Source organism: Mytilus edulis, chromosome 11, assembly GCF_963676685.1.
Source record: "Mytilus edulis chromosome 11, xbMytEdul2.2, whole genome shotgun sequence".
Classification (NCBI taxonomy): domain Eukaryota; kingdom Metazoa; phylum Mollusca; class Bivalvia; order Mytilida; family Mytilidae; genus Mytilus; species Mytilus edulis.
This window is the reverse complement of record NC_092354.1, coordinates 14354804-14426892: the sequence shown is the minus strand read 5'-3', so window position 1 is coordinate 14426892 and position 72089 is coordinate 14354804. Positions and strand designations below refer to the sequence as shown.

The following is a 72089-nucleotide window of genomic DNA, read 5'->3' as shown; positions in this document are numbered from 1 at the left end:
GGATTTGTTGTCTATGACATATTTTCAGTTTCCACCCTCATTTTAGAATGACTCGTGCATAGGGATTGGATATAATGTAGGACTAATAATGTGCGCTAGTACCAAACCTACACATGTTTTTAACTACGCAGACACAATTTTTGTTCTGTTTCTTTTACACAGGACAACATACTGCAAGCAATTGTTTGTTAAAACAAAAGGAACAAAATATATACCATCGAAATGATATATATGTCGCCTTACTACCTTCATTTCATTTCTTGTATCGTGTCTTAATTGTCGTTATTGATGCATGTTTATTTGACATCCACATGATGGTCATGTTCCTTTTATTTTTAGATGTAATCCGAGGTTGTTCATCAGGTGCAGAAATGGATGATCACACTTGTGATGACGACTATTGCAACCATGGAGTTTCCGCTTCAACTGGTTATTCATTTCTAATTGTTACAACTTTATACAACCTTGTGGTGTAGGATTAGAATCAAAACAGGCAAACTTGCAACAGTTTCAATTTAGTGAACTTGACTAGAACAGTTGATAATACAAACAATGATTTTCATATGTTTCTCACATTTTATATTTTTTCTGTTCCATAGTTGACTTATATCAAAATGAATGTTTGTCACTTTAAGTAGCAGCCTTTTATTTAAGAATATAATGTGATTCTAAAGACAACGTATTAGTCTATTTAATCAAGACTCAAAATTATAGAAATATAACATGCTTAAGAAGTTTTCAAAACATGAGGTGGTCAGATATCGGTATTTTGGTTTGCTTTACACTTAAACATCAGGCATTAAATAAAAACAAAAGAAAAAATACTTTTCAAATAGCATGAATTTGGTACCATACCGTTAATTTTTGTTGTTGTTCACTCAAAATGTTGTGTAAGTTTTGATAACAACATTTACGGAACAAGTTCGGCTATACATGATGTACAATTTGATAATCAATGCAGATATCTAATGGTGGATACATCTTGTAGCAAACATTTGATATACGACTGACAAGTGTTTTGAACAAATCTAGAGCACGAACCTTTAGAATAGACATTGTCCAATTTCAAATAAGAAACAATAATACTAGTAGAAGATTGCACTTCTGTAAATGAAGACATTTCTATTTCCCATAGAAAATCAGTTTCCGGACACTTGTACAATTGTGAATATTTTACTTTGAAGTTTAGTAAACCCATATATCCTGGAATGAAAAGTTTATATGCACTACTATGTATCATAGGTCTGTACATTGCTTGTGCGGCATATTGTTAACATTTATATATTCTGAACTTCCAAGAGTTTAATTTCTCCACTATCTAACAGCATTAATACTGGTAAAATGTCTGCTTTGTGTTTCTTTGATATGAAATAGTTATCAAAAGTACCAGGATTATAATTTTATACGCCAGACGCGCGTTTCGTCTACTTAAGACTCATCAGTGACGCTCAGATCAAAATAGTTAAAAAGCCAAATAAATACAAAGTTGAAGAGCATTGAGGATAAAAAATTCCTAAAAGTTGTGCCAAATATGGCTAAGGTAATCTACTCCTGGGGTAAGAAAATCCTTAGTTTTTCGAAAAATTCAAAGTTTTGTAAACAGAAAATTTATAAAAATGACCATATAATTGATATTCATGTCAACACCGAAGTGCTGACTACTGGGCTGGTGATACCCTCAAGGACGAAACGTCCACCAGCAGTGGCATCGACCCAGTGGTGTAAATAGTTATCAAAAGTACCAGGATTATAATTTTATACGCCAGACGCGCGTTTCGTCTACTTAAGACTCATCAGTGACGCTCAGATCAAAATAGTTAAAAAGCCAAATAAATACAAAGTTGTAGAGCATTGAGGATAATAAATTCCTAAAAGTTGTGCCAAATATGGCTAAGGTAATCTACTCCTGGGGTAAGAAAATCCTTAGTTTTTCGAAAAATTCAAAGTTTTGTAAACAGAAAATTTATAAAAATGACCATATAATTGATATTCATGTCAACACCGAAGTGCTGACTACTGGGCTGGTGATACCCTCGGGGACGAAACGTCCACCAGCAGTGGCATCGACCCAGTGGTGTAAATAGTTATCAAAAGTACCAGGATTATAATTTTATACGCCAGACGCGCGTTTCGTCTACATAAGACTCATCAGTGACGCTCAGATCAAAATAGTTAAAAAGCCAAATAAATACAAAGTTGAAGAGCATTGAGGATAAAAAATTCCTAAAAGTTGTGCCAAATATGGCTAAGGTAATCTACTCCTGGGGTAAGAAAATCCTTAGTTTTTCGAAAAATTCAAAGTTTTGTAAACAGAAAATTCATAAAAATGACCATATAATTGATATTCATGTCAACACCGAAGTGCTGACTACTGGGCTGGTGATACCCTCAAGGACGAAACGTCCACCAGCAGTGGCATCGACCCAGTGGTGTAAATAGTTATCAAAAGTACCAGGATTATAATTTTATACGCCAGACGCGCGTTTCGTCTACATAAGACTCATCAGTGACGCTAAGATCAAAATAGTTAAAAAGCCAAATAAATACAAAGTTGTAGAGCATTGAGGATAATAAATTCCTAAAAGTTGTGCCAAATATGGCTAAGGTAATCTACTCCTGGGGTTAGAAAATCCTTAGTTTTTCGAAAAATTCAAAGTTTTGTAAACAGAAAATTTATAAAAATGACCATATAATTGATATTCATGTCAACACCGAAGTGCTGACTACTGGGCTGGTGGTACCCTCGGGGACGAAACGTCCACCAGCAGTGGCATCGACCCAGTGGTGTAAATAGTTATCAAAAGTACCAGGATTATAATTTTATACGCCAGACGCGCGTTTCGTCTACATAAGACTCATCAGTGACGCTAAGATCAAAATAGTTAAAAAGCCAAATAAATACAAAGTTGTAGAGCATTGAGGATAATAAATTCCTAAAAGTTGTGCCAAATATGGCTAAGGTAATCTACTCCTGGGGTTAGAAAATCCTTAGTTTTTCGAAAAATTCAAAGTTTTGTAAACAGAAAATTTATAAAAATGACCATATAATTGATATTCATGTCAACACCGAAGTGCTGACTACTGGGCTGGTGGTACCCTCGGGGACGAAACGTCCACCAGCAGTGGCATCGACCCAGTGGTGTAAATAGTTATCAAAAGTACCAGGATTATAATTTTATACGCCAGACGCGCGTTTCGTCTACATAAGACTCATCAGTGACGCTCAGATCAAAATAGTTAAAAAGCCAAATAAATACAAAGTTGTAGAGCATTGAGGATAATAAATTCCTAAAAGTTGTGCCAAATATGGCTAAGGTAATCTACTCCTGGGGTTAGAAAATCCTTAGTTTTTCGAAAAATTCAAAGTTTTGTAAACAGAAAATTTATAAAAATGACCATATAATTGATATTCATGTCAACACCGAAGTGCTGACTACTGGGCTGGTGGTACCCTCGGGGACGAAACGTCCACCAGCAGTGGCATCGACCCAGTGGTGTAAATAGTTATCAAAAGTACCAGGATTATAATTTTATACGCCAGACGCGCGTTTCGTCTACATAAGACTCATCAGTGACGCTCAGATCAAAATAGTTAAAAAGCCAAATAAATACAAAGTTGTAGAGCATTGAGGATAATAAATTCCTAAAAGTTGTGCCAAATATGGCTAAGGTAATCTACTCCTGGGGTAAGAAAATCCTTAGTTTTTCGAAAAATTCAAAGTTTTGTAAACAGAAAATTTATAAAAATGACCATATAATTGATATTCATGTCAACACCGAAGTGCTGACTACTGGGCTGGTGATACCCTTGGGGACGAAATGTCCACCAGCAGTGGCATCGACCCAGTGGTGTAAATAGTTATCAAAAGTACCAGGATTATAATTAGACAACATTTCGCGGAATCAAAAGATTAAAAAAAAAGAGCTATGAATCTTAAATAACGACTGCAACAGAGAATAAGTATTTAAATCAGCTGTATTAACAAAGCGCAACTCATAAATATTTTTAGTGGAGAAATATGAAAATGACTCAGATCTTTGATCTGCCTTTTATCGGTATTTTCTCATATAAAGGTATTCACATCTAATTGTACATTTCATATTATTGTTTTGGAAGGTTTTGTATCGTTTGTATTATAAAATGTAGTTTTGAATAAGGTATTGTACAGATTAAAAACCCATTATGCCTACGCCTTAAAAGAGGAGGAATATACCAAAATGTAAATCCCACTTATAGGTCGAAAACAAACTGACAAAGAATACAAATTAAAGACAAAAAGACAAAAAACAAACAACAGTGTACATAGCACATCTTAGACAACTTAAAACTGTGCATTGCGCAACAAAAACCCCAAACCAAAGTTGGAAAAGGGGGGGGGGGGGTGTTAGATGTTCCGACAGGGTACACAGATCCTGTGGCACATGTCGTGTTGCTTAAGTATGATTTTAAATTGGGATTTAAGTGTAAATGTATTATTTGGTGTATAGTTATTTTTTGTAAAATAACAAATTACACATTATGCTTACAAGATTTTATGTCCTTCTCAAGTTGGCTGTAGATTATTTGTGAAAATAAACCGGTTGGTTAATTATTGAACTTAAAATTTAATAAAAAAAAATCAGTCTGTTTCACTGTATTGTATTTAGAATCTCATATATATTTGTGATTGACTAAATTTCACACTGTAAAATTTTCTCAGACAAAATTTCATGGAAATGGACACTTTTTTATTGCGAAATAATGTCCGAGGACTATATGTTATATGAGATTCTGTCTGACAGACAATATCTATGGGGAACACTATTAAATGTTACCTTCTAAGATAAACAGAATGCAACATCCAGAGCCTTTTAAGAGAAAGGCTGAGAGTATATGATCAATCATGGAGCCATTATTTTACCGATATTCAAACCTCGTAAATTTATTAGGATAAGATAAATCGGGGCATTAAACAAAAAACTAAGGAATTCGAATGAATTCAGAAAGGAGATCGCCAGTTGGCGTCTTTGACATGCAAGCTTCACCCACCGTGAAAATAAACTGAGCCCAAATGTCACGATCGGGAAAGGGAAACAATCAGACGACTATATAACATTAACGGTACCAATTTTTCTGCACCAGATGCGCATTTCGACAATACATGCCTCTTCAGTGATGCTCGGGGCCAAAATATGTAAAATCCAAAGCTTATATAAAAGATGAAGAGCTATAATCCAAAAGTTGTTATTTGTAGGTGTAAGACCTCGAAAAAATTTGTCGGTAGGCAGTTGAGCCAATAATTCTTGATAGTGACTTATCTTGTGCCCATTTCAATTGTTTCTCCTCATTACTCTATTGTATCAACTTTTGTGAAAATATCATACCCCCTGTTAATGTGAAGTGAAAACAAATTAGTGCACGCAAGAGCATCACATATCAAATTAAATTTGCCAAACTATTAGGCAAATGGTCAATGACTACTACGAATAAACCAGAATTACCATGATCGAAATTTTGTATTTGTGCCAGACGCACATTTCGTCTACAAAAGACTCATCTGTGAAGCTCGAATAAAACAAATTTAAAAGGACAAATCATTTACGAAGTGGAAGAAGCAACGAGAAGGTGACGAATAATAAATGAATCATCTTTTAGTCATAGTTTATAGACTATTTGGTGTGAATATTTCTTTGGTATCTTTTGCCTCTCTTCTACACTAAATAAGTGTATTTGTGTCAATATCAAAGAAATGATCTAGATATGAAGCATACCTTCTTCCGGTAGTTTTCTAAATCGCAAATTCATAAGAACTTAACACCATGTGCAAAAAACTAGATGACAAACCGATAAACATTTTGATAATGAATAAACTCATCATAGATACCAGGAATGAAATTGAATATTTACGCCAGACGCATGTTTCGTCTACAAAAGACCCATCAGTGACGCTCGAATCAAAAATGTTATAAAAGGCCAAATTAAGTACGAAGTTGAAGAGCATTGAGGACCAAAAATTCCTAAAAGTTTTGCAAAATACAGATAACAGAAACCAACCAAAATAATGGAAATGTAGGCTTTTGACTTGAAACAGGGCGATAAAGAATATGCGATGTTACAACTATTTTCAATCGCTCAAATAAAATGGATATGACCGGGCTTATTATAACAGCAAGAAACATAACAACATAATCTAAATGCTAAAAAGTACTGATATAAGAGTATTGGCTAGGTAACTACTAAAAATTAATTAAAAGTCAAATACAACTTATCAATAAATCTTGGTATCTACACTTAAGAATCGTACTCTAGACTTCCAATGATAGATTTCAAAATGGTGCAGTTGAAATCATTCTGTTTTTTTACGCCCGCCATCACGAGTTATTTGATCGTTATAAAATATCCGTTTCACAGATGATAACGGATATGTTCCTAGTGTCGAACCTACAATCCCGTCCCATTTTTATGAAGTGACCTACCGAATTAGACTTCTTATTGGGTTTTTACTAAAATGAGAACAGGAAGGGTGCCATATGTAAAGCAGGATCTGCCAACCCTCCGGGAGCACCTAGAATTAACCGAAGTTTTTTATGTTTCGTGTTATTTTGTGGTGACTAGGGTTGTGGTACAGTGTATGCTTCTGTGCACCTGTTTTTGACAGTTTGGTCTATTTGCTCTGTTTGTTCTGTTCACACATCGTTGTCAGTGTGTTAGAGTTATATGCATCTGTCATACCCGTGAGAAGTTCAGCTAGCTAGGCCAGGTTGAGTCCACCATTTTTACATAAAAAAATGTACGACCAAGTCGGCAACAAACTAACAATGTCATGGCAAAAAACAAAAACGACGAAAAGGCAAACAAGAAAATAAAAAAACACAATATAGAAAACTACTGATCAACATGAATATCATCAAAAACTAGGGTTGATTTCAGATGATCAAGGAGAGCATATCATGAAAGTATCAATTAATGGAATATTCAGAGTTCATATTATGCTGTTAAACTGAAAACCTTTATGAATAAGGGTATTCAAAAGATGACTGTGTTTGCACGTATTGTATCTTAAACCTAGAAACAAGGATGTGATATCCCGTTTGTTATAAAAACTTAACTAGAACACACCCGCGAAATCGCGGGCATTCAGAGCGGAGTTAAAAGTATGTAAAGTGTTGTTAGAAGTTTTATACCTCCTCCTTCATTTCCAAAATTCCAAATTTTTGGTTTTCTATCAATTTCAATATGAACATACATTTAGTATGTTATGAACATTTAAGTAAGGAGCCTGTAGTTCAGTGGTGGTCGTTTGTTTGTGTGTTACATATTTGTTTTTCGTTCCTTTTTTGTACATAAATAAGGCCGCTAGTTTTCTCGTTTGAATTTTTTTACATCGTCATTTCGGGGCCTGTTAAAGCTGAGTATGCGGTATGGGCTTTGCTCGTTGTTGAAGGCCGTACGGTGACCTATAGTCGTAAGTTTCTGTGTCATTTTGGTCTCTTGTGGAAAGTTGTCTCAACATGGCAATCATATCACATCTTTTTTTTTGTAATCAATGAATTTTGTAAAATATTTAATGAATGGAGAATTTCAGAAAAGGTATCAAAAGTTCACATGAATAATTTTAGCGCTTATCTGTATATTACTATATAAATAAAGTGTATTTACTTTCAATTCTTAGTTTAGTAATCGATCTATGGTGGTCAATTGACATAGTATACAGACCCTCTTCATTTAATAAACTCTGAACAGAATTAAAATACACTTTAAATTTCGTCCAATGACGGGACAATATCCGGATACCTTTTTTCTCGTTTTTCTCCCAAAATAACTCAATCTGAATAATCATATGACTGGATGACAAATGCGAATATGCACTGTACATATAGGACACAGAGTCGTGTTGATTAATTTATTGTGGAAAGAAGAGAAGCGACACCAAAAATGAGGTCTTCTCTTTTAATAGTATAGAAGCTAAAGCCAAAATTCCAAACCAAAACTTCGGATCTATTGAGCAATTAAGGAACATTTAAAAGTAATCAGTGGTAATGAAATTCCCGACTTAATTATGTATCAGGATTATATTGATTCCTTTCATTCGTAAAACATGACTTAGCAAACGATTTGGAAACTATACGCACCGCACCGTTAGAAGTGCAAAATAGTTCCAAAAAGAAAACTAACAAGTGCTGTTTTTGTCATATAATAGTGATTTAAGATAGTTTTGTCATTGTGAAAAGATTTCTTAATTGCGTGACAATCACTTATTTTGGATTACTATATTTCTTTTTGATAAGTTTGCATACTCAGGTGCAATGAACGATTTACACATTTCATTATATTTGGTTGCTTATTGTTGCAAATGTTTCTTGCTTCTCTTTAGACCTTAATAGTTTTGATTTATTCGAATATTTGCTCAGTCTTTTGTTTGCGTTTGTCTATAAGTCGTTTTTCCTTTTACCATATTCATGACGTTGGTATTTAGACTGTGAATTATAAATTTCTGTCTGTTCTGTATCTTCCGCCTCTCTCTTCACGGCTTACATCAACATTGCTAATACACTGTTTGTTTGAAATACAAAATATCACATTATATAATTAAATTATTCAACTATCCAATTGCAGTTGAAGTAAACGAAACAACAGATACAGTTATGTCTGCTTCTTATCTTGACACACATATAAAAATTGCCAATTAGGATCGGTTGAACACAAAACTTTACGACGAAAGAGTTGCTTTTAATTTTCTATTTGTGAACATTCCATTTCTACTTGGTAACATTACAGTATCATCTGCATATGGAGTATATATTATTTTATTGATACGATATTCCTGAGTTAGCATTCTAAACAGATAGAGGGTTGCTTACAAGGAGTATATTAAACCAAAAGTTTCAAGTTGAAATCATTCTTTGAAACTTTTACGCCATCATGAGTTGGTTGACAGTTATTTGAATTTAACGTGATGTTAGGAGGTCGCATGACTTCCAAGAAACCACAAACTATGATGTAGACCTAAATAAACAAGCAGCAGTCGTGTTGTTTATGTTTACATTGGCTGTTTTAAAATTTTACCTTGATAAAAAAATCTATATTTGGTACGTTTTTTAAAGAAACAAAATTAACTAAACAGTGGTAATGTAATTCAAATGTTTATCATATACATAGAGTACATAACTCATATTTGTATTGTATGATAATAGCATAACATTAACCTAAATTCCATGTTTTCCTAATTGGTGTTTTGCGAACTGAAATCATCATATGTTTTTGACTATTATCACATGACTGCATCATGTCGGCTCTTTGACTGATATTAAACCTTGGGCTGTAGTACATCTGATATGAAAAATGTCATGACATAATTTGATAAGTTCTGATAAAACAGACCAAGTTATACATGCGTGTAACTTGACACGTTCATTATGGCGCTATTGTTTAATCAATACATTTTAATTTTGACAAATTCGAGGTTTTAACGTTTTCAAGTCTTTGATAAAGTTATTCTAAACATTTGTACTTGATTTATCTTTTTAATTTCACTGTATATCAAAAGAGATGATGACGTTATTTGAATTATTCGAATGTTATTACATGGTATCTTATCTACTATATATGACTATTAAAACGTTTCAAAAATTCATATAATCCATAAATAATCAAGCTTCTTTGGCGAGAAATAAGATGGCAACTATGATTTAAAATATTCCAAAGCAGATAAAACAATATTAAGATATTTAAGATATTTAACTCATGAATGATATCGTATCTAAATACTAAATAAACAAAATAACAATAGCCGTCTAGGACTAGGGAATTACAACTATTCAGATTGCTCTCAGATTGTGTAAAATAAGTGACAAATCTAGTGTTGATAAAGGGAAACAAATTTTCGAAGTTTGTCGAGGCAAATTTGAGACTAAAATCAAATTATTTTGTTTGAAATCGATGTGTTATAACATAAATTTTGATAATCACCTTGGATACAACCTGTATATCGTATTGGTTTGGTTTACACGGATTTACAGGTCAATCAAGTCCTTCTGGCTTAACGTGTAATTGAGGAAGTATCTCGTAACTGTAGAAATGGAAATTCCCAGTTACTATTTAAAAGGGTTTAAATATATACTGATGAAATTAAGCAGGAATCCTCATGTATGATAACATTTTCTAAATATTTATCTAGGCAACCATTTACAAAATCACGACCAAATGGATTACCGATAAGAAAAACACTTTATGAGATGATCGATAAGTTTAAAGATACACCGTATATATATAATTTCAAAATAACTTTTCGGTTATTTCTAAACGCATATCTATTGTTGCAGATCTGAGCCGATAAATACCAGACTAAAATTTTTCATCTAGGAAAAAATTTAAGTATGAAGACGTATTTTAATCAGATTATGTTTGTTTTCAATTTCGGTGAGTATATTGATTACATGACTGTTCTTTTGAAATCAATTACAAAAAGTGAGTACGGTCTACTTTATATGTGTGCCGTTTGTCTTGAAGATGGACCTTTAAACAAGTAAAAGAAATATTATTTGCTACTAAGTAAAATTAATATATTAAAAAAAACCGTTTTATCTCTTCCCATTTCACCTTTTCGAGAATTGATATCCATATACGGTGATGATTTATATTATTGTGTGAGAGAGAGAGACCCTTAAAGTTGACAAATAGAATATAAAGTGTTTCGAAAGTAAATGTTGAAATGTGTTGTAAGTGTATACTCAAAGCTCTTACATTATAAGAAGAATATGCATGTTTTAATGTTTTATATGTATTATTATTGTTTCTATATTTTCCGAAATGATACTCTTTTCATCGTCATCTGTATTTTTTAGTTTAACTGTTAACGTTTGTATGCACCTAGTTTGATGAAAATGTCTAGCACAACTAAATCAAGTTTTTGATAATCTTTTTTATTATTTTTTTTATTTAACAGTTTGCTTCACGGCATTGTCTGCCAACAACATCAATACACCATCAAATGGTAATGTGGCGACCACTATTCGGCCGATAGGTAATGCACGTATAGTTATTTTTTTAGGGGAGGGAGGATTGACGAAAGGAAATTGTAGGAATATGACAGTAGTAACATTTGAATCAGATGTGTTTGAGCTTTTGATGTTATCATTGGATTATAGACTTTCCTTTTTAAATTTTCCTCGGATTTCAGTATTTTTATGATTTTACTTTTTATATAGATATCAACGAAGCTATGTAATTCTACAACAAAAATCATATTTAAAATTTTTACTACGTAACAGCAGATTTGCATGTCGACGTTGCTTCATATTTAGTTTAAGAGACATACCAAGTGATAACTTTTAGAAACAAACATTTAAAAATAATGACATTTGGTATGATTGCCAATGGGACAACTATCAATCAAGTTATAATGAAGTGGACTTAAGCAATAATGGGCATGTCATATTTTGGGCCCTTCATTTATGACTGTTTGTTGTGAGCCAAAGCTCCGCGTTGAAGACCTTACTTGGACATATAATGGTTTACTTTTACAAATTTGGATTAAGATGGAGAGTTGTCTCATTTGCATAGCACTTATACAACAACTTCTTATATCTATAGACATAGATCAACAATGAGTAAAACCCATGGATACCATATTATCATTTTATTACATGGCATTTTTCATATCGCATGTATTATCAGCCCTATGTTCAATATCAGCCCAAGAGCTGCATGGATCGAGGGCTGATATTTACCGAGGGCTGATAATACATGAGATATGAAAAATTACATGTTATGATCTTTTTGTCATATGCTTCAACAATGGAGAAAAATAAAAAAAATAATATATTGATCCTTTTATGTGGTTCCAAAATAGAAGTTTAAAGATTAAAAAGTTTACGGACGTTGGACCCCAGATTTAGTGCATTTGATATAAAATCTTTCTATCATATGCCTCAACAGATAAAAAAAGTATTTTGATATGGACGAATCGACTAAAAAAATTATTCAACAATATACATAATGAAAACTGTTTCGAAAAGTCAACTTATTTAAAGCGTAACTTTCTAAATTATGTTTGAAACTTTTAAAAAATGCAATTATTTAATATTTTTCTTATTTTTTTGTGAGTTAATTTACACAATATACTTTCCAGTTTTTAAATAAATTGTTTGTACACTACTTTGTAATGTTTTTTCACAGGAAACGTAGCATTGAGTTGTATTTGATAAAGTAGGATATAAAAGGCGACGTTATATTCTCATTTCAGGTAGCAGGAAATGTTTCAAATGTACCAGCTGGACAACAACTTATTGTACACAAAGAACTAGTTTATCTGTTGCGATGCAGTATTTCCCGCTTGTTTGGTGTCCTGGTTCTTGTATCACGAGGGCCATTGAGCACGACGGTGTTACAGGTACATTATGAAAATGATGTACCGAATACAAAAAAAGTGTTAATGATATAGTGTTATTATGTGGCTGTTTCTGTATTGGCCCTGTTATAGATTCGAGGTTAGCTGTATTGAACCCGAGCCTCAGTATAGCTGATCGAAAATCTATAACAGGACCACGAGCAAGACGATATATCTTTGTCCTTATAAAGATATTTTGATAAGTAATTTATTCAATAATAGATACGACAAAAGTTTTATTCTGAGTATTAAATGCAAATAAATCTTATTTATGTAAAATCAATGAGAATCGTGACGTTATAGTCATAAGGTAAGTCCTAATATATATTATCTAATGTCACGAACAAATGGTCTACTTGATAAAGTATGTCATGTATGTATGTATGAAATTCTTTTCATAAGGCCAGGTTTAATCCACCATTTTTTACATAGGAAAATGTTTGTGCCAAGTTAGGAATATGACAGTTTTTGTCCATTTGTTTGGTGTGTTTGAGCTTTTGGTTTTGCTTTTTGATTGGGGACTTTCTTTTTTTAATTTTCCTCGGAGTGTTTTTTTGTGATTTTGCATTTTATATACCCGAGACACTTATCGAATCCAAGATGCTTAATATTGTAAATAAAGCGTTGGTGATTGAATACTGTTTGTATTCTACAATTATCTTTTGAACGTCTGCTTTAATTAAACGTTACAACTGATACAAAGTTCTGATAAAATGTAACACATTTTTATTGCAAGCCGGTTTATTCGAACTTAAATTGATTAATTGTTTGTTGCTTAACGTCCAGTGGCAAATGTTCGAGACATATCATGTAATATATAAGATATCTTATTTAATTTAGCTTTCATAAGATAAACCGTATACGTGTGTACTTTATAAGATATCTTAAATTCTTTTTTGTTAATTCATATACGCTTTGTCATTTTTCAGACGTCATTAGAGGTTGCTCAACAGGAGGATCTGATGTAAAGCAGACGACATGCGATGATGACTATTGTAATCTAAATCATGGAAATCCCGTTAGGTCTAGTACTGTATATACAACTTTCATAATGACAATTTTGTGTAGCCTTTTATTTATTGATTAGAACCAAACCAGGTAGCACGACATCCGCTACACAAAAAATGTGAATAATTAATTTCTAGTCTGGTGAATATAATCATCATTTTCATGAACTTTTCACAATGCATATCAGGTCTTTGTACCACATGATAAAATCATTTAGTACATAACGGTGTTTTTATTTTTTAATGAAAGCAAGAAAAAAACCAAAGTGCATTCATTGATCCTTTCTCATTTTGACTGAGTTTAAAATATCTCTGATATAACTTCAACTGTAGGAAATATAATAAATGTAAAAAAAGATGTGGTATGATTGTCAATGAGACAACTAACCACAAGAGACCGAATGATATAGACATCAACAACTAGAGGTCACCGTTCGTCGTTTAACAATTAGTAACAGTGAATGCATGATAAATATTAAAAGATAGTTGTTATGCAGTTTCTACTTTTTCTCATTTTCTGGCGGTATCAGAAATAGAGCAATCCTTTTACAGATTAACAGCCGAATATTTTTGACAAGAGTCTCTTAGGGTTCGTGTTGCCCGCCCATATGCATGTGTATATCTGATAATTTATTGGCTCTCTCAAACTAGATAGACTAGATGATAACATGTATAAGTCATGATAAAAATATCTCCGTTAATTTCTTCTGATTACTGTTTTTTTTAAATTTTGTCCAACGCACAAAAAAATTGTATATAAATGGTCAATCAAGGGCCACTACGTCTACAGAGACTACTAACAATATCGACAAAATATAAGACGTATTTGTAGATCTTGTCTTGATGATCACTTTTGCTATGTTTAAGTTTTTATTGTTTGCTAAAATTTATGACATATCTATAGTGGTGTAGACAGGAACGACGGGTGTTTATGCATACAGCAAACAGGTTCTGCATCCTCCTATATAATCCCTGTACCATGTAAGGATATCTGAATCAAGTCTTCTTTAATTTCGCATGTCCTTTTTCTGTATCTCTAGAAGTTTGTTGGTGTTGTTTTATTATACAACATTTTAGTAGTTCGTATTTTCTTTATAATGAAAATATATTGGGTGAATGTTATAACCTTTAATAAAGTGCATCATAACTGTTTCTGTTAAACATTAAATAAAGATTGTATATTTATTTTGCTTTATATTAGAGTCTAACTCATGCAACACATATGAATGTCATTCTAACTATTAATCGTTCGAAACAGTTTTCTGGGTTTTCTTTCTTTAGGAACACACAAAACCGAATATGTTAAATCTGGTCATGTAATGGTGCAAAAATTCTGTAAAATATTGGTTTCATGCAAATCCCTCTGCCAAGATAGAGGAGCAGATATTTTGTATTGATTGAATATTAGCTTGCTTAACGTCAAGATGGTCAGGTGATTAATTTTGCATGTTCAGGATGATATTGATAAAGTTACAGTCTGTTAATGCGAAATGTGATTTTTTTAATATCTTTTGCCTTACAACTAAAGGTAGAGAAAATTATGATCATTGAATGAGAATAGTCCTCTAATAAGAACAAATCTTCAAAAGAGGCACAAATAATAAGGGGCGGGATGGCAGTTGGCACTAAACTATATTACTTCTATTCAATGATCATGACGAGATAGTCTGCTTCATATCGTCACTTACATCTTTAAACTGTTAATAAGGATCAGATAAAATTAAAACTTTACGACAATATTACGGCAGTGTCTACATACTTGTTTACCAATTGATATGATATTCCAGAGCTCTAATTTTCTATCAGGATTCTGTAGATAGAGGGTATTTGTTAACAAGGAAGCAACATTTTGTACTAAACCAAATGTTGATTAAAATTCATTCTTCAAATGCTTGACGGAGGCCACCACGGTTCGTTGACCATTTTGTAAATATTATGAGATACATGGATGTCGCATCATTTCCAGGGAATCACACAACTGTAATATAACTATGATGTTGATCAACTACAGGTTTTGTCGTCTTTAACGGCTTTTATATTTTACCTTAAGGTGTCAGCCATTAAATTATACACTACACACTTAACACTTTCTGGTAATTTGTATATATATGATTCGTATGTGTATGTATGAATATATAAAGTGCATAAACAATCAACCTAGCGATGTTAGAGTAGATCTGATTCGTAACTATATCACAACCGTAATGTTTTAATACAATTCTATTGATCATGTTAATAGAACCATCAATATATATTTCTACCAAAAACCTAATCAAACGTCCGCAGCATTCCCGTCTACTCGTTATGATTCGTGTTATTATGCATTTCGTATTCAGTTTTTCTTCTGTCGTAAATTAAGATTTGCGACTTGGTATATTCCATACATTTTTCTGCATATGATAATTTTTTAGTAGGTAAGTACATGCAAACGCAATATTCGCCAGTTACAACTTTTCAGATTGCTCTTGACTTTTTGCAAAATTATTAAAACTAAAATTTGACCACACTCCTTTTCCTGTATTTTCAGATTTTTATCTGTTTACGATATTGATTAAACTTAAAAAGACTGAAAGATACAATTGTAAATGAATCATTTAATGTTTTATTTACATTTATACAATTCAAATCCGATCAGAATAGGGACAAAGATCAATACTAATTCTGAAGAAGGAAACACTTAGGCGTCGTGTTTCACCGATCGACAGATCCTATCAAATGTTTGTTTGCTTCGTCAAAGAAATAAACCGAAACATATTTTACCGCATGTCTGTATAGGTTCGTCAGATCATAATGAACGATATTGTAAAAAGGTTGCCTCTATTTTGATTTAAGAGAACATTATTTTTGTGATTTCCCAAGGCACTCCATTGGGTAACTAAATTATAACTGCTAACTATATATGACTTTTCCAAGTCAAAATCTGAAATAAAAACTCTCTGGATTTGAACTTGACATAATAGCTCATAGTTCAATTGTTGGTAAAATAATAAGCGGGCATTTGTTGGACACTTCAGAAGTCCTAACGATAAGCAGATGTACTGGAGTTTGTTGAATGAGTAAGACAAGATACAATGTCGGAGCATCATCAAATATTCATAAGTTAAATATATATAATTCTTTTTGATATATGTGTATAGATCTAAATAACTTTTAATCTTCTTATATTTGCTTTTCATTTTCTTTCCTATATCCTCTATTTCATTTTATAACATAGTTATTCTCTTATTAAGTGAAGCGTTTCTCTAAACTTTAAACCTCTTAATAAATTTAGACTAACTGGAAATTACTCTTAAGCTAAACATGTTTTATATAATTTTTGTTTTAAAGCTATCAAGATAACTATTTATTAATAACAATCATGATATGACATCTTGGATTGTAAAAAACAGAGAATCTAAGGTCCAGATTTTCAATCAAGTTAGCAAAATTTGATACAGGAACGCAGATAACTAATATAAATTTGCATTTAAAAGAACAAATTTGGAAGATTATAACTTAAAAATATTAATATTTGTACAAGTGTTGATAAGTACTTCCTGAATTTTAATATTTTTAAACTGGCATTTTAAGGGGAGGTAACTCTGAAATAGTGTATTTTCTAAAGGAATCTACATGGAATTTTGCTACTTTGTATTTTAGCTGGAAAAAACGCACGGTGACCCTATCTTTTCTTTTGATATTCTCAAAGCATTTTAGTAAATCTATCTTCTTGTATTTCATTTTACAATTCTATCATTTAGTTTAGCTTCTAATTACATAATGGTGCTTTTTCCTGTATAATCCATACAAAATATGTCATTTTGTCACGACCTGTAGCTTTAGAAAATGTGCGGTGACCTATAATTTTTATGATATTTTTGAACATATTTCAAGAGATACTATTTTTTGGCAAAGTATGAACAAATTCTATCATTTTTAATTTGGACTCCTATACCACCTTAATAGCAAAGTACGAAGTGATATCTAATCTAAAATAATTTGTATTACAAATGCGTATTACATTGTTAAGGATCAGGGGATATTCGACTAAAACTTGTTGCCTTGGAGAGTAACGTTAAATATCACAATTACGCATAAACTCATCAAATATATCTTTCCGATAATGTTTGTTCTCTATTATGGTGAGTATAGTATATACATGACTATTATTTTGAAATGCGATTAAAAAAAGTAGATATGTTCTTCCATATATATTTAGGCCAATAACCTTGTAAATTTCCTTTCCTCAATTAAATAAGAGTGTCCACGGTTAAATGTCTGGCCTGCTGTACTGACTGTGACTGATATTAAGTTGAAAGTCTTAAAAATAAAGGTTTATTTTTTGGCGTATGTTGTTATTCTGTTGTTTAAATGAAGAAATGAACTGTTATATTATGTATTTATGTTCTCGGTGTTCTGTCATTTATGTGTATTGTTTTCTTTCACTTGAGCGGGAGGTTTGGATAGACATAAAACCAGGCTTAACCCAGAATTTTCGCTTAAAATGTCTTTTACCAATATATTTGTTTAAAAATTTGTACAGCTGAGAGATGCTGATCTGAGTTCCAGTTATGCTGCAATGATAAAATGCTTTAAAAGAGACTCCAATAGACAATGTTTTGACAGTTCTGATATAATTACCTGCATGGGCCGGTAGTTGATTTTAGAACCTTTGTTGTTTTCAAAAGTTCTACATAAAGTAAGCCTTTCATAAAAATTATTTTTGTGCACAAAATATGAATGTGTCATAGCAGTAGGATATCATGCTAGTTTAACTAAACTTAACTGCTTGGGCCGTTAAGTCATTATTACACAATGAATGCTTGATTTAATCTCTCATTCAGATATTTGCTTATATGTCTTGCTCATTTAGTTGTTTTTGTTTAGGTGAAAACAGCCTTTTATTGAAGTTTGATCTTGTAATATATATATAATCACTGAAAAGATTGTTGACAAGGACATTGTCTCATTGTTATTTTGCAGAACTTGCTTGGGCTGGTACTGTATTGCAACTTATTTATAGGTTTTTCAAATATTCTCAATCACATTCAGTATTTTCACTGTTAGTTACAAACATAGATTGAGCCTGAACTACACTGAATATAGCAAATATGAGAAATTGAACATCTTGTGAAGGCATAAATAACTGGTTAAACATCAAATATGACGAACAGTTTTGAATTTTGCCAAGTGCTTGGCCTTTGTGGGGTAGGAAAGATTTATTTTATTGCATCTTTCCTGGTGGCTTAGTTGACCCCTTCCTAGGCCAAGCTATTGTATTCTGTATTATTTTATTATCGTTTTATGTTTTGCATTCATTATTATCAGATACATATAATACATTATATGTCTCTGTTATTATCTTGTTGGAAAATGTATATGTATATATTATATATTATTTATTTTTGTATGAGAAACATTTTTACTCTGAATAAGTAAAAATATTGTAATTCAACTTCTTGTTTCTCTTATTATTTATGCATTGCCCAAATGGTCCTGTTAAATACATGAGATACTCGCCGATTCATTCAAGTGAAAGGTAAACCTCTCGGTGTTTGTTTGGGTTGAAGGAGGAAAGCATAAAGGCAAGTTATTTTAATAACTTATTTTATGCAAACGACGAAAAGCATTAATTCATTCTTTATGATTATTTTCATAATCCTTTGGGGAACCCCTGCATTACGTTCTTTTGACTGGATGCCCATTGGTTAGTTTCTTCACTATGTATCTTATTACACGTTCTTGCTTATCTACAGATCGATAGTTTTGTAAACAAGATTTTTATTTTGGGATTTTATAAACTTTCCCACCCTCCTTCCCCTTTCAACACCTTAAGCTTTTTATTAAGTTATTGGTTAGATGTTCATATATTGTTTTGGTCAATTACAAATGTATTTTGGTAATCGAATCAAAAAAAGTTAAAAAGGCCAAATAAAGTACGAAGTTGAAGAGCATTGAGGACCAAAATTCCTATAAGTTTTGCCAAATCCAGCTAAGGTGTGAGTTAATGTCCTGCATTTGTTTTTCACTGAAGAACCTCATGAGCGCTGTAGTTTTGTTTTACTTTTTATCTGCATTATCAATTTTACAAAATATTTCATTTCAGTCTTCTTCTTGATATTTACTGCCAACAACATCCATACTTTATCTAATGCTAACCTGGTGACCACTATTCCACCGACAACAAAGCCGAAAGGTAATATACTTGAAACAATATTTATCTCGTAAATTGACCAACGACCTTTTCATCCTTCTTCCCTTTGCATAATTTTCAAATGTTTACATATAATATATTATCGCTATTTTGTGTATTTTTCCTTTGATCTATGTTTGTGATAATTTTTTATATCATGCTACTCGCTTGAGATGGGAAATTATCGCTAGAAACTAAAAAGGCACGTGACGATGCTAACGAAATTGACATGAAATTGACAACGTCGTCATAGGTGAAATAGCGATAAACAGATTATCATTGGTCATCTCAACTTGATTGCATTTCTCGCTTTCGCCGTCCCGATAACAATAATCTATAATTATAGCAATTGTGCTATGTAGAGTGTTTTAATTCTTTCCATGTGACTTTACACTCAACTCGATATTAAATCATTTCATGAGAGAATTTATCAATGTGGAGCCTGTCGTTTGTTCATGTCTCTTTAATATTTTTGGAAAGTGTTTTGTTATAAGTTAGGCCACTAGTTTTTCCAATTTGATTGTTGCATTGTTTTTTATGCTGGGGCCTTTTACAGCCAATCATACGATGTTTTTTCTCATAGTTGAAGGCCGAACGATTGCCTATAATTGCATTTTTTTTTTAACTTTGTTGAATAATTGTTTCATTGGCAAACATATCACATCTTTTTATTTTGATATAAGGACTACTTTTATACATACATCTTGTTTAGTAGAAATACAGTTGTAATCATAATCGAGTTTTCTAATAACGTTCGATTTTTACGTCTTAATTTTGATTTCAATATCTGTATATTAAGTTATCATGATTCATATTACATATGTATTCATCGTATATTTTGAGCTATGGAATTCGTAGCCGAACCTATAACTCATATTTGAAAAAAAAATCTTGATTAGATAGAATTATGCACATTTAATCTGATTTAGGCGCTCCACATCCAGCTCAAAACAAACCAAATGGATGATGTAACAACACCTTAAATACACATTCAGAAAAATCCCCAGATCGTATCAAATAAAAAAAAACCCTGGAACTACATTACCCCTTCTAAAAACAACCTTCTATATTCGCCAATGCAGTTTACGAAACAAAGCATTTAGTGAATTTGAGAAACAAGCAAGTGTTCTCTTTTCAGAAGGTATGAGATGTTTCAAATGTACTAGTTCGACGAATAATCAGTGTACCACGACCGTTAGTATGCATGATGCCGGCTGTCTGGTGTTCTGATGATAGTTGATCATGACGGTGTGACAGGTACTTATTATTATACTAGATATTCCGAGTACAAAACTATCAATAACAAAGAGAAATATGAGAAAAATACAGACACTTATAGATTTCACCACTGCAACAAGTATGTAACAATAAGTCGCGCATAGTAACCAATTTGTGATTTGACGATAGACGAATTATAGACAGCAGAACGGGCAAATAAAACGTGTCCTTCGTGAATATTTGTTCAAGTAAATGAATGGCTAAAATGTTCTTAAATTGGAACCGTAGTTAAAAGAGGTCATCACAAAACCAGATCATGCAGGCAATCGTCCGAAATTGCGCATGTTGTTAATTGGTATCTACATATTAAAGGAAAATAAGCTGTGTGATATAGGGGAATAAAGCATGTATAGGGTGGTCTATCAAAATGCTATATTTTTATCAATGCAAATTTATCTAGATATGTAATTTATCAAGGACAGATATGATATGTTTATTTTACATGCTACATGCTGGTATACATAGTTGTAAATACAAGTAAATTGTAGGTGCAATAAAACCAATCGGGATATATCAGTCATATGTTAAAAAGATTTATCAAACACCTAATACATGTATATTATCTGATTATTACATGGCATTTTTCATATCGTATATAATCGCAGTATTATCAGCCTTAGGTTCAATATCAGCCCAAGAGCCGCATGGCTCGAGGGCTGATATTGACCGAGGGCTGATAATACATGCGATATGAAAAATGACATGTTATGATCTTTTTATCATATGCTTCAACAATGGAGAAAAATAATTCATATATTGATGATCCTTTTACGTGGTTCTCAAATAGGTGTTCAAAGAGTTAACGTTCACGGACGTTGGACACCTAATTTAATACATTGATATAAAATCTGTCTATCATATGACTCAACAGAGAAGAAATACATTTTTATATGGACGAATCGACAAAATAATAATTCAACAATATACATAATGGACACTGTTTGGAAAAGTCATCCTTTTTTAAAGTAACTTTCTAAATTATGTTTGAAACTGTTAAAAATGTATTTATTTAATATTTTAAGAGTTGTAAATAATGAATAAGAAACAACCCGAACTCCACTAAAAACTGGGAGTGAAATTAGGTGCTCTGCACCGTATACGTAGCATTGAGGTGTATTTTCCGGAATTTGCCGACTACCACCGTAGTGCCATGCGATAACGTTACGGAAAGGCATGTGATAACAGTCGAAGCATGTGATTAACTTTTCATATCAGCCCGCTAAGCAACAATTCGAAAAAAGATGGAATTTAAATTAATTAAATGCTATTATCATACAGTTAAAATCATATGTTATTTGGTCTAATTATATGATAAATCATTTTATGTCGCATCTACCGGACACACTTATATATCCCCACAGTAGATACCCTTTTGAAAAAAGAAAGTAGTTAAAACATGTATAAACACTATTTGTTCCAGTTAATGCACTCTTGTGTGTAAGATTTCGCACTTATCCTGTACTTCAAGTACAGGATAAGTGCGAAAAACGAAATCTTACACATATAACTTGTGTTATATCATTGTTACTAATTGTACGTTCTTCAACAAACGTGTACTGGTAAGAATTCGGTAAGATAATAAAACATGAACATGTCTACGGATATTCTTTACTTGAGTGCAGCTGTTGTTCCCCATGTTTCGGTACTTTTTGACAAAACATGTTTTATAATTTAGATTACCCTGTTTGAATAATTTTGTTTTCTTGCTTTCAGACGTCATAAGGGGCTGCTCAACTGGAGGAGCCGATGTGGAGAAGACCACATGTTATGATGATTATTGTAATCTAAATCATGGAACTTCCTTTAAAACTAGTTCTGTGTATACGACCCTCATGATGGCAATTTTGTGTAGTCTTTCGTTTATAGATTAGCCAGAATACCCGACATTTGTTTCAAATAACACTTTAAGACAGGAGAAAACATAATAATGGTCTTTAAAACTGGAGAAAACAAAATCATGTGCATGCACATTAAACAGTGTATTTATTGTCAGAATGTAATAAAATTTGACAAAATCAAGATTTTGACACTGTTATTTTTAATTTCTATACTTCTATTTATTAAATAGATCCGTCCAAAATAGTCCCAAGTTTTGATGTATTTATTGAGAGAACTTCGAGCATGCATCTTCAAACGGAAGGTAAAGTGAAAGGATTCTTTAAAGGAAGTTCAAACAGCGGCAGTAAGCTGTGGCTTTTGTTGCTCGAGTACACCTATCCAGATATCTTCTTAAAAGAAGCCAGGTGTCTTTGAGCTTGGAAGATATTATGAGTTATATGGATCACTAGGTCTACTGACCATCTATGGTCCTTAGGGGTCAGTAGTTAACCGTGTTTAGAATTTATCGCACGCTGGACTTATTTTGCTGCTTTTTGTTGAAAAAATAATCAAAGAAACACAACAAAATTAATAGATGAAATCACCATTAACAGTATTCATGACGTCATGAACCCGCTATGAAATTTACTAAACCCCTACGGATCCTTAGGTGGTCAACACGTGACAACTTTAAACCAACCAAAACGTGATAATTTACCCGCCGTGCGATAAATAAATATATATATAAACGCCAAACGATGTGGTAGAGGGTTTGCTACTCCCAAGAAAATTAGCAGTTGACAATTGGAAAATCGAAATCATCACGTTTAGAAATCACAGATTAGACAGGAATGACCCTCAAATAAAAAATAAACCATACAAGGTTCACTCACAAAAAGAGGAGGTTAGGCTAAAATCGTTTTCAATGTTGCAGATTTGTTGACAGTTGTTTTTGATATATATCTTGATATAGACAGATTATACAGTACCTATAGTGGGGGTGTTTGAAATAGGTTACTATTGAAATGATGTGCTTTTAACACAAATTATATTGATATAATCTAGTTGCGCGTAAGGTCTTGTTTTGTGAACAAACGTGTTACACATACAAACGTTACTGTAGAAATCAAAGTTAGTTATACACATCATGACTAGTTTCATATCCTTGACGCTGTTAAAAATAGTTAACATACAAAATTATAATTAACTTTTTATTTTCCGTGTAATAGATAGACAACTTTGAACTGTCTAAGCGCACTAATTGAAATGATTATTTTAATCACAATCAACGAAGTCAGTCCATTTAAGAATCGTCAGTTTGGCTGGAGATTTTGATTTACGCTCTTCTTTCATATGTTGGCATTGTAGAATTCGAAACCTTTGACTGAAAAAGTTTTCAAATAAGACCATACAATAATCAATTCTTTATTCCAAATTTCATTGATCTAGAATATCCATCTTTTCTATAAAAAAAAGTTCTGAGACACCAATTTCCTCTGTTATCTGCAGTGAATCATCTTGCATCTAGACACTATCTCCCACTTTGATATTTTGATTGTTTGTTCAGGTTGTCTTGTGAAATTCTCGCGGTCAAACGTTCGTTATTTCTTCTGATTTGAAATTGTCTGAAAAAGTTTATATTTCATATCTTTTTGATGGATCATATAAGTCCGGGTATCATTAACTCGTTCAGCTTTTCAGTAACGTCTGATATGGTAAAACAGGTGCGTAGCTACGTTTACGTCAAAACTCCCGGGTGTACACTTGAATTTTGGTAAAAGAATATATTAATATCAATGAATTAAACAGAACAGGAAAAAATAAGTCTTGTTAATCATTCTTCATTATTGCTTGTATAATTGCGAATAAAAATGATGAAATTTACTTTTCAAACAAAAGGTATCGTATCATGCGTATTATACATGCGTTCATTTTCTGTCAAAGTCTGAATTTACTGTGAATTGTACTTTCTTTCCCTTTGTTTAAAACTATTCATTATCTGTTGAGATTTGCATTTTTGTCGAGCCTGTCGAGCAAGCGAGACATACTTATCCTAGATTACGTCGGCGGCGTCAACATAATGTTCAGCATGTTGTTAAATTTTTTTTTATATCAATAACTTTGTTAAACATGCATTTACAAAAGTTGGACATACATTTAATTTTCCTGTATTTTCCGATAATTATAAAAGGAATTTCTTTTTGCAGTTACAGCCGATTACATTGCGTGTGCTAGTACAGATAATATTCTTTAATTTACTTGCTTGCAAGCTGAACCGTGAAGAAATTATTAGTTAAGGTAAACTACCCTCCTTTAAGAGTAGCCTAGTCCTACAAACAGATAGGTTTTATGAAATTAGCAGAAGCTTTTTTTTTTATGATTAATGAAACAAAAATTTTTAAAGAATCTTGTTTTAATTTTTCAATTTATGGACTTATCTTTTTGCAACTAACAGACGAGCTGGTATTATTTTTTTACATGACAAATTTGAAAACCTTCATAGATTATCATGAAACTTTGGCAGAAGAAGATAGAGAAATTTTCAATTATTTTAAATCCTGGAATGGACTGATTAATGATTTTTTTGCGGGAAGCAATCCCAGGCCAGAACCAGGGTTCCACAAAACCCATTACGAATTTCAAAATACACCTTAAAATCTATCAAAATTAATTATTTCATGCCCATTAACGAAATTTGCGCACAGAAAGGGGTCTTATTGATTGCTTTGCCCCATGACTCCTTTTAAACATATTCTAAAGTTACTGGTTTGGACATTTTCTCTAAAACCAAATCAACACCATGAACTATTCAGTTACTAGTATTATAAATTAAACATTAACGATAAACAATTAGGCTCTAAAGTATGTTGATTTTGATGAGTTTTTCATGACAGAACAGGTATCTCCTTCTTGATATCTCGTTCGCTTCAGGGGGCTTCGCCCTCGAACTCACTACTATATGACCTGGATACTTTGGGAGCCCTCAGACCAATTGTTGAACTTCGGGCGTACGCCACTGGCAGTGGCATATATCAAGAACTATATATTGAGAGAATGTACATACAAGTAGAAATTATCTTCGAAAATTTTATACTGAACTTCAAACGTCCTTCTTTTATTTGCACTATTTCAGTTTAAAATTTGTACACTACGAATATACACAGTTTAGGTTCAACATGTTATCAACTGTCTACTTGAAGATTTCAATGTGATTGTCTTATCAATTGTTAAAATTTAAGATATGCAAGTAAGTAGTGTTGAAACAAGATTTTACATCTTTGATTGTAAGTAGACATTTAAAAAAAGTCATTTAGAAGAAAGTTTTATTTTATGTGACTACACACGAGTGTAACGATTTAACTATGCAAAATAAGAAATGCAAATCAAAATGCGGATGTATATGTAAATAACAAGATGTGCTATAATTGCACAACTAGACGAATCTCACCAAAGATTAAATAGAAGTTAACAATACAGATCACCGAACGGCCATCAACAATGAGCAAAACCTATAGCGCATAGATGGCTATGCAAGGCCCTGAAATGACAAATGTCAAACAATTAAAACGAGAAAACTAAAGTCCTGATTCATGTTGATACCTTCGCATGATTCCCAGGTTATATTTCTTTAATGGTGTACTGGTGTACTGTTGTAAATTCATAGGAGTTGTCCGTTGTTTATCTGTGCTTTGCATGTTGTAATGTAATGTACTATTATATAGTTTATATATATATTTCTCTGTCCTGAGTATTCTTGCATTTATTTGTACTGTATTCCTGTCACGGTAATTTTAACAGTGCCATATAAATGAGAGGTTTGGCTAGCCATAAAACCAGGTTCAACTCACCATTTTATTCTCTCAAAATGTCCTGTACCAAGTCAGGAAAATTACAGTTGTTATCAAATAGTTCGTTTCTATGTATGTTGGTGTTTGTTTTTGTTGCAGTTCTGTGTTTCTGTTGTTTCGTTGTTTTCCTCATTAGTTGATGTGTTTTCCTCAGTTTTGGATTGTAACCTGGATTTGTTTTCACTTAATCGATTTATGACTTTTAAACAGTGGTTTACTAAAGTTGTTTTCGTTTATGTAAAAAAAAAAACAACGAATGAAATACAAATATGTTATACAGCAACTATCGACAACCACTGAAAAACATGCTTCTGATTTCCGACATGCAAAACAGAATGTGGTGGGGTTAAAAATATATGTGGGCGCCCTTATCATAGGAAAATTGGTTATATAATGGGTTATAAGTATTATAACGAATTGTTGAAAAGGGCCACCCAAATCAAAATAACAAGTCAAAAAAATGTAGACTGGGCGTGGCACTGTATTAACAGTTCCGTACAACTATGGTCGGGTTGTTGTCTCTTTGACACATTCCCTATTTCCATTTTCAATTTTATAACATAAACTCAGACTACTCACAGTAACTGACAGTTAGTTCTCAGCCAAATCCACTAATTGTAGGTTAAAAAAACAATTTATGAGAGTTATCAACTTACTAAGTTATTTTTTTAAATATATTAATTAACGCACTTTTAAGCGAGTCTATTATTACTGTTGAATAAGTTATAGAGATAACAATTATTTTGAAAATAAACATCAATCATCAGCGAGCTTTCTCCCAAGACAGCGGGGTAGGATACCTTTATACCCTAGTTTTGTTAGAAAAAAAAGTTATAATATTCACATACACAACAAATCAAGATATCTCAAGTTTCTAGCTGTATTATGAAGCAGTAAACTATTAATCGTTGTTATATTTTAGGAAAAATAACAGAGAAAGATGGCAGTCTATGGTATCATGTCATTTCTATGAAAAATTATCAGTAATGTTAATACATGGCTTACAAGTTAACTAAAGGTGTTCCCAATAGCATGTATAACAACTCTTCTAAGAATTTTAAATCATAACTGCAAAAGAATAAATCTTCTGTACTACATTTTTAAATAAAAAATAATCTTTTTTAAGGAGATAAAACGAAAAATGTTGAACTCAAATCGAGTTCATCATATTTATCCATCAATCGGCAAATCAGAACAATGCATTTGCATTTGCCTTTAACACACAAAAAACCCCAAAAAACAATAAAAAGATAGTTACACTCAAAAGATATATGCATCCCGTGCATATCCTCTTTAAAGATAACAATTAATAAAAAAAAAAAACACATTTACAAACTCCAAAGCGAAGTCAGTTGATAGTTAATGAAAAATGAGAAACTAAAACGCTTGACTATACCAGCAAACGGAACGTATGGAAAACCATATATTGCCTGTTCATCTTATATTTACGTTTTTGATTATTTTACAAAGATATGTATTTAGAACATACCACAAACATTCAACTAATTTTATATTTCTAACACATATATGCATGTAATATTTACAAAACGACCACATGTTTAAATAATATGTTAAAGATGCTATGACGGAAACAACTTCAAAGACTTTTGATGTGTTACATGTATATACCTAGGCTTATTAACCTTAGAAAAAATAAATAATAAGTAATGCGTCCGAATAGATATAGGAAGATGTGATGTGAGTGCCAATGAGACAACTCTCCGTCCAAATAACAATTTTAAAAAAGTAAAATATTACAGGTCAATGTACGGCCCTCAACACGGAGCCTTGGCTCACACCGAACAACAAGCTATAAAGGGCCCCAAAATTACTAGTGTAAAACCATTCAAACGGGAAAACGAACGGTCTAATATATATAAAATAAAATAACGAAAAACGAGAAACACGTATAAATTCAAAACAAACGACAACTACTGTACATCAGATTCCTGACTTAGGACAGGTGCAAACATTTGCAGCCATTTTGGATTTACCTCAAATTATTGAACACGCTAAAACCACAAATATATAAAAATATGATATTAATTTTGAACTTGAATTTTGCTTTCTTTAAGGTTATTTTTGTGGATCGTTTTTCTGCTTTGGGATGTTCATCTTTCAAATCGTTAACGTTGGTGTTGGTAAGTGTATACACAAACTTAAATACAGAATAACTGAACTATTATAGAATGTGACCTGACTGTGGCATAATTAAACAGGTGAGGGGCGCCCACTAACATGTTTAACTTTGCCACATTCTATAATAGTTAACATATATGTTGTACAATATAACCCGTTTTCCTATGTTAGGGACGCCCACTAACATGTTTTAATTAACTCCGCCACAATTAGGTCACATTCTATAATTGTTAGCTAATATAGCCTATTTTTCTATGTTAGGGGTGCCCACTAACATGTTTTAATTAACTCCGCCACATGCAGGTAACATTTTATAATTGTTAGATTATATATGTTGTACAATATATCCCATTTTCCTAGGTAAGGGGTGCCCACTAAAATGTTTAACTTCACCACATTCTATAAATACAGAAAAACAAGAACGACTCTTTTGACCTTTCATTATGCATTTAAATTGTTAATCAAAACCAAAGCTGAATAAGCAATGTTATATGTCTGCATTGCCCGTAAAAGCGACAACGCTACTTTTTATTTAGATACATAATTTCATAATTCAAATTTTACAATCAAACAAAGAAATCAATGACTAAATACAATCACTATTATTGTTTTGATTCTAACAAACTAATGTACGGCTTATCCGATATTAACATATTTACGATTACCTGACTTCCCCCTCCTATCGGTGAGTACCATGGCTAGAGAGGGAAGACGTTCTCCTGTGTAAAAACGTAACAATGTTCCATGTTTAGTTAAGGGAGAGTGCCATGTGCCCTTGCACCAAACGACATCCTATTGTGAAGGATCCTAATGTTCCCTGTTGCAACATGCATAACTTGCCCTTATCAAGATTGACATTATTTTCAGTGCAAATTAATTTTCACATCTTTTCTTCAATTTTAAGTTGTTTTTTGTTTGTTTTTTGTTATTATGTTTATTTTACTTTTAGTTAAAGGCTTGTTGGAAGGAAGTACTAAATGTTGAGTTCGTTAGGGCAGAGATGAATTTACACATCAACTAATTCCGTTACTTATAATTTCAATCAAATGCCATTACTTATCTATCTTAACATGATCAAGATATATTTAGAGCATATTATTCCCTTTGAATATCTCAAAGCTGGGTTAATAAGTTTTTAATTTCGTATGAATCATTTTGAAACTGTATTCTTTTAGGTTACAATTGCAAATGTCCATTTGGAGAAGGCGTACCAAAAATCCTTCAAATTTGTGGAGCATTCGGTGCAGTACTATTTGGAAGTGTTTTTATAGCTTATGCTTGTTGTGCAAATTCGGAATGTTTGGGAATTTTCTTTAAAGGTCTAGTTGGAATCAACATATTAGTTTACGTAATATGCTTATTTGCAGGTAATTTATTAAATCTAGGACTTTAAAGGCTAAATACTACTTAATCTGAAAACAGCTTTGTTTTATTTCAAAATTATATACTAGGACCTAAACCAAAAACAACACAATCCAACAACATCAGAATGATGATCATTAGTGAAATGAAGAAAAACACCAACAAATATAAAACATAAAAATTGAGTTTGCAGTAACGCGAAAGACGAATTACATGATCATGTGTTAAACAACCCGACCAAGCTACGTATTCTAAACAAAATCAACTTGTATTATTAAGATAAACCGATATGCTAAAGCTGTTCTGCGAGATCTATTGTTGTTGTTTTAATTGAAGCTGCTGCTACGACATTTAACAACTTCTCAAGATGGTCATTGGAAAATCAAGCCAACTGTGATTGCTTTAACTATACATCTGGAATGGTGATAACGAACTGTGTTTTCCTTATCCTTGCAGCAATTGTTATATGTTCAACAAAGAACTCGTCCTAAGTACTTTTTTCTAATAACAAGAAATAAACAAATTAAAGAAATATTTTCTGATTTGATTTTTTTTTACTTTGTGCTGCAAATAAACCATCACTTGGCGTTCGTTGTCGTCTGGCATCGTCCGTCGTCGTCGTCTGTCTGGTGTAAACTGTTTGAAACATCTTTTTGTACATCTTCGTTTGTTTTTATACTAATTAGGATTATAATACAATGATGACTGCTGTAACCTATTTATGAAATTATTCCTTTTATGTCTGATTGTTTTTAGTAACACATCATTGTCAATACAACGGAATTTTATGCGTCTGTCATACAAGTGAGATATTTATCTAGCTATAAGCCAGGTTTAATCCGACATTTTCTACACAATAAAATGTCTGTACCGAGACAGGAATATGACAGTTGTTATCCATCCCTTAAATGTGTTTGTGTTTGAGCTTTTGATTTTTTCATTTGATAACGGAATCTCCGTTTTGAATTTTCCTCGGTATTATTGTAATTTTACTTTTTTCAAAACAGTTATGTTTATCATTATCAAAATGAAGTTAATAAGACAAAATTTTATCATTTTTTTTATATAGATTGGACTTGATTGACAGTACTTTTTATCAAGCTATCAATCTGTTGACCACCCATTAGATTATTTATTATTTATTATTTGTCAAGATATCTTCATTACAAAGTTTTCGTTTTATCTTGATGCACAAATTTTTATTCAGTCAGTTATCTGGACTTTCATTTGAAGATAAATATAATATATTCTCTCTATTGAGGGATCAGAAAAAAGTAACTTACTTTTAAAGTAAGTTGTTGTGTTACTTAATTCTGTAGAAGAAGAAAAAGAGTATGGAGTCGACGAAACGTGTATCTGTCGTGCTAATTAAAAACCTGGTATCTGTTAAATAGTTATACAATATTTTACTTCAGTTCGCTATTTGAAATTTTAGTCTAAACTTCAATACGATATAATTATCTTTTAATTGAGGAAGTAGGTTAAGTACAAGGTTATATAGACAAGTGCGTATTAATATATCAAAAAAGATATTTTGATTGTACTATGATACACTGTCTACATCGTCCGATTTTAAACAGGTTGTGTTTTAATTTAACAGAAACTATCAAACATCGTTACTACAAGTTTATTTTGTGACAAACCGAACATTCTTATATCATAAGACAACCGATGACGAATCTCCCAAGAGAAGCACATGAACATGTTGCAAAGAAAATAAATATTGTATTAGAAGAAAGGGACGAAAGAACCAAAGGGACCGTCTCGAAATCACACTATAGTATGGAATAGATTTACACACACAAATATAAGTTTTGCAAATGCAAACAAAGCCCTAGTCTATATGAAAAAGTCTGAATGCAACCTTGCAAATATAAAGTTGCAGTCACACCGTCATCTTCGATAGCCAAGGGTAACGATCCACTTGCCTCCTCTCCACTCTTGACAGATTAAGCCAACATTTGTTATAACAAAATTGTGCCATCTATCGGTAGATTAAAGTCACGCCCATTCCGATTACCTTATTCTTGACCAATGATAGCACCTGAACTCTTCAATTTGGAGGTAAAACACGGTAACGTCTAGATTCTGCACACTTGGTAAAGCAGGGTACGAAAATATACGTTGACTTTCATGCATTTGTGTAAGAAACATACATAGGAACTTCTATTAGCAAATTAAATAATTCAAATTGTCACTAAATATAGTCGTATGTTTAGGGATGTAAAGACTTGTTGCACAATAAGCACGTGGTCATTGTTTATATACACTTTCTAAATTTTAAAGGTGATCATGTTATAGGCGCTTTTTGATCGGATGCATCGAGTTTCGATTGCAACCAATGAAAAACCTTACCTTGTGTCTCCGAAATTCTGTCTCAATCCGCCAAGGGTGGAGAGGAGGGAAGTGGAGCGTAACCATTGGATAGTACAGATGTCACATAACTATCACAAGCTTGTGTGTATCACTGTGTGGAATATTTTTGATAAGGGATGATTTTAACAAACGGACGGATGTTTACCATTTCGTGTTACTATAACTGCGTCACATATATGATTTATACTTTGAACATACATTACTAAAAATAACTCACGTCAATATTGATATCAACTTATAATAAAACACGTTTGATCCATCCATCCTTACAAACACTTGCAGATAAGAATAGTCTTCGTAAAAAGCAGCAGACACATGTTGTTCTTTCTCCTAAAATGAAAAATGAGAATTTTGTTGACCACCCCCGTTCCCTACTTATTTGAACATTTAATACTAGTAGTATATGTATATATGTATTAATACATAATCCATGCATGTGCAGCAGTAACTAGGCCTCATTACCGATGGATGAATGGAAATCAAACGAAGATGAAGAAGAACATCGCCCAATTAAGGATACTTATAGAGGTATGATGGATAGAGTGTCAGTAAATACTTGGTAGTTTGTAGAGTTTTATTGAATAAGAAAAACATATTAACAATTGCAGTATACTGAATAAATCTTTAAGAGTTTTAAAAGTTATTTTGTAAGAATGATTTGACCCGTTCATTGGAATCCGTTTTGGTTAATAGTTTCGCCCGAATTCAAGAATTATACATTTGTGGTTTAGAAATTTAAGTTTTGGCATTCATAATGAAGGTGAATCCAGAAGAGCTATAAAGCCACACCATAGTTAAAAGTACTAGCGCCAGGTGCCATATCAGACAGAAGATAACAAGGGGACATTCAAAACTTGTAAAAAAATCCTGACAAAACTATGGCAAAAAAAAACAAAAAAAAAACGAAAAAAGACCCCCCCCCCAAAAAAAAACCAACAAAAAAACAACAAAACAAACTGGAGTTTTACTAGTAATAACATGCCACATAGAAAAACTTAAGATTAACATGTTTAACAAACCCGAGGAACGCAATTAAAAAAAGGAAAGAAATAGATTGCTCTGGAAGTGGAAGCAATTCCTCCTTAACATGTGGCACTTCTTGTCCGGGCAAGTACAAATCTGTGATAAACATTCAGTGAGGCCAAAATCAAGGAAAAATTCAAAACTCAAAGTCCGTTATCAAATGGCAAAATCAAAAGCTGAAAAATATCAAACAAATGGAAATGTATGTCTTAAATTTCCGTTGAAAAATATTTAAAATAGCTTTATATTTCTTTTAAATAGTTATTCTTCGATGAGATGAACTTTGTGAAAACCTGTTCGAGTATTAAGACATTTTTGACTTTCAAATATTTAGGTTTGCGCGTTCCTGTTGAAAAAGAACAGTGACGCTCTTATGACCTACCAAATTTATAAAGAGTTTTGAATTCTGGAAAAAGACAATCTTGGGTTATAAGACCTTAAAAATAGTCATTTAGCAAATCAGCAAACACACTTTTGTAATTAACTGTTTATATAACCCAGACGGGGTATAATTCACATCAGAATAAATGATAAATATGTCTTCTGAACGACTAACATGCCTAATAAGACAATTGTTATATTTTAGAAGACGGTGAAAGAAAGAAAGAAGATGGTGTGTAATATATTATTTTCACAAAAAACAAATCAGTGAGATTGATTTCTAAAATTTCACACTAGTGAATGAGCTTATGTATGAAGCACTTACTTAGATAAACAGGTTAGGATGGTGGGACCTAACACCTTGAATAAAAATAATTCGGCTAGTTTAATTTTCCTAAAATTTGGACAAAATATTTACTATGAACCTTTGACAAAAATATCAAAGTTTCAAAAAAATTTGAACCAGACACATTGTCGGGAAAAATGGTTAGATATATAGCAGTTTGACACTATATTTGATCATTTAGAAGCTTTATATTTTTTAACAATAGAACGTGATTAAAACGTTCGGCTGATTTTACCGAGCAAATCAAACAAAAAGATACTTGCTTTGAAAAAATATTCACATTACAAAATAAATTTTATATTACACAATAGTACGTTTATATAAAAAGAAGATGTTGTATGATTGCCATTGAGACCATTCTCCACAAGAGACCTAATGACCAAGATATAAAAAAAAACTATAGGTAATCGTACGGCCTTTAACATTGAGCAAAGCCAATACCACAGCTATAAAAGGCCCAGAAATAATAATGTTCATATAAATGAACATTTCTATTTGTAAATTGTATTCTTGCATCAAACTGATTAGATTAAAAATCTAGACATGTTACGATCTGTTATTTTGCAACTAAGATAGACGAAGACTCTCATACTTCCATAATCATATTTGAAATGCCTACATATTATTGTGAATAATATTATTAACTCTTCATAGTTGTCCAAACACGAAGTAGTATTTGAAACATTATTATTTGTTTGTTTTTAAGGCTAATTGTAATTTATAGACCCTCACTGGGGATTGTGCAGTATTTAAATGAAAATAAGGAAAAGGAAAAGGTATATGGTATAAGTCATGTGGTGTTTTAATTTATCGTGTGTGCTAGCACATGAAATACTGTACTGTTAGAAAGATTACATCATTAAATAACTGTACTTTGTGTTTGATGTTTTTATATCTTTTCTAGTCATGCAATTTATTATATGAATTTCATATGATATGTTCTTGATACATACACAATATAAATAGTAGGCATTACTCACAGTACAACTCGCAAAAAAGTGAACTTATCTGAAAGAAACGATTAAGCAAGAGTGATATATAAAACAATTTAACTTGATGCTAAACGGAAGTGAGCTGGAATACTTTATATGCTTTTTCACTTACAAATTGCTAGTGATTTAACTTACTGTATGCTATTTTCCATGGATATATATTGCTTAATTTCAGCTGAGGAAAATGCAGCAATATTTGGATTTATGTTAAGTCTAGTGATGTTTTGTTTTCAAATTGCAAACTGTATTATTGGTAAGTGTATTCAATAGTTGTTTAACACGTTTTTTCGGGACTTTTATATGTTGACTGAATTGTTCATTCACCAACGAATTAATCCACCGAACTTTGATTAATAGTTAATGTATGAAATAGTTTAGGTTACACATACATTTTCGACATTTTGATTGCTATGTTTCTTTTACAGTTGATGGTCAATTAAAGTGTGTTAAGGAGGCTCGCGGGTATAAGATTTTCAGAAAAAAAATAAACATTAATTTTTCATTATAAATTTTATTTATTACCTTTATTAGTTGTTACTTTATCATATGGTACAAAAATCATTCCAAAAAATCAATTCGTATTGGCCCAAGGTGACTTTTAAAATGTAGATATCATTGAAAAAGCTCCAAATTATCTTCCTTTATGTGCAAAATGCAATTTTTTGGCATTAAAATTGAAATATCTTGTTTAACTCATCGGTGACCTATATTTTTTATTGTTGTTTTCGAATAAGCTGTTCATGAACTAAATAATTGTAAAATTTAGGCGATTTCTGTAAATTAGTTCTTTTTTTATTTCAATATTACCACTATTTCTCCTATTAGTTCAACAGAAAAAAGGACATTAACAAAAATGTAAGCTTCTTTCGAAGGCAGATTGTGAGCGTAAATGAACGGTGACCACATTTTTTTATTTCACTTTTCTATTAAGTAGAAGATAAAGTTTATTTATAGAAAATTATATAGAAGTCCTATATTAAATAAAAAATATGATTTAGACCCGCGAGCCCCTTTAAATATAATGTGCAAGGTAAATTCTAGCCAGTACGATGTTTATATTGGTTATTAAAAAGTCTGTTGAAATAGTCAGTTACACCAAAAATGTTAAGTATTCATGGAATTTAGAATTAAGAGAATCGGTCCCCAGAGGAAACCCGTTTCTGTAAATCATTAAGAAAGAAATGTTGCGTTCCCCCGAGTCGCCATATTGAAACTGTTAATTTTCCTTCTTTCGTAAGTCAATAAGGACATGAATTATTTCAAAATATATTTCGGCAGCTTTTCCAAGCACGTCAAATCTAAAAAATGACTATCGATAGTATAGAAACATTGAAGCCTTTCGTTAAACAGGGAAGGATTTATTCAATCTTCAATTGATGTATGCACTACAGTTCAGTACTGTATATATATATATAACTCGTCTAAACATCAACCCAACAATGTTAGATCTGTAAATTTGCTTTCGCAAATTTTTGGTTCTTCCCTCGCCGGGATTCGAACCCATGCTACTGTGATATCGTGACACCAAATCGCCTGCACTGCAGCCGTCCCGCTAGACCACACGACCACCTGGGCTCTCAATTTAAAAGAGCTTTCGCTGGCCGTGTGTTACCTTTCCTCGTCAGTTTTAATCTAGCGGCGTACTACAGTACATGATATATAAGGCATGAAGATGTTATTGTTACAGATCAGCTAAATTATCTATAGTAAAGGATCCTACAAATTAATGTAATATACAGTCACAGAAAATAATTATATTTATAAGTACGTCTGAGTCAGTGACAACTCTACAACAGATGTGTCCATCGGATCGCCATCAATGATGGTGATACATGGCTGTGTACATAATGTATATACAACTCGTCTAAACATCAACCCAACAATGTTAGATCTGTAAATTTGCTTTCGCAAATTTTTGGTTCTTCCCTCGCCGGGATTCGAACCCATGCTACTGTGATATCGTGACACCAAATCGCCTGCACTGCAGCCGTCCCGCTAGACCACACGACCACCTGGGCTCTCAATTTAAAAGAGCTTTCGCTGGCCGTGTGTTACCTTTCCTCGTCAGTTTTAATCTAGCGGCGTACTACAGTACATGATATATAAGGCATGAAGATGTTATTGTTACAGATCAGCTAAATTATCTATAGTAAAGGATCCTACAAATTAATGTAATATACAGTCACAGAAAATAATTATATTTATAAGTACGTCTGAGTCAGTGACAACTCTACAACAGATGTGTCCATCGGATCGCCATCAATGATGGTGATACATGGCTGTGTACATAATGTATATACAACTCGTCTAAACATCAACCCAACAATGTTAGATCTGTAAATTTGCTTTCGCAAATTTTTGGTTCTTCCCTCGCCGGGATTCGAACCCATGCTACTGTGATATCGTGACACCAAATCGCCTGCACTGCAGCCGTCCCGCTAGACCACACGACCACCTGGGCTCTCAATTTAAAAGAGCTTTCGCTGGCCGTGTGTTACCTTTCCTCGTCAGTTTTAATCTAGCGGCGTACTACAGTACATGATATATAAGGCATGAAGATGTTATTGTTACAGATCAGCTAAATTATCTATAGTAAAGGATCCTACAAATTAATGTAATATACAGTCACAGAAAATAATTATATTTATAAGTACGTCTGAGTCAGTGACAACTCTACAACAGATGTGTCCATCGGATCGCCATCAATGATGGTGATACATGGCTGTGTACATAATGTATATACAACTCGTCTAAACATCAACCCAACAATGTTAGATCTGTAAATTTGCTTTCGCAAATTTTTGGTTCTTCCCTCGCCGGGATTCGAACACATGCTACTGTGATATCGTGACACCAAATCGCCTGCACTGCAGCCGTCCCGCTAGACCACACGACCACCTGGGCTCTCAATTTAAAAGAGCTTTCGCTGGCCGTGTGTTACCTTTCCTCGTCAGTTTTAATCTAGCGGCGTACTACAGTACATGATATATATATATACATTCAATTTGCGTTTCTATTCTTGTTAGCTTGCTTGCTTTAATTTATGCATGTTTCACTTTGCCTAGCTATTTACATTATGCAAGTGTTCTTGTTGTGTAATATGCTTATAATTTGATATCTGATTTTTGTATTAAATATTAAGTCAGTTGAACTTGAGAGAGCTACAGAGCTCATATTTACGTTGTTGAAACATACATATCATGCCCTACCCTTAATTTCCTGACTTATGCAAATAGAGTTAATATAGTTTTACAAGCAAATATAGTTATACAAGCAAAGCTGAGTTGATATTTTCAACCTCAACATATGATCTGCAGGCTCGTAGCCAGGAATTTCCAAAAGGGGAGGGGTGGGGGGGGTATTTGGACTCATGAACTCGACCTTAACAGTCACAATTTGAACAGAACGTTGACTTTAACAGTGCTTATTTGGTTTCAAGGGGGGGGGGGGTCGTCCGAACCCCCCTGGCTACGGATATGATCTGTTATTACTATTGGTACAGGTTATTCAGATAGCTCACTAAAGCTCATGACCAGGACTATTAGTTTACCAACAAGTCAACTTAGAGCAAATAAGGGAATTATGTGCACTTTTGACAAAATTATCAAATTACTTTATAAACTCACGATAGCAACAACAATGCTATGGGAGATAATTCATATATCCAATGTCTTACCTTATTCCCAACAGGCCCCGAAATATATCCATCAAAGTACTGCACAGTGCCGCGTTAATTGGCTTTGTTAAAACGCCCAAAGGATCTAAGGTTAAAGACCCGTGGAGAACCCTTGTGTAAACCCTTTGTTGCAAGAATGAGTGACAGGTAATGGCGAGGACAGTTTTAGCAACACTGAAAATGTCATGTTTTCCGAAATTATATCGATTACACTATCACCATAGCGATTTCTTGGTAGATTTTGATACATTCTAGATGTTAACATAATTGTTTACCCCTATAAATCCCGTTCTATACATGATAATTAAATTTTTTCATCAAAATCCCAGTGGACTGCATTGAATAGGGTACTCTAAGGGAGGTAATTTGGTCACTTCCGGATTGTAAAAAATTCTTGTTTACATACAAAATTTACTCATTTGTCACTGTGTTGATGTCTAGATCATAGTTCTGAGCTATTCAAAATAAAAATAGTTATATTTACATTATCATTAATGAAAGACTGTGCACTTAAGTAGAAGGTTTACAGAGTTATAAACTGTAAATTTTGATTTCTACATGAAATTGAAAATGAAAGTTATTTTTTTAGTTAATGATTATTGTAGATTATCTTTTCTTTGGCTTTGTAATTAAAAAAAACATTGAATCAATGGAAATTATGCTTTCTCTGCTGCTAAGCATAAGTTGCCCCTACCAATATTTATACATAGATGTAAGAATAAATAACACTGACTTGACCATGACATAAAATTGAGAATGGAAATGGGGAATGTGTCAAAGAGACAACAACCCGACCAAATAAAAAACAACAGCAGAGGGTCACCAACAGGTCTTCAATGTAGCGAGAAATTCCCGCACCTGGAGGCGTCCTTCAGCTGGCCCCTAAACAAATATATACTAGTCCAGTGATAATGAACGCCATACTAATTTCCAAATTGTACACAAGAAACTAAAATTAAAATAATACAAGACTAACAAAGGCCAGAGGCTCCTGACTTGGGACAGGCGCAAAAATGCGGCGGGGTTAAACATGTTTGTGAGATCTCAACCCTCCCCCTATACCTCTAACCAATGTAGTAAAGAAAACGCATAACAATACGCACATTAAAATTCAGTTCAAGAGAAATCCGAGTCTGATGTCAGAAGATGTAACCAAAGAAAATAAACAAAATGACAATAATACATAAATAACAACAGACTACTAGCAGTTAACTGACATGCCAGCTCCAGACTTCAATTAAACTGACTGAAAGATTATGATTTCATCATATGAACATCAGGCACAATCCGTCCCGTTAGGGGTTTAGTATCATACCATCATAACATATATGAGAAGAACATAACAAGTGTCATGCCAACAACTGTTTTTAGAATAAATGTGTTTAGTTCCGATGCAAAGACCTTATCAGTGACTCAATATTAACGCCAAAATATGCAATCTTTAATGACTTGACAACAGTATCGTAATTATATCCCTTCTTAATAAGTCTATTCAAAGGTTTTGTAAGTTTCTGAGGTGAATACTGACACCTTTGTGCTTTATAAAGAATATTAACATAAAAAATTGGATGTGAAATACCTGAACGTATTAGAAGTCTGCATGTTGAGCTATATTTACGAATGATGTCTTTATACCGATGATAAAATTTAGTAAATGTTTTGACTAGTTTGTGATATCGAAAACCCTGGTGTAATAATTTTTCAGTAATACATAAATTTCTCTCGTTAAAATCTAAAACATTGTTACATACACGAGCGAATCGTACAAGTTGAGATATATAAACACCATAAGATGGTGACAAGGGAACGTCACCATCTAAAAACGGATAATTAACGATAGGAAATGAAAAATTATCCCTTTTATCATAATGTCATGTTCACGTGTTTAACTTAAGTTTTCCTAATATTAAGGTTGATTCTTAGTAACTGTCAGTGATACCTCAACTATATTTGGTCTGTTAAAGTGTTTATTATTATTCAGATGTGCATGGGTGTCTGAGATATCTCACCTGACCTTGACCAGGGTACAGTGGCAGTGGTTAGAATTAATATTTTTATGCTGAATGAATATTTCTATGGAGCCATGTACCGCATGTGTGTTAACTCTTGTTTTATACATTGATTTTGTTTATTTAATAGTCAAAATCCAATAATAGTAAAAGACTCCGAGGAGTATTTTCCACCAGCGAGTCCACATGACTCATCTGACAATGACACGGAATACAGACTTGATGCAGTTACTGCCGGTAAACTGAGGAGGCTTCAGTTAAAAGGTTAAATAATATTTAATTGAATAAGCTTCAAAATACGTCCACATTTTAAAATGACATAGTTAAAATATGGTAGTTTAAAACACCACACTTGGATACAATATGACATATTTCATTCTTATTTACTATCCTCATTCTACTTTGTTGTTACACAGTTGTAAAGGCTCAGTTCTTTGGTAATTTTTCACCCCTGTTTGAAAGAAATTTAAAATGTTGAAATGAAAATTTGACAAATCCTCTGGATTTTTCTCAGGTTTTCTAATATGTATTTTCTGACAAAATGAGAATGAGTAGACTTTTAATCATGGATTACCTATGTTTCTATTTTTGTATATTTTAGTTCTAAGAGAAGCAGAGACAAGTTCTGAAAGTGATAATTTGGTGTTCGATACTAGTCCCTACAAACAGGAAAAAAAAACCATTGGCCAGAAAAAGATATTTTACAAATACATGTAGTGAAAAAAGGTAAATACATTAATAAAGGCAATAAATAAAATTGAGAATGGAAATTGGGTGTGTCAAAGCGACAACAACCGGATCATAGAGCAAACAACAACCGAAGGCCACCAATGGGTCTTTAATTTTGCGAGAAACTCCCGCACCCCCGGAGGCGTCCTTCAGCTAGTCCCTAAACAAATATGCATACTAGTTCAGTGATAGTGGACGTCATACTAAACTCCGAATTATACACAAGAAACTTAAATAAAAAATCACCAGACTAACAAAGGCCAGAGGCTCCTGACTTGGGACAGGCGCAAGATTGCGGCGAGGTTAAACATGTTTTTTTGAGATCTCAACCCTCCCCCTATACCTCTAGCCAATGTAGAAAAACAAACGCACAACAATATGTACAATAAAACTCAGTTTAAGAGAAGTCCGAGTCCAATGTCAGAATATGAAACAAAAGAAAATAAACAAAAAGACAATAATACATTAATAACAACAGACTTCTAGCAGTTACTGACATGCCAGCTCAAGACCTCAATTAAACTGATTGAAAGATTATGTCTACATCATATGAATATCATGCGCACACATGTATTTAATTCATTTATTACTGTTTTTATATAATGGCAAACAATAGTCTGTCATTCTTTGTAATTGCAATATCTTCATCTGCATCGTCTGTCTTTCCGTCTGTCCAAAGAAATAATGGTTTCAGTGATCTTACTTGAGTACCTTTTCAACAATCCTTGTGAAATTTAAACATAATGTTTTTGAAGATAATAAAATGTCTGGTATTGACTTTGTCGATTTTGTATCCTGCTGTGCCTAGTATAGCCCTTTTTCTAATACTATATGCAATAGGTCAACTATATTTGGTGTACGGATATATTTATGATCTATATGTCAGTCGCGCAGGTTTTATTTGACCTTGACCTCATTTTCACGGTTCATTGCTCAGTGTTAAGTTTTTGTGTTTTGGTCTGTTTTTCTTAAACTTTAAGCAATAGGTCAACTATATTAGTTGTATGGAAGAATTGTTAGCTGAACATGCCTGTCTGGCATGGTTCATCTGATCTTGACCTTATTTTCATGGTTCAATGGTCAATGTTTAGTTTTCTTGGTTAATGTTAAGTTTATGTGACAGTTGTAATAAAGCTTTATATTTAGGACTATCAACATAATATCAATGATAAGTAAAGAAGGCGAGACATTTCAGCGTGTGCACTCTTGTTTTTTTTTATAGTTAATTCTTTTAATTGTAAATAATAAATTAATGGTATATTTTTATATGTCTGTCCGTCTGTCTGTCCTGCGCTGAAACCATTTGACTGATTTTAATCAAACTATTTTTTAAATGTTTTGTGTTTAAATTTTTGGTGGAATATTTGTGTATTACAGACATATCATTTATTTTTCAATCCCATTAGGTCAAAGCATCTACAAGTAAAGAATCAAGATTTGTGACAGAAATAACAGCATTAAGGGTGCGTATGAAATACCTTCGCATAGAAAATCAAAAACTGAAGTATAGGTTATTAAGAAAGGTTAAAAACGTAAACAAAAAATTGGACAGAATAGACAATTGTATTAAAACAAATAATTTTAACATGTTGTAATACTAATATTTAAAGTAAATCGTCATGTCTGATTACATGAGTAGAATTGGTCTATCAGAAAATCATCTGTCAACAAATTGTATACAATGCTTGAAAAATCCTCTACAAAATGGACTTGTATATGAACTTTTTGGTTATGCGAAAAGAACTACAAACACACCAACAGAAGCAGTTGCAAACTATTTATCACAGTTACTTGGCATTGATTGCAGTAGTATTCCTATTCCAGCTCTAAATACGAAAATAAATCGTTTATGTTATAATTATCGATCAAAAGGTGGAAAGGGACGAGTTCTTCTTCTCCAAAAAGAGTTTGTTGTACCAACTATTACATCCTCAACCATGTCTGCTGTAGAAGCAAGTGTTCTATCTTAATTTTCTGCCCAACTGCAGTGTGCGGAAAGTACCGTAGAGAAGCAGCAGTGTACCATAGCAAACTTGAGAAAAGAAAAAAAAGGACTTCAAAGAAAAGTACGATCATCTAAAATGAAAAAAACAAAAACTTTAGTGATGGTTAAAAAGACCCCTATTAAAACTTCAAATAAAACGTTTAATTTACTGGAGCAGAAGCGACAATTGCGTGTGTTGAATCGTAATTTGAAATTGGATAATAAACGGCTTGCAAATGAAAAAAATGAGAAAGAAAAGATAATTGAATATCTGCAGTTTGAATTAGACAAAAAAGATAGAGAAATGATGTCCAAAAAAGATGAGTATGAAACTAAATTGCAAAATTACGAGAAATTGAAATCTGAACAGAAGAATTTAGTTGAGGAAAACAACTATTTACGTAATATTCTTGAGGATAATGAACAATTAGAACTCTATGATAATTTAGAAAATCGTTACACAACTAGCGCTGTTGAATGTGTTATGAATTTATTAAATTTTAATATTGCTGCTTCTAAGATAGGTCGTGTTATAGAAACAGTGTGTTCTCTATGCAAACGAATACCAAATCAGGTACCATCTTGTTCAACAGTTAACAGAATCAATGATATGAGAATATCTGTTGCTTCAAAACAAATGCAAGATATTTCGAAAAAGACTAATTTGACATTATATTCGGATGAGACTTCTAAATATGGAAAATCTTTCGAAGTGTTCGCAGTTTCTGATGACCAGAAAAACAGTTACCTATTGGGACTGCGTGAGATGCAATGTAAGAGCTCTGAAACAGTCTTAGACACTTTGAAAGAAATACTTCATGATATAAATGAAATGTGTGACAAACATGAAAATGACCAAAGTGTTGGATACAAACTGCTAACTAATATTAAAAACACTATGTCTGATAGAGCGGCCACTGAGAAAAAATTTCAGTCTCTCCTGGAACAATACAGAACTGAAATATTAGGAGAGTTAAAAGAAGATTGGTATATTCTTTCAGATGAGGAGAAAAGTGTAATGTCACGTATGAACAATTTTTTTTGTTCTCTTCACTTACTTGTCAATTTTGCAGATGTATGTGCAGCAGCCTTACTGAAGTTTGAAAATTTGCATTTGAAAAATACCTCTGAAAATGTAATAGATGACCTTGATTCTTTCTCAAACAGAAGTGAAAGTGGAACTGTTCGTCTACTTCGAACTTCAAGCAAAGCCTTTGGTCGAGGTGTAGATGAAAAAAGTGGTGTGTATAGGTTATTTGACACTTATTTGAAGAACAAAAAAGTCACAACAGTGAAGTTTGTACGATACAGTCACAGTCGCTTCAACATATTTTTCTTGATAGGTCAAATTACATATTATCATAGACAGAACATCAGCCATTTTTTAGAGTCTGTACAAGGATGTACAAATAGACTTTTACAATCAGTTTTTACTGACATTTCAAATCCAGTACTTGTGGCTGGGAGCAGATCTCTTGGTATAATATCAAAATTGGTGACAGCTCCACTTTGGAGGGATATAGAAGAAAAAACTCACATACTTGATATGAATGATCAACTAACATCATTAAGAGATTTTCTTAAGGAAGCACAGGATGATGCTACAGAAGTATTGGAAGGTAACTTGTCACCATTTCCAGATAAAATAGACAACGAGGACATTGTTTTGCGACATCTGTTGAAGTCTGATGAAACTGATACTTTGACTATTCAAATATTACAGACTTTGTTCTCATCAATGTTGACTCTATTAGAAAGACAGGCAATGTGATCATCTCCCAGGAGGGAGATATTTTTCAAAAGATGAGACTATATATGGGGAAACAATGAGTGCTTTAAAGCATAACAAAGTGCCTGAGTTCTTCTTTGGACAACTTGATTTTTTACTTAAATATCGACCCAATGCATCAGCATTATGTAATGAAGCATATCTTATATACTCTCACAACAAAACTAAAGAATGGCTAGACAATTTGGATGACAAAACCAAAGAACAGTATCTCAATGACAGCAGGAGAGAGGGGGTTATTATGAGGAAAAAATTTCAAGAACGAATGAAAGCAATAGCGGATAAGAGAATTGAGGCAATCAAGTTGAGAGAAAATGATATTGCAAAAAAAAAAAAAACTAAAGTTAGTGAAAAAGAAAGAAGGATTTACTAACAACATACTGTTCTTTGGTTTGTGGCAATGCAAAGAAGATGTCACCTTTCATCTTGACCAGATTTCTTCAATAACAGAAAAAAAGATGGCATTAAAGGCCCAACTCAATTTTCGCAAAAATGTATTGTTGCAGAAAGCAAAGGACAAAAACTTATTCCTATTCTCAAGTAAGAAAAAGGCGAAAACTGTTTTGGAGTTGACAAACCAAGTCCTGGAACTAATAGAGCAGTCAAAACAAGGTGACACCGTAGAAGTTAGTCAAGAAGGCGACATGCCAGTGTTGATAGGAAAAAATATCAACCATCAATTTGAAGATGGAGTATATAAGGGAAAAGTTGTTTCGGTCGTCCCGGGGTTCCGGAAATGGTACAACGTCAAATATGAAGATGACTCTGCTACATATGTATACCAGCTATACGAAGACTATAGGAACGGAAGCCTTGAAATAGTAGTAGAAGGGTACACACCTCAGTTGAAAGTTCTGTTGACCGTTTATATTTTGTTCAACAAAGTCCAAGAAGGACTTACTTTTATTTTCTGTTTTGGTTTGTACTTACTTTTTATGTTTTACTTTGTACTTACTTGTTTTGTTGACATTAATAATAATTTTCCTTTAGCTCAGGGCTATTCAGAATAAGTTTAATGGAGTGTTGGAAGGCACTTTTTAGATTTATGCATGTGTGATGGGGAGATTCAATTTTTCTAGCAATAATACATGTAGATTTCATGTTCAAATTATACAGGTTTTGGGTCTTGAAAATTAAGTGCCTTTCAACATACCCTTTACATTTTTTTCTGGAATAGCCCTTATTTCTTTTCATAAATGGTGTTTCCCTCAAGCCTGCTTGGCATACTTTTATGTTTAGAAGTGACAATTTTAAGAGAATATTCAATATGCCTTTAATAAAAGCAAACTTTATATAATTTAAAAGTAGGAATTTCAATGAACTCAAAGATGCTTTTGATTTTAAAAGCATAATGGCTTTTTAGAAGCTGGGGAAAACACTATAATTAATTGTTAAAACTGACAGGTTGAAAATGCCAGATCGTTTATTACGGTGATCCGTATTAAAGATTGAGTTGGGTCAAATGTCTTTTTGGAAGATGGGGTTCAAATATTTCAACATGAACTGACCAATTTATATTTCTAATTAAAAATTCCATGTATGCAATGTGCAAATGAGTCATTTTAATCAGCTTCGTTTCAAGGCTTATTTCACCTGTTTTTATTGCTTATAATTTGATAAAAATTTATTATGTTGCAATTTTGATTTCAAGATGGCCACCAAAATGCAAACATACTCTGATTTATAAGAAATTTTGTTTCCAAGTAGATTAATGATGTACCTGACTCTATCAAAAGGTAAAAAAATAGTGTCAGATATCTTTTTAATTTCATTCCAATATGGGTGTGTGAGGATACTTCAATTTTCCGGAAACATTAACTCTAATTGACATTATAAATAATTGTACTGAATGATCCTTTTTGTTTTATTTTAATGAAAGTAGATTGTATTTATTGAAATTAATCAAACAATGGATTAAAAAAGAAGAAAAAACTACAAAAACATTTTTGTAATTTGTTTATTTTATTAATATGCACACCAAATGCCGAGTTTTCCCATGCGAGTGATTTAGGCACATGGGAGCCTCTAGTTTATTTTTGTAGAATAATTATGTTTTCCTTCACACCTTAAGCAACGTTTTAATCAAATTATTTTATGTTGCAGGTCTTCATAACATAGAAAGGGTAACCAGTCAACAGCATTTGATCCAATTTAAAATCAGGTTAGATTTTTTTCTTTTGTATATGAAAATTTGCAATCATGTGCAAAGAAAGTAACTTAATGGACACTTCTTATCTACAAAACTATTATTTTATGACACAAAGTTTATATCTTCACTATTTTTATAATAGTTTTTTCATGCAACAACTATTTTATCAAATTTACTATTTTTTCATGTTTTCGTAAGGGGAGATAATTCATTTTTGCTTTAATCTGAAACTTTAAAAGGATAAAAATAATTATTTCCTCTTATTTTTCAGACTACAAGATTGTTGGAAATCAGATCTGGGGACTGTTACTGGTCACTGGTGTGTACATTTTATATTCATAATTTTAAAAATCAAAGTGGAATAAGTGGAACCTGTTTTTAAGTACTAAAAAAAAACCATGTTTTCAACGTTCAAAAAACGATTATTTCAAATATATGTAACTTTTTTAATTAAAGAGATAATTTAAAAAGGAAAAGTGTTTTGGGTTTCTGAAATCATCAATTTGTTATTGGATATGTTTTTTGGACTGATTTATCATCGTTTTAAAATGGCTTGTTGTTGCTACTCACGAAGCAGCAGACAGATCATGATACACAATATCCTCTTTACTTTGAAGTGCGATAATGTTATTGTATATATACATGTATTGTTCATAATATTTTTGATTGTCATCATCATCTAACGAGGATACGTGAATATTAAGGATACCTTTGTATTTTACAATCACATTTCTTTTACATGTATCACATGTCAGCACGAACTATGGGCTTTTCCCACAACTATTTTTAGAAACAAAACAAATATGTGGTATGTACTTTTAATGACTTTTACAGACAAACACGTATATAATCCAGATGGGAGACTCCATGAATTTTTAAATTACATTTGTAGTTTCAATTACTCTTGATCTATCTCCTTCTATTAAAAGGAACATTTAGCATTCTTATCTATATACAGAGCTGATTGACACAATCGTTTAATTTTAATTCTAGTCGGAATTAATCAACTATGCATCTATATATATATATATATACACCCACATGGAATTTTCACTCTAGCACCTAATCCTTTTAGGTCACATATAATATATTCGAGGTAAAACTATTCAAGTTTGAACTTTCCAAAAAAGCTGCACAGACTGCTTAGCTGTATCCGAGTTTTAAGTTTTACTAGGAATGCATGTGGCAGGTTGCCGACTTAGTACAGGAAGTGTGGTACGTTCTATATGTATTGATTGATACGTATAAATTATTGTTTAAAAGTGTACGTTATACACCCTTGTTTTTAAAATATTTTTCACGTTACTTGTTAAAAATAAAAATATATACAAATGTACTCGACTTCGAAGGAGTGCCTAGAATAGCATAAATTATATATACAGGTAATGTATTTTCGTAAACTTTGTAGAGGATAATAAAATTGAGAATGGAAAACTAATATTAGTGCGTATTACAGATTAACAAAGCAATTAGGTAGATTCATGGTATACCACTATCTTGCATTGTACTTTTGCAGTGACCAATCAGTCTAATTGTTACTCAAATCTCCGAATTTGTACACACATGTTCAATTTTATTGATAAGAATGTTTATTTCTGAAGAAAACTTCCTGATTTATCGCATTATAAATATAAAAAATATTTTTACAAGTACCAAACATATGTGCTTTAAAATAAATTTGTTTAACTAAACCGGTTAAGGCGAGATAACTCTTTTAGTAAACATTGATAATTCATGAGCGGTTTTTCAATGGATGTATTACTGCTAAAATATTGCGTTTTTATGATGATTTAAATATATATATAACATGAATAATACAACGAAAGTGTGATATCGTCTAAAACAAATCTTGCTGAGGGGATATCATGGAAGGATAACAGCCCCATGATATCAAAGCTATTCAAAAGGGAAAATATGATTGTCCAAGATTCAAACGTATTAACAAAGACTAATGCCTTCTTAGATAGTTCACTTAAATGGACCTTTAGGTTGTGGAAAAGGGGGGGGATTTTGATGAGTGTGTATAGACATACTCAAGTGGCAAGATTAAGGGGTTATGATCGTTTCCCGTAATTGTACGTCGGATCATATTAGGTTTTTACTTTTCTGCGGTACCGCAGGAAGTTCTGTTGAGACCATCTCATGTCTACCCTGAGTGGCCGGTTCTGAATTGGTTCCAATTCGAGCTTGACTGTTTTATGATACATAGTATGGCCTATGTATTCAGCGTTTTATGTTATAGAAACTGTTAATCTCTACACTCCCCTGAAACCAGGGGGTGATGCGAATAAGACCCGACGTAAGGGGATCATAACCCTCGTTCTCTTTAGGCTGAACCTTGAGGAACTTGAGCATCCATTGCTACCAATGGTGCACAGATTTGTCAGTTAAATCAATCATGTCGGCATTCTGTAATCATGTCAGACCTCGTCATTCTAAGTGAACTGTGGCCGTTATTTCCACATTAGTTATTTGTTTGTCATGTTTTTGCCTGAAACTTGATTCTTTGATTAATACGGTTTATCTCTTTCATAAGATAAACCAATTTAATTGAAGAGAAATTATTACTGCATCATTCGGATCCGGTTCTCGTTTCCCGCCAATCAACGTCACATGACTCGTCAGCATTAGTTTGCACTAGCCACTCTTGTAGCCAGATATGTAAAAGTTTTAAAAACCCAACACCTCCCCTTGCAATCTCCCAATCTAATAACAATTATTGTGTCTGCTGCTGTTTTATTTATCTTTTCAGAATGATCAGAACAGGCCGGATCTATATTTTTTGGACAAAAAAGAGGAGACATTCAAGCCGATGGATTTGCTAGCTGATCATACGTTCGAGAACTATATATGTCAATGCTAATTTTTGTGAATGGCTACCACCTTTATCTAAATATTCAGACACCAGTAGTGTCAGAATGGAATTATCAATTGAATACCTGCTATTAGTTCTTCGCCTGGAATGCATTTAACTTTATTTAGATAAAGATCATGCAGCATTTATCTTGATTACTTGATTCTAATTGTTCATTTATATTTTGTAATAAAATCATTCGTCACAGTCAAAAAGGATGTCGGGATCTGGCAAGATTAAGGGGTTATGATCGTTACCCGTAATTGTACGTCGGATCATATTAGGTTTTAACTTTCCTGCGGTACCGCAAGAAGTTCTGTTGAGACCATCTCAGAGTGGCCGGTTCTGAATTGGTACCAGTTCGAGCTTGACTGTTTTATGATACATAGTATGGCCTATGTATTCAGCGTGCATATAGAGTTTTATGATATAGAAACTGTTAATCTTTACTCCCCTGAAACCAGGGGGTGATGCGAATAAGACCCGACGTATGGGGATCATAACCCTCGTTCTCTTTAGGCTAAACCTTGAGGAACTTGAGCATCCATTGCTACCAATGGCGCACAGATTTGTCAGTTAAATCAATCATGTCGACATTCTGTAATCATGTCAGACCTCGTCATTCTAAGTGAACTGTGGCCGTTATTTCCACATTAGTTATTTTTTTTGTTATGTTTTTGCCTGAAACTTGATTCTTTGATTAAATTGTTTATATTAGTATTGTACCATTATTGCTTTTGAATCCATTATATATTTAATCATTTTGAAATTAAAAAAGGGACTACATTGTACTATGTTTTCCCTTTTTTTAACTGTAAGATCAAGGATTTGTAAAGTAAGATGCTACTATACAAATCCTTGGTAAGATATTTCGTTGAAAAAAAATAATAAACGGACAAAGGAATTTGATATAATATGTACTGAAACTTTATTCAGAGCTACAATGAAATCCTTATATATCAGCTTGTTATGTATATTCTTGACATGCATGAAGTTGACGCTTTCGAGACGCGACGGCCATACTTCCATGACGGCCATAGGATGTGTCGGCCATACCGCCACATCGTTCATGGGATATATCGGCCACTCACTGTGAGATGTTCGTCCACACTTAAGTTTTTTTTTTATTGAGATTATAACATAAAATATAATAATAAAATAAGTATTTATTCATATTAATAACTTAAATATATGATATTTTAGTATTTTTTTTCTGCAAAAGAGATCTACTGTGCACCTTTATTTATTCTTGTAAGAGTTATCATTACTTGATTTTTCAATTGATACCTATGGTCCATTTATTGGACAAACTTGTAATGCAAATAATATTTAATATTGAATTTCTTCACAAAAGCATAATCAATACTTGTGTTCATCAAAGAAGTAATAAAAAGCAATTAACAATCTTCTTAAAGAGGTAGGGCCAATTTGTGCGGATTTTTTTTTTCACAGAAGGGCCAATTTCAAAAAGTGCCAACAGAATAAAATTTACTATAAAAACAAAAAATAAATATGCCTTTTGATCACTATCTCGATTTACATATATTATGATATGTGTGATAAATATTTAATTTAACCTTAAAAAGGATGAAAGTCCAATATGCGGAATTTAGGGTGTTTTAAGAAGGACATTTCAAACCAAAAAAAAGTTATGTTTTTCGTGACTCTGACAATTTATATTACATTTTCCCTCAATAATGAAATTGGTTTAGTGTGTCCTTATTATATAAAGAACAACTCTAAATTGTACCAATATAGCTCGTTATTAAGAATATTATGGTCAAGTTTCGCGGTGGCTCAATCGGTAGAGCATAGACCTACAAATGATAGATTGCTTTCCAGATAGGATTCTAATCTCGCTCAGACTTTTTGCATTGTTTGTGTTGTTATATTAAATTTTAAAGTTTCTATCATATTTTTTCGGATGTTTGCTTAATTCATTGAGTCATTCTGGTTCATTTGGACTATATAGTATAAATCATTTTATTAAAAAAAAAAATACTGTATCGCTTATTTTGTGCATTCTTATGACTGTCAATACTCTTGACTTACTTTCTATTCATGTGTTTACATTGATAACATATATGCAAGGAACAACTGCCGTCAAACTGAAGTAGGTGCCTGTATATAATCAATAACACGAGAATTGATTTTATAGCAATGAATCCTAAATGTTGCGTGTGTAATATACACATAACATAAAATAAGGCCATTGTATACAAGTTTCAAAACAACACAAACAATTTTTCGAATTTTGTTTTGAACATGGTATAATATATAACAAATGCAGTCAACAGCAATCAGTTTTGTCGCCAATTCACTAACTGTGTAGATACTAGTGCTGCAATTCTTACCACCGTCCCTACACCGGTACCTAAGTCATCAGAGAATAAGACAACACCACAGAACAGATCAATTACACTACAAATCGTGATTGTAGGTAAAACATCAAGAAGCTGTTGCATCTGTATCACAACGACGGGCCGATTTGTTGAAATGCCAGAAAAGGTCATATAACATGTGTCAGTAACACAAGGTGTTCTATGGCCAGCTGATGTAAGATGTTCTCCGGTTAAAATATATATTATCTTATCTTATCTTATAGACGATAAAACCTTAAAAGACCAGGACAAATACAGATATACATATATTCAGAATGAGAAGAACAACATCCCATTTGAATTAGTTCAATATTATTTGGCTTCTTGACAAGTTACGTGGTATATATGGTATCTTATGTGCATAAAGAGTGTTAACAATTAGATAAAATTAAATTTCGGGATATGGCCGTGTCATCATATGGACGTCATTGCAGTATGGCCGTTACGTCCTGCATCGACGTTGATAATCTAATTAAAAATCGACACAACCGACGAAAACTGTCGTATGTGACCTACATATAATTTTTTGAAAGGAAAAATTCTTATTTGGGTAGACATAATTACTTATTATTACAGGTTCGCACGTGTAACAACAAAATGTATCATTCATAGAAAAAAAACCCGTATGAATTAAATGTTAGTCATTTACTTATAACCCAATCAAGTTCAATCAATCAACGAAATCGAATTGTATGCTGCTGTCGTCTCTAGTATTACTTTTGTTTAAGCCTAAATTAGTTTCTATTACTGAAAAAACCCAACGTCAAATTGCACATAGCAAACAGTTGTTAAAATGAACGTACTAACGCATACATCAACATATGGAAATACTTATTGAACCATTCAAAAAGAGGGCGATTGCAGTATCATCTAAGTGCATTTATTTCAAGATAAGTTCATATGTACCTTCGGTTGAACCTTTTATTCAAATGATAAGACATGCACAGGTACGATCTTTTGTTGTCTGTCTTAGAACGAACTGGCTAAATAAGTTTATCTGCATGTTTTTCTGCACATAGTGCATAATATGACACAACCACAGATAAGACTTAAAGGTTTATACTCTAGCATTATTCTTACAATCCATCTAAAAAAAATTCGAATATTTGCTGAAACCAAACTCATATATAAACATGTATCTAATAGTTTATTACAAAATAAAACACAAAAAATGTGTTGATCATAAGAGGCAATGTCGACGTCGTTGTAAAATAAAAATAATCATTTGAATTCTCTTTGACAAAGCCGAACAGTTAGTGACACAAATACGGTGTTTAATTAAAATGTAATGAGATACATATGCCAAGTATCTGTTCTTATGGGCCAGATCATTTCGAAAAGAAGATTTTACTAAAAGATAAGGGAACCCGGATAGATGTCATGTAAGAGATGGGAAAAGTCCAAGCATACCTATATTTGGTTCTTAAAAATTAATAAACAATCTAGATACGAATATTTAGTTTAAAGGGATAATACTACTATGTCAAAGAACGACGAATCTGCGTCAAATAAAGACACAGACATAATTCAGCTTTACAATCAATTTATAGGTAGTAACATAGCTACAGCACCTGCATATTGAAAATATATCATTTTCTTGCACTTTCCCAATCTTTTGATTTCTGTGTGTAACATATATTTGATAACAATCAACCAACTCGTGTTGGCGTTTGTAAATTTTTCGAAGGGATGACTTCCTCTCTTTGATAATAGCTTCTTTGTAAGCAGTTACCCTCTATCAAGACATCATGATAAGAAATGCCACTTCTAAAATTAAGTATCAACTGGATGATAAACACAACGGGCAGTAGAAGGTCGTAGTCAGGTTACAATAATATTTCTAAGAGAAGAAAACTCTAAAATCAAAATCAAAGGCATCTGTCTAGAGCTATTGGAAAGAAAACCATAAACAAATAACCCTGGCCCACCAGGTTGGAGGTTGAGCTAGGGTAATATCCCCTACTTATAAAAGTATCTTATTACGGAAACAAGGAATAGAAAAAAATACCTCGTCTCGTAACATCAGAATACTTGCAAAATTCTGTGCATATAAATGGAACTAGTTATAGCTGATAGGAAGCTAGTCACACGAAAAGAATCCTTAATGCGAGAACCAAACTTAAATGGGCTTTTGGAATGTCCGTATTATGTTCGAAACGGTAAAATCAAGGTCAAGTGTTGAGAGAAATGAAGGAAAACAAGCTGTACATACTAGGTATAAGTAAGGGAATGCAGATGGACAGAGTTTGGAAAAAAACTTGACAAATACAGGAGATACAATCATATACCCTGGTAGAAAAGACGACAAACATGGGGGAGGAGTTTTTTAAGCTCTATAATCCATCATCCTCAACAAATCAGCTTCTTAATCACTCATTGAGTACAATAGAGCCAATGAAAGAATAATAACAGCAAGACTAAATACAAAACATATAAAGATATCAATCATTCAAGTCTATTCTCCAACAAATGAAAAGTGACCATCATCTTGTCACAGCAAACATCAAACACAAACTTTTGAAAGCATCAGAATCTTTCAGATTTGACACAGGAAAACTCAGACACATAAAAACCAACCATGACTCAAGAGCCGCTTTCAACTCTTAGACCAACTTAAAAGTAACGACATTAAAGAAAGTGCAACAGAAGATGAGCAATGGCAAAATGTGAAAAATTGGTTTATAAATACCAGCGAAAAGTCTTTGTTTTCAAACACCAAAAACACAAAAAATGGACCAAACCAGAGACATGTAATCTGATTGAGAACAGGAAAGACAAAGAAAAAGATCTGCGACACTCACCATAATAGACTGGAAGATAGACTAATGGGTCAATACTCCAACTGTAATAAGGAAGTTAAGAAAGCCATCAGAAAAAGTTTAAAAAAATAATCGATGGAATGGTTATAGAGCTTAAAAGCTGAAAAAGCTGGTTCAAAGCAAATAATGGGCGACCTTAAACAAATGACAAAGAAACTTTGTGGCCATAAAAAAAAAACGCCAACAAGTCAGTAAAAGACAAAATGGGTAAACTAATAACATCCGAAAGAAAACAAGAGAGCATATGGAATAAACATTTCAAAGAAAAACTAAATACGTCAGAAACAGAAACAACAACAAACGCACTCATCAAAGAACACGACCTTGAAGTAAACATAGAAATTCCACCAAAATCAGCGATATCAGAGCAGTATAGAACCTAAAAACAGTAAAGCCCCCGGAAACGATAAGCTATCAGCAGAACTATTAAGTCCGATCCAGCCTTAACAGCTAACATTCTGCACACACCATTCAAAACTATTTGGCAAAATTACCGAAAACTGGTAAGAAGGTACCTGTAACATCATAAGACTGGCTAAGAAAAGCGATCGCACAAACTGCAATAACTGGAGAGGAATCTCCGTATTACCAATCTCAAGTAAAATTTTCGGTAAAATATTAACACTTGTAGATAGAATAAAAACAGTAATTGACAACAAACTAAAAAAAAAAAGAACAGACAGGCTTCAGAAAAGGACAGTTGTCGCGACCACATATTTGTGCTATGAAACATTATCGAACAGTGCACAGAATGACAGAGACAACTGATAATAAACTTTATAGACTTTGAAAAAGACGTTGCCAGCATACACAGAGAAGGCTTATGGAAGATCTTACGAAGCTATGGAATACCAGCAAAAATAGTACAACTCATCAAAATGTTATATACAGAATTCATATGCACTGTAGGAATTTCATCAGACATCAGTTTTCAAGTAAAATCGGGATTTTGACGAGCCTGCGTTATGTCTTCTATTCTTAATAGTTGTAGATCGGGTAATGAATTCCACCATCAACAGTAACAACACATGCATCAGGTGGACTCTCTTCAACTACCATGAAGATCTGAACTCTGCATATGATCTGTCCTTACTGTCACATCTAAAAACACACATGAAAGACAAAACCACTAAGTTACAAAATAATGCAAGTATTAATAAATTGCATATCAACATCAAGAAACAAAAAGTGACGCCGCTTAACATCTCAGAGCCTTCTGTAATAGATTTAAATGGGACATACCTGAATTGCACTTCATCGTTCGCCTACTTGGGCAGCATTTCAACATCTGAAGGAGGTGCAGACAAAGACATCGGAGCCAGAATAGGAAAAACAAGAACTGCGTTTTAAAACTTAGTCACATCTGGAAGTCAAGCAACATCAGTTAGAATACCAGAATTAGACTATATGACAGTTGTGTACTAGCAGTGCTGCTATATGAGGCAGAATGCTGGAGAATGACAGAAAAATACACCGACATGATCTCCAGTTTCACAACGGTTGCCTTAGAAAGATCTTAAGGATACTCTAGCCGCGTGAGATCACCAACAAAGACCTCCATGAAACAACAGGATCCAACAACATGGAGACTTTATTGAAACAAAACAGATAGAGATGGATTGGCCATGTTATTAAAAGACCAACAGAGGACTTGACCAGAGTCGCCCGAAGATGGACATGTGAGGTGTAAAAAAAGAAAGGAATCCAAAAACATCTTGGAGAAGAACAGTTGAAGCTGAAATGAAAGAACATGAAATCAGCTGGGGTGTAATAGAAAAGAAAGCACAGAGCATAATAAGGACTAGGTAGGTAGGTAGGTAGGTAGGTAGGTAGGTAGGTAGATAAACACAACTTATGGAGGCGTTACTGGAATGTACAAGCTGAAATCGCATCTTTTGTCGTTAAGGTGTGGTTTTAACCGACTCTCATTATTAATGTTTAGATGTTTAGTCCAAATATGAGGCCGGCTTAACTGTATATGTTGTATCTCTTATTTCATGGGACATGTATTCGCTCCACAGAATCAAGTCACGTTGTGTTAAACTCGTTGTGTCAAAAAGCTCAAAGAGAGGGCATCGTTTATATAGTGGAATTCTATGTTTGATCTGAGTGGTTTTAACTAATACGATTTATCCGTTTCTAAAACATGACATGTGTATCTACGTTGACATAGTTTTCAGAAATGTAACAGGACATCATTTTTCAATTTGTATTTTTGAGTTTAAAATGGTGAATACCTGTCAAAAGATGCATAAAAGTCAAATATTTTAATGCTTTTCCAAGAAGAAAGAGGCTAATCATATAGTACAAATAGAAAAAAAAACCATTTAATTTACATTAAGTTTGGCACTTGATTTATGACCTACACTTTAAAAAGAAATTTCACATGAAAATGGGTTTAGTAAGATGATTTATAAAAAATTATGTATTTGGAAACGACATAGGATAGCGTCGCTCGTTTATAATCAATTGTAAAACCACAATTCACTTCTAATATTCTGTACTATTAAATTTCAATAATTTGTGCAGATAGAGAGATATTAAGCACTCGATACACTGTGACATGAGTGCAAGGTCTGACAATACGAACACACATTTCAATAAATTCTACATTTGATTGGCTATCCGTTGATTTTGTGAGCTATAAAACATGTAAAAGTTGAAATTATCAAATATAATAATACATTCACCAAGAAAGACTATCAGGTTAGTTTTCAAAAAAACAACTTTGTTTAATTTACCAAACTATCTCAACTCACTTTAAAACAAATAACAAATTACATTCAAAGTTCATTTACAATTCTTATTCCATGTAAAGTAATATTACAGTAACATTTCTTTTTATTATATCTCTTAAATTTCAAAATTACAATATGCCGTATAGCATCTAGTGAAGAAAATTGGTTTTTGTTAATGTTATTACTATCACTGGATATATAGCTTTGTTTGTTGACTTCTAGTTTCTAGAGTTATAAACAGCCAAATATCCAGTACTTGGGTACTGGCGTGCAAACAGAAATACTGTGATCTGTTACAAAATTTTGAAAATTATTTTAAATCAAGGAATACATCTCTTTCATGCAAAGCTTTGATTCCTTGACCGGCTTTCAATTTTCAAAGAATAAGGAGAGTGAATTAGAAAAATAATAATTTTAACAGCTGCTTTGTTCAGTTTTGTCAAATAAAGCAAGTGAATAATTCCACCTCATTGAATCTGTATTGATGTGAATTTGAATTTATCCCTATAGCTAGTGATGGGTAACTCATCAACTAGGCGTGTTCTTTTGTTAAATGGAAGAGAATGTAAATATTGAATGTGAAACAAGGGTAAACTCATTCTTATACAGGTGAAAACGATTAATAACTTATTTTCCAACCTTTACAATGAAATTAAAAAGACCTAGAAAAATTCAATTGTACGAGTTTGCAATCTATTTATATTTATATTTATGTTAATGTTTATATCGGGTTACATGACAGTCGGCAGTCCTCGGAGATCACATTGATGGTTAATTATATGGTGTCTAGACTAGAATAGATAATGGTGATACTAACTATCGAGTCAATGCAACTTGAATGTTTAATTTAGGCTTTTTATAAATTCGATATGCGTTTTAGTATGTTATATGTCGAATATAAGAATTTGAGTCAAATCAGTGAACACGAAATTGACAGCTAATGCCCCTTTAAACCATTGTTCATTTATTTTGAATTGATAAACTCTCATAAAACAAAAAGATATTGAATTGGTTGACTGATACTATATGTCGTTGTCTCTACTGTTATCGATTTGCTTGACAGATGATCCTTGCATAGCATCAGTTCCGTACTCTGTCGACACGACTTATGTTGTTTATTTTTCCCCTCTAGTTGTTTTTGTTGCCTTGATTTTTACTTTTAATCTAGTTTTGAACACCGCTGAACTTATGTTCGCTAAATTTATCCACTGGAAAGTATAGACATCTGTAATGAAGGCAACTACACATTTAAAAAAAAAATTTCGATGAAGAATTTCATGCCGACTGGTTATCCCGTTCATCAATGCAGTCGGTTACAATTCCGCTTATTCAACTGTGAGCACGGAAATAAATTACATATTAACTTAATTTCATAAGCTTTGATATTTTCCCTTTTCCTTTGAAACAAAACGGTACAAATGTATGCCACTTATATATTCTATTTTTGTATATTATTAGAAAATAAAAAAAAAGAAGAATGACGTTATTACTGCTAAGTCTGATTGTTAGTATGCTTGTGGATGTAACAGTACAAGAAGCTGGAAAGCTGGTATAAACTTATAACTTTAAATGTGTCCCTTTATTGTATAATAATTGTTTTTTGTAAAAATAAAAGTACATTTTATGAGCAAAAAAATAATGTAACGTGTCTTTCAACCTTTCAAGGAAGTGCAGAAATTTGAAAGTTGAAAAGAATCTTAAAAAGTGAAAAAAATGCAAATTTTGGAAGGAAAGTTTACACAAATAAGATGTATATCAAACGCATTAAACTCATTAGAATCAGGGCAACATATTCACTGTGACAAAAAAGCGATCACAGTGATGTTACGAATGAAAAGTGCGTGTCCTCACTTGGACCTTTTTTTTAACGAGAAAGTAGTAGATCAAATAAGTTTTATGGTGCAAACCTTCAGTTTTTCCAAAATCTATCTGAAATGTTTTCTATGATAATCTAAAAACCACAATGATGTATGGCCTCCCTATGTGATACATCAGCCAAAAAAAAACCAGTCAATTCTCCCGATTCAAACGACACAGTACAAAATTGTAAGCTACAAACTTGTATCTAAACAATGAGTTAGCGTTGCCCATATACACATATAAAAATATAAATGTGTTTATTATTATTTGTCATTGAGCAGGTTTCTTAATTGATCAATTACACATAACTTATTATATCTTTTTTCATAGGATTTTGAAATCCACGTAAAGCAAGACGAATCACGTTTCATACAAACGGTTTCCAGTAATATGTATGAAAACATGGTTTATTACCATACACCAAAGCATAACCATACATCAGAAACCCACCTGATGCAAGATTTTAATCAGGTATTATATTGATTTTTCTTATGAAACTCCTGAACAATTGAAGGTCCCTATTATGTGTTGATTACCTAAACTTAACATAAAATCTGTTAAACATCGTTTCATCTCGGCCGCTTATAAGTATTCTACAACTAATCTTTAAATACGTTTAACTAGTTCCTTTACTACTTTCAAAGAACTTATCAATTCTTGTAATAAAACATATGAAACAAAAAGGAATTTTTAATTTTAGAGTTCCAAAATTCTTTTGATGTTTTACATTAATTACGTGCTTTTGATGGTTCTTTTGATTCTGTTGACTATTTTTACTTTTCCTTCTTTACACTACACTTTCACATGCGCGTCTTATCAAACGTTATCAAAAGTTTTACTATTTAATCAAGTGATCGAATATATTTAATGGAACTCATTTAAAGCATTCTTCTCTCATGAGGTAGGAAGTTATTCTAAATATTCTTACTAGAGATGTGATGTGAAGATTGAAGCTGTTAGAATTCGCCTTGCAAATATTTATGTAATTTTCGGCAATACAGTTTATCGACAGGTGGAAGGTAAAAATAAGGGCAACAATTACACCTCTTTAATAGTAGACTTGTTCTTTTACTGGTATGCATCACAGTTTAATGCCAAACTCGGTACGAACCCTTTTAATTGGCATCTAATTGAAAAGTTCAACAACATTTACCGTCATCCTGATTATATTTTGTTCGCTAAATGATTAAAAACCCTCTAAATTGCCAAGAATTACCCAAAGAAACTCACTTTAAGTAAATCAAATATAAACGATAATATATGTCCTTTTAAGATTCACATAGTAACACAATGTTGACTGCTGTACCCCTATTTTGACATTAAAACCTAGTATGTCTGTTTTGTTCACACATCGTTGTCAATATAGTGAAATGTTCTGCGACTGTCATATAAGTGAGAGGTTTAGCTAGCTATAAAACTAGGTTTAATCCACCATTTTCTACTAAATAGAATGCCTGTACCAATTCATGAATATGACAGTTGTTATCCATTCGTTTGATGTGTTTGGGCTTTTAATTTCGCCATTTGATTGGGGACTTTCCTCTTTGAATTTTCCTTGGAGTTTCAGGATTTCACTTTTTTCTAGATTAAGATATAATTAAGTTTTTCACGTGAAACTCCACACAACAATTTTTCATTGTAAGAGTTCAAAGTATCCTTGTAATTGGTAAAAAGACATTCGCAGAATAATGTTTTGAAACCTGGTCAAATCTACCATTTCGTGATGTTTCATTTAAAAAAAAAGATCCTAATTGTAATTTAAACTATAATTTAATTTTATAAAGTTAAGTTACTTTTCTGATTTTTAAACTTTTTATTTGTTCCAAATAAATAAATAAACAGATACATAATCATTTTGTAGTAGAAATATTTTTAAGATTCGTATAGTGTATTTTATGTTATTTTTACAAATGTAAAAGTAATATAAAGAAAATTATCAAAACCAATTATTCAAACTTTCTGCAATACGGATTTTCATATCAAAAGGTCACCTACGTAACAAATATGTATCTATAAAGTGTGTAGTGCATAAATGGATCATCACATTCCACACATGACAGTGATTTACATGACATCATGGTAGCAACGTGTTAATAAACTCAGCAGGAAGTATACTTTAACTCACCCAGCAATACATGGTTCATGACCTTCTGAAAATGAACACGGGTTAAAATAAACAAGGTATTCCCCTTAGTAAATGACTTGTGTAAAACAATCCTGTATTTGTTACTGGTATATACAAGTATCGACACATTTTAGATCCAATAATGAAACACAAAACTTGAATATTTAATAATGGCAATACATTTTGATGGTACAATGTATACCTTTGCATTGATGGTTACACTTTTAAGGTTTGAATGATTACAAAATAAACATGTTCAGAATGAGCTTAACATTAAAAGGACTGAGATCTATTAAAGAACATTATTATATAAAACCATTGCTATTTAAATTCAATTAATTTAACATATTAATAATTTTCTTATAAAATTTGCTATCAGCTGAACCGTTCCATATATATTCAATGCATTGTTGTCATAATTCTTAACATTACTAAATTGTTTTGTTTTTTATATCATATGATTCAGTCTTGGTCAATTATGAATCAGAGCTGAGTCGAATATGGTTCAGAATTGTGTCTAGTATATGGTTCAGAATTGTGTCTAGTATAGGTTGAGAATTGTGTCTAGTATATGGTTCATAATTGTGTCTAGTATATGGTTCAGAAATGAGTCTAGTATTGTTCAGACAAAAGCCAAATATAATTTAGACTCTATGAAATGGTAAGTAGCTGGTCTTAGACTAGTAAAGGTCGAATACAATTTCAGACTGTATGGTTTCGACTTCAGTTAAATAATATCATGTGATATTGAGACCACTAGTAATCTACAATGTTCGATTAAAAATCTATACAATAGAATACAAAACAGCCCAGTTTAGACTTTTGCTGGTTTGTAATGGTTGGGTCAGGCTTTTACAAGCATCTTCTATATACAAAATGTTTAGGGACATGAGTACGTGCTTCGTATGCTTCACTGTCCTGCTCCCAAAAAACATGTTTTACCTTAAAATTGTTGGGATAAAAAGCTGCAGCGAAGGTTTTATGATATAACCCGTTAAGCAGATTTAATCTTTTGATTTAAAACCATTTAGCCTCGAAACTTTATTCAAAAGCCAATTTATAAAGGCGCATTCAACACACAGAATTAAGCAGTGTTATTTCAATATATATGTTAAAATAAATATTAACTATAATGCATTATCAATAAACGAATGTGTACGAAAACAACTATATCTGACCATTTAAACTTTTGATATAAGCTTTTGTCTAATTGATTTCAAAATATATTTTGTTTTACCTTTATATCCTTATGGATGCATTTTTCCTGTAGGATGTTCAGATAAGATGTTTTCCAGAACTCAAGCATTGCTATTTAAGCAAACTCGAACAAACAGAGTATCCAAACGCAACAGTTTCAATAGAAAATGTAGCAAAAATGTGGGTGAGTTAACAAAATTGATTTCCTATAATAATCAGTTTTATCATTGAAAAAATATCTATATTTTAATATTATTAATATGTAAGCTCAGTCTCGCAAAAGACAAACAGTTACGGAAACAAGGACAAGAAACTTAACTTAACTTATGTGCCAAAAGGCATAACAAGGACTAAGTAAGTAAGTAAGTAATATGTAAGCTAGCAAACATATTTATAATGACGCTTTATGGGTATGTCTGCATATATTGTTATCTACCATCTGTCCTGTTAAAATCGTTTGCAGTACGTATTTCATATTATTTAATATGATATCATTCACAGCCATCCATTGTAATTAAAATACGGTTTTAATTAGGTATGGAACGCCACAGCTGTCTTATGTGGAACTATGGCATTACGTTATGTTGTTTTTTTATTACGTGATGATATTTTGTCTTTTCATAATATGGTTTTGACATTACGTAATGATGTTTTGATATAACTCAATATAAAATAGTCATTACTTAATGATATTTCGATATAAAACGATATGGTTTCGTATAAAATTGATTTAGTTTTGTCATTACTAAATATGGTTTTGTCATTACTCGATGTGGTTTCACCATTATTTAATGTGGTTGTGTCATTAAGCAATGTGGTTTTAACATTACTTGATGTGTATTTGGCGCAACGTAATGTAGTTGTTTCTTTACATGATGTGGTTTTGTTATTTCGTATTAAAGTAATTTGCCAATTTTTTAACATTAAGTAATGATGTTTCACAAATTGACGATTTTACACTACATGATTTGTTTGTTTCAGAATTTAATATGGGTTTGTCATTCTTTGATATGGTTATCACATTACTTGATGAGGTAAAACCACGTGACCATATGCATTTTTGAAAAAAACGTTCTAATTTTAAAAAGATTTCCATGTTTTATGTGCCATGGAAGAGGGTGGCCATCCAGCGAGTTAGAGCTCAAATTAAAGTTCGGGCTAATGTTCGAGTTAAACTTTTAGTTAGTCTTCTATTTCGAGCTAGAAATCAAGCCATTTTTAGAATTAAAGTTCTAGTTAGCATTCAGTTTCAAGTTGGACTTCGAGTTTGTGTCACAATTAACGGTAGACTTCGAGTTACACTTCTACTTCAACTTTGAATTTGAGTCACCTTTTGAGGTAGAGTTGGAGTAAGACTCGAATTTGAGTCTCATTTAGATTAAGATTTCGATTTGAAATTCGAGTTATCTAATATGAATTCGTATTTAAATTTTCTATCGCGAATCAAGGGTTTTTGCTCGGGCTTCCGAAAATAGGGTTCAGGGATATGCGTACAAGAGATAAACAATGTATCAGTATACAAAACACAACACAGAAATTAAAATATAGTTAGATGTGATGTGATTGTCAATAAGACAACTATCCAGTTATTGCAGTGTATGTAAGCAATCATATAAGCAGCCGTACAGCCTGTAACACACCGTATAGTCTTCTACAAAAATGCCACCACGTGAAAATGTGAACAATTGTAACGAGAAAACTATAAATAAACAATCTACGAAAAATAAATATGAAACCCATGAAACAATGACAACCATTGAACTACAGGCTCCTGACCTGGGGCCGGCACATAAAGAAAGTGCACGCGGCGGAGTTTAACTTGTAAGTGAGCGCTAAACCCTAACCTAATCTCGGACTGTAGTGTAACAGCACAACATAAGAAAAAAAATGTAAAAAACTGTTTCAATTGGATTAACTCAATAGATCGGTATGACTGGGTAATATAAATCCATCGGGGTGATATTGGGTGCTCCGGAAGGGTACACAGATTCTTCTTAACGTGTGGCACCCGTCGTGTTTTTTGTGAAATTACAAACCAAGTCATTTGGTTTGGTGGGTAGTTTACATTCGAGGAAAAGATGACAGGATTTTGGTTACGACAACTGGAACATATCCGTTGTCACCTGTGGAACATATCAAAGAAAAAAATCGGAGAATTCTTATTTTAAAGAATTGATGCTTTGTCGCTTAGTCCGACCCCCCCCCCCCCCCCCCAATTACCCTTTAAATTTAGAGTGAGTTGATTTGAAATGTCTCATTTGTTGACAATAAAGTACAAGTCTTTTGATTTGTGTCGAGACGGCGACTTTAATGTAGCGACAGTGAGACACAACAAACCTATATTCCGTCGTCGGTAGTGGCGTCGGCGTCTTCATCGTTTAGGTCGAAAGGTTTCTCGTTTGAATTGTTTTTACATTTTACATTTTGGGACCTTTTATAGCTTACTATGTGGTATGGGTTTTGCTCATTGTTGAAGACCATACAGTCACATATAGTTGTTAACTTCTTCGTCATTTGGTATGTGGTTGAGAGTTGTTTCATTGGCAATCATACCACATTTCCTAATTTTATATAAGTTTTTTTTTTATATTACATATTACCGAATTAAACTGTTTTGACATGATAAATTTGTAAACCTCCATGAATTGTTATAACTTATAAAACTTGTTAAGGAGTTGATCTTCAAGATCAAGATAAAGCATCTACAGATAATTAGTTTTTTTTTCTAATTTTGTTTTTACCGTTAAATGTACAGTCAACATTACGCTTTCACACTGACAGCAGCAATTTTAGGCGAGACACAGGGTTCCGTAGAATATGTTTCGAATTCATTATAATACTGCTTCTATTTGAAAACTAAGGAAAAATAAACGGTAGGACCAAGTGTTTTGGGGATGTCCTCCTTATGTACGAAATACTGTTATTTTTTTCAGTATTTTTTTCTTACTTTTGTCTGCCGTTCGCCTTTTTCATTCCAAATAACTCTGAACAACAAAACGAAATTTAATTTGAACTTTAACTCAATAGATAACGACACTCATCCGAAGCACATTAACCAAGCAACATATGGAAATCAGTTTAAAAATAGAACATATGGTTTTTTTAAGAAATTTTCACGTGGTTTTACCTAATCAAGTAATGTGATAACCACATCAAAGAATGACATGACCAAATCAAATACTGAACAAACACATGATATCAAAACATCATTACGTAATGTCAAAACCATATTATGTAAAGACAAAATATTATCAAGTAACAATAAAACAACATAACGTAATATCAAAGTTTCACATAAGACAGCTGTGGCGTTCCATAATTAGGTATGCTTTTTTTTGTATTTTTCTAAATTACCTAGGAGAATTTTTTGTTAATCTTTTATTAGTTCACACATCATAATCGATATTTGTTTTCATGTTTGACGACTTAATATTTTTTTTGATTCCGGAAACACATAAATTATAATTTTTTTTTATCCTGTTCCATGATCACAATATTTTTCTACAGATATTTTGATACATGATTCAGAGTATTCAAGGACTTAATAACGCCAAAATAGTTTGTTTCTATAAGTTAAAATTTAAATATGAATAAAAGTTTTTAAATTGGTAAAAATATCATCATTTGTGGAAAATTACTATTGTACCAACTGAAGTTTTCAGCTATATCTGCAATTTTCAAGATCTTAGGTTTAAAGGGAAAACGCCTTTTAGGAGATCATCAATGAATTAAGTTTATATTTTTCAAGTAGTCCCGTCGAACTGACAGACAAACACAACATATTGTCAGAAAGCAAATGTTAAGGTCATGCATTCATATAGTCTTCTGAAAAACTTTGGTAGAAATGGATAGTAAGGACAGTGTGACAGTCTGTATATATTTATGTCTGTCAATATTTCTCTAGCTATTCATACTGTCAATATATATCGCATATTGCCCTTACGTTTGAATGATAAAAGTATTGCAGCAGGTTGGCAAAGACAAACGTTCTTAATACACAAAAACGATACTTCAGGTCAAATTTGTTTGTCAATTTTGAAACGATTTTGGTATATGAAAGTCGAAAAATTGATAATGACAGGCGACTACTCGACGCCAAATGATTTTAAAATTATAGTATGTCATAAATTTTCGTATAAAGCACATTTCTGTTATTCTACTGATATTTTTATATATATATATTAGAAATTTAAAATGCTAACTTCATGAGGACAACACAGTCACCTTGTTTATTTGACTCAGAAGTACCTAGATGTACTGTAAATGCAATCCTACTCTAATCAATATATTAAACAGAAACAAGGTATCAACAGCATAAACACGGACAAATCGGAGAAGAGATTTCACCGATGGGGAATAAATGGTTCTGAAATTACAGATGTTGTCTTTCTTAGCTCAAATTTACGTCATTTTGTGAGCAGATTCAATTATCCAATATTTCGTGTTAATGAATTGACGCCAAATGAAAACATATTTCAAGGTAAATTATGTAATATAAAAAGGTTTTCCACATTCTATACTACAATTTAAAGAAGTAGATTGGAGTAAATCAAGTTGACATGAGCACATATTTTATTTTGACGCATTACAACGTAACTGATACAATGCTTATAATTTGGTGGAATTAACTGTATTGCATTTACAAAGTGAGATATATTCTTTGACAATTTATAGAACCAATAACAATTTCTGTTTAAATAAAAAAAAATCATGGATATTGAACGGAACGAAAATTGAAATAATTGTTACGATAGTTGCAATAAAAACATTCAAATGTGTACTCTTAACTATTATCACAAAATGATTTTCAATTTATTCTTGTAATCTTGCGAATCAGAAAAACAAATATGAAAAAAATACATTTTTTTTTATATTTGAAAGAAAGACATTATCACAATTTCCCTTTAATCAGAATAAATGAACCAAATTATTCACTGATACTCTTTATGTAATAAGCACAAAAACGGTATGCAAAATATTCACAAATACTTAAAAATATAATCAGAAAAACAAATATGAAAAAAAATACATTTTTTTTTATATTTGAAAAAGACATTATCACAATTTCCCTTTAATCAGAATAAATGAACCAAATTATTCACTGATACTCTTCATGTAATAAGCACAAAAACGGTGTGCAAAATATTCACAAATACTGAAAAATTTCTTCTTTTAAATTGCTGTAAATGCAGGTAATGGAAGGAACCAAACACGAATCATTAGTGTACGCAATGTCGTTCAAAATGTAGGAGTTCCCCCTAAAAAGTGTCAAAGTGGAATACCTGCAACACTACGATGGGTAGCCACTACTACACATTGTGAACATCTTTACGTTTGCAGGTAAGATTAGTTAAGAATACAAATCAGAATCACTTCTCTTGTTTTTTACTCTTCTTTTTTTTAGATATTCGGAATCCTCTTGTTTTATCCATGAAGTGCAATTAAAACATATTCCCGTTCACTTCCGCATTCTCTTCTTATAGTTTTATTACATATGGTCAGGAAAACCATTTTTTTTTTAAATCTAATAAAATCCTTGTTATTTTTTCATAGTTTTTGAATGAAAAAAGGTTCCAATGAATGACAAGTCTGGAGAGAATAATTTACCGCTAATTTTCCAATTGCTCATATCTCAAAAGCGTTCCTTTCAAATTCACATTTTTGATCTACAACTAAGGGGATTAATTTGATCAAAAAGGTCATAGTCACGTGATGCAAATCATTTGAATAAAGTACTTAGGATTTTGCCATTTAAGTAACATCGTTTTTGGATACGTCTAATATTTTATGACAACAATTCAGGTTGAATAAAAATATCGTTAAACTTAGTCCGTACACCAACATATGGCTACAGTCATCAACTGGAGTGTCAAAGGGATAGAGCAACGCATGTTTAAAAATGTTACAATATCTTATTATTTTATATATAGAGACAGCTGTTAAATCAACTTTAGTTATTTAATATAATAACTTTTATGTAAAACTTCATACTCTTACTTGTCTGCGCATCACCGAAACTGTACAAAAAACATATGTAAGATTAATGCAAACGATACGAATTCATTTAGAAGCCGTTTTTAATGTTAATTGTTAATTTTTCAGAGACAAGTTTGCTGACGATACACATCCACCCTGCCGTAATTTACACATTTCAGGGGCTCAATATTTCAATTGTTATTGCTGTGATGAGGATGATAGGATAGAACAGTGTGTTCTTTGTAGACATGTGAGAGTTTGAATGGAATGTTCTTTTTAAACAAGCATTTCTTGCACATAGTAAGACATTGGTGTTTGTTTGTATTGTGAGTTAAAATAAAGATTCTTTATCTTTTGTCAAAATCGTCACGTTACTTTTCACGTTTGAATTGTTTCAAATTGTTATTTCGAAGCCTATTATAGCTGACTATGCGGTACGAGCCTTTGTTCATTGTTGAAGACCGTACGGTGACCTATAGTTGTTAATTTCTGTGTCATGAGGTCTCTTGTGGAAAGTTGTCTCAGTGGCAATCATCCCAAATCTTCTTTTTTATAAGAACAATATCAAGAAATTCCATTGTGAAACAATGCCGATGAAGATACTGATTAAAAGTTATTTCGAAAAAACAATCATACATCTTAAGAAGAAATATGAGTGGAGCACTAGCTGTAAAATTAATCGTCACCGATTCGACTTAAATTCACTTTTTGATTTATAGCCATGTACAACATTTATCAAAATCATAAAAAGTCTAAATAAAATAGTTAACAGGGCATAGGCTCGATAATATGTAGCTTTGTTTCGTGTGTATTTTAGTCTTGATGGCCTCTAATTAGCTATCGAGTTGACCTCCGAAGACCTCCGTTTATTTAAGCGATATAAACATCACCATACATATAAATAGAAAGCAACCCGTGCAATTTTCTAGGTCTGTTAATTCATATTATAGATTAAAAATATATGTTAACCATCGTTTTTACCGGTATAAGAATGATTTTTGTGGATCGAATCAGACAATTAAATAATTCGCGTTTGTTTTTCTTTCAATGTTGACATTTTTTTTCTTTAAATACCGAACAAGCACAATTCATGCGTTATTCATCTCCAGCTAAGGGGTTAAATTAAAGTTCATATGAATACGAATTCAATGAGGTCGAGTTATTTGCTTGCATGTGAACAATTCATCATCAATTTTTTTTAGAAAAGAGGGACGAAAGATACCAAAGGGACAGTCAAACTCATAAATCTAAAATAAACTGACAACGCCATGGCTAAAAACGAAAAAGACACACAGACAAACAATAGTACACATGACACAACATAGAAAACTAAAGAATAAACAACACGAATCCCATCAAAAACTAGGGGTGATCTCAGGTGCTCCGGAAGGGTAAGCAGATCCTGCTCCACATGTGGCACCCGTCGTGGTGCTTATGTGATAACAAATCCGGTAAATAGTCTAATTCGGTAGGTTACATTTATGAAAGGGAAGGGATTGTAGTTACGACGTAAGGAACATATCCGATATCATTTGTGAAACGGTTATTCCATAACGGTCAACCAACTCGTGATGACGTGCGTAAAATATACGAAGGGATGACTTCAATTTCACCATTTGGAACTCTTGGTTTAATAGCCTCCTTGTGAGAAGCAACCCTCTATCAAGAAAATAATGATAGGAAATGAAGCACGGGAATATCGTATCAATTGGGAGATATATACCCCGTATGCAGGTGCGGCTGGAATTTTGCTACTTAGAAATGGAAAGTTCACAATTGGAAAGCTGAAATCATCTCTTTTGTCGTAAAGTTTTGTTTTCAACCGACCCTCATTATCAATTTCTATATGTAAGTCAAAATATAAGGCAGACTTAACTGTATCTGTAGTATCCTTTATCTCTTGTTTGATGGTATAGATGCGTTCCACATAGTCACCAAATTTTGAATTATTTAGTGAAAGAACATCAGTTATGATTGTGGACAGGTGTTAATGTAGTGTCTGATAGTGTCATACTAAGTATAACAACTGTATAATTAGGATAAAGACTTAAATGGGAAAAACAATTGATGAATTGTGATATATTACTCCTTTCAAGGGTAATGATATTTACTCTTAAACTTTTATTTATATGGGTAAAAGTTAAAGTTTTAAGGAAATGGACCCTAGAGACTTTGTTATGAAGGCACACAAAAACATAAGTGATGTTTATAATCTTAAAATTGTCTATTGTATTATGTTCTGGTGTTTTAATGGAGATGAAATCATAAAACAAATATTTGATTATTTATCAGTCCACACTTTATTTTAATTTTTATCATTACGGGCATGATTTGGATGTTTCGTAGAAATTTTGCTCAAATCACAGTAGATGTTATCATACATTATACCAAATTCATATTAAACTTTTGAACTGGTCAAATAATAAGACATGACAAATTGACAGTTATACTTGAAATAACCAGGATATCACACAAAATTAATCACATTTAGTTTATTAAAAAAAAGGTTTTCTTTGTATTACCATCAAATCATAGTACGATGAACAAAATAAGGCCGAAGTTTTGGTAACATTAAACGTTTAAACCTGCTGCAATTATTTGCACCTGTCCTTATTCAGGAATGTGACGTTCAGTAGTTGTTGTTTGTTGATGTGGTTCATAAGTGTTTCTCGTTTTTTATATAGATTATACCG

The 72089-nt window shown here is 32.4% G+C and overlaps 4 protein-coding genes and 1 long non-coding RNA gene across 5 annotated transcripts in view; all 5 read left to right on the top strand.

The window, feature by feature from the left end:
* The window catches only part of LOC139494764 (uncharacterized), a 3763-nt gene extending 3167 nt beyond the window's left edge, over positions 1–596 (top strand). Inside the window, exon 4 of the mRNA XM_071282963.1 lies at positions 340–596. Coding sequence (XP_071139064.1) covers positions 340–476 — 137 coding nt within the window. The 3' untranslated portion in view covers positions 477–596. The remainder of the gene's footprint in view (positions 1–339) is intronic.
* Positions 597–10291: 9695 nt separating this feature from the next.
* Positions 10292–13559, top strand: LOC139494763 (uncharacterized). The gene is made up of 4 exons (XM_071282962.1): positions 10292–10399; positions 10926–11003; positions 12225–12371; positions 13298–13559. The coding sequence occupies exons 1-4, from the start codon at positions 10357–10359 to the stop codon at positions 13453–13455; spliced, it is 426 nt and encodes a 141-aa protein (XP_071139063.1). The 5' UTR covers positions 10292–10356; the 3' UTR covers positions 13456–13559.
* A 13854-nt stretch (positions 13560–27413) lies between these two features.
* On the top strand, positions 27414–30554 carry LOC139494762 (uncharacterized). The gene is made up of 4 exons (XM_071282960.1): positions 27414–27444; positions 28567–28632; positions 29806–29997; positions 30329–30554. The coding sequence occupies exons 1-4, from the start codon at positions 27432–27434 to the stop codon at positions 30481–30483; spliced, it is 426 nt and encodes a 141-aa protein (XP_071139061.1). The 5' UTR covers positions 27414–27431; the 3' UTR covers positions 30484–30554.
* A 13075-nt stretch (positions 30555–43629) lies between these two features.
* On the top strand, positions 43630–45197 carry LOC139494002 (uncharacterized). Its single transcript, XM_071282169.1, has 2 exons — positions 43630–45127; positions 45193–45197. The coding sequence occupies exons 1-2, from the start codon at positions 43630–43632 to the stop codon at positions 45195–45197; spliced, it is 1503 nt and encodes a 500-aa protein (XP_071138270.1).
* A 38-nt stretch (positions 45198–45235) lies between these two features.
* On the top strand, positions 45236–47814 carry LOC139494761 (uncharacterized). Its single transcript, XR_011657139.1, has 3 exons — positions 45236–46129; positions 47401–47458; positions 47718–47814. It is a non-coding gene; the product is annotated as an uncharacterized lncRNA (long non-coding RNA).
* Positions 47815–72089: the final 24275 nt, after the last annotated feature.

What these genes read in the sequence shown, in the direction of transcription:
- LOC139494763 (XM_071282962.1), top strand. Translation starts at nt 10,357, where the DNA reads ATGAAGACGTATTTTAATCAGATTATGTTTGTTTTCAATTTCG. An exon ending in GACCACTATTCGGCCGATAG is followed by an intron (nt 11,004 to 12,224) that starts GTAATGCACGTA and finishes TTCTCATTTCAG; the next exon opens with GTAGCAGGAAATGTTTCAAA. An exon ending in TGAGCACGACGGTGTTACAG is followed by an intron (nt 12,372 to 13,297) that starts GTACATTATGAA and finishes GTCATTTTTCAG; the next exon opens with ACGTCATTAGAGGTTGCTCA.
- LOC139494762 (XM_071282960.1), top strand. An exon ending in AATCGTTAACGTTGGTGTTG is followed by an intron (nt 28,633 to 29,805) that starts GTAAGTGTATAC and finishes GTATTCTTTTAG; the next exon opens with GTTACAATTGCAAATGTCCA. An exon ending in CGTAATATGCTTATTTGCAG is followed by an intron (nt 29,998 to 30,328) that starts GTAATTTATTAA and finishes TTTTAATTGAAG; the next exon opens with CTGCTGCTACGACATTTAAC.
- LOC139494002 (XM_071282169.1), top strand. Translation starts at nt 43,630, where the DNA reads ATGGTTAAAAAGACCCCTATTAAAACTTCAAATAAAACGTTTAATTTA.